Source organism: Ochotona curzoniae, unplaced genomic scaffold (assembly GCF_017591425.1).
Source record: "Ochotona curzoniae isolate NIBS_2020 unplaced genomic scaffold, NIBS_Ocur_1.0 contig_1274, whole genome shotgun sequence".
Classification (NCBI taxonomy): Eukaryota; Metazoa; Chordata; class Mammalia; order Lagomorpha; family Ochotonidae; genus Ochotona; species Ochotona curzoniae.
The window spans coordinates 26160685-26232773 of record NW_024465023.1 but is presented as its reverse complement, the minus strand read 5'-3'; the positions used below and the strand labels follow the sequence as shown (position 1 = coordinate 26232773).

Sequence of the window (72089 nt, the reverse complement as noted above, 5' to 3'; positions counted from 1 at the left end):
CAGTTCGTGTCGTATCTGCTACACTTCCCACCAGCTCCCTGTTTGTGGCCTAGGAAAGCAGTTGAGAATTACCCAAAGCCTTGGGACCCTGCACCTGTGTGGGAGACCTGGAAGAAGCTTCCAGCTCCTGACTTTGGATCAGTTCCTTTTAGCCATTGTAGTCACTTGGGGAGTGAACCAGCAGATACAAGATCTTTCTCTTGTCTTTCTTTCTCTCTGTAAATCTGTCTTGCAAATAAAAATAAATAAATCTTTTTAAAATAAATAAATAAACCAAAAAAGAGGAAACAAAAACTGTGAGACAGGTACTGTGACACAACATGTTAAGCTGATGTTTGGGATGTCTACATGCCATACTGGAGTCCCTGGAATAGAGTCCTGGTTCTTCCTCTTCTGATTCAGCTTCCTGATAATATACCCAAAGGCAACAGATGATGGCCCAAGTGCTTGGGCTCTTGATACCCATGTGGGAGGCTCAGACTGCATTCCCACCTACTGGCTTTGGCCTGGCGCAGCCCCAGCTCCCAGGTCTGAGCTCCAGCTGCTGTGGATATTTAGGGAAGAGCTGTCTCTATCTCCCTCTATCACCAAAAATACTATGTCATTTAAATGAGAGAGAGACAGACAGACAGACAGAAAGAGAGATAGAGAAAGGGTGAGAGAGATTTTCCATCCTTTGGTTCTCTCTCCAAATGCCACAACAGCTGGAGCTGGGCAAGGTACAAGCCAGGATCCAGGCATTCCTTCAAGGTCTCCCACATGAGTGGCAGGGGTTCAAGCACTTGAGCCATCATGTGTCGCTTCCCAGGATGCCTTAGCAGGAACAGAGATTGAAAGCCAAGCAGCACTTTGTCAAGTAAGCACTTTGCTATGGGATGCTGATGTCCAAGCCCTGGTTTAACCTGCTGCACCACAATCTCACCCCCTCCCCCAAATCTGTCTGAAGAAAAGGTCTTTGTCCAACCCTAGTCATAGAGATTTACTTCTGCGTTTTTTTCCCAGAAGTTTCATTGTTTTAAGTTTTATATTTAGGCCCATTTTTAGCTTATTATTATAGATGAGGCTTTCAACAAGGCTCTCTTTCTTCAGTAGCCCAGCAGTATTCTTTAAGAAATGATCTTTCTAAAAATTGCCTTTTCATTTTGGTCAAAAATCAATTGAACACATATGTGTGGGCCTATTCCTAGACACTCTGTTCCATTCTATGTACCTATGAGTCTATCCTTTTGCCATTATCATTCTGTCTCAATTATTCTAGTTATACAGTATATTTTAAATCCAGTACTGTGGGTCCTCCAACATTGTTCTTTTTCAAAACTGGTTGGCTATTCTGGTTCCTTTCCTTTATTGTATAAATGTAGTCAGCTGGACAATTTCTACAAGAAATCACTGTGGGATTTTGATTGGAGTTGCCCTGAATTTCTTGATCTGTTTGGGAAGAACTGATACTATATCACCTATTACTACATTACAAATTAGCCCAACATTTAGAGACCTACAAATATTCTCACAGATCCTATGGGTCAGGAATCTGGCTGCATCTTAGCTTGGTCCTCTGCCTCGAGTCTCTCACAATGCTGCAATAAAATTGTCAGCCAGGGCCAAGCTGAAGGCTCAGCTGTAATAGGTTCTGCTTCCAAAGTCACTCTGGTGATTGTGGGCAAGTTTCAGTTCCTGGCTGGCTGCAGGCCTCCCTCAGCATACAACATGACAGCTGGCTTCCCTGAGAGCAAGAGAGGGAACCCTCAAGACAAAAGCTACCTCTGCAACCTAATATAGAGGTGACATCTGATTAGGTCCAGCTCACACTCAAGAGGAGGGCAGGACACAAGGGCATCAGTCCGAGAAGTCAGGGAGTATTCAGAGCCATCTTAAAGGCTACCTGGCACAGAACTCCTGACAATGAATTCTTTAAAGGGGAGAGGGTAACAGGTTTTGTAGCACAGAAGGTTAAAGTTGGGATGCCAACACCTTACCTTGGAATGCCTGGTTCGAGTCCCTGCTCCTCTGCTTCTGATCCACCTTCCTGAAGATGTACCTGAGAGGCAAACAGATAAGAACCTAAGCACTTGTATTCCTGCCATCTATACAGGAGAACTATATATGCCATGCTTTGAAGTCTCGGTTATTGCAGGTATCAGAGGAGTGAACCAAGATGTGGAAAATGCCTCCCTCTTTCAAACAAATACATGAATCTGTTTTGCAGAATGAGTCTTCCAATTTAGGAGCACCGTATATCATTATTAATTTAGCTCATCATATTTATTTGCTTATTTTATGTAAAAGGCAGAGAAACAGAGACAGACAGAAATCACCTGTCAGCTGGTTTACTTTCTAGATTCCTGCAACAGCTGAAGCTTGGACAGGCAGAAGCCGGGAGCCCAAACTGGAACGCTTTCTGGGTCTGCCAGGTGGGTGGAAGTGATCCAATTACTTGACACATGACCTGCTGCCCCCCATGATGTGCACTGGCAGGAACCTGGAATGGTAACCTAAGCCAGGACTTAAGTGCAGGACTCCAACATGGGATGGAGAGTCCCAAGGAGTGTCTTAACTTCTGTTCCAAACGCCAACCTCTTGATCATTTTTTATTTTTGTTCATTGATGTTTTGTAGTTTTTAGTATACAAATTTTACACATTTTTTAAAGAATCAACCTGAAGTTATGATGTTGCTGTTGTTGTGAGCAGTGCTTTTTAAAGTTTTGGTCCCCGGTTGTTTATTGCCAGTATATACAGAAATACACTTGATTTTTGCAGACTGATCCCATTTGCTGAGACCTTAATAAACCCACTTGTTAATTCTGTTAGCTTTTTTCAAGGACTACTGGTTTTTCTGCATTAACAGTGGTCAATGGAAATGGTCTTATTTCGTCACTTCTGATTTGTATTCCTTTATTTCATTTTCTAGACTTATTTCACTAACTAGGATTTTTAGCGTAATGTTGAATTTTGATCACTGATCTTTCCTATGCTTCTAAAGTTCCTTCTAGAATAATTTTATCTCTGTGACACATTCTTTTAAAATCCATTTAGAAGCCAGAATTGTGGTGCAGTGATTTAGGTCTCTTCCTAAGACACAAGCACCCCACATTAGCATCACTTTAAGTCCTAGTTGCTCCGCTTCTAATCCAGATTTCTGCTAATGGCCTGGGAAAGCAGTGGAGGATGTTTCAAGTGCTTGGGCCCCTGCACCCACATGGGAGACCCAAATGTAGCTCCTGGTTTCAGCCTGGCCTAGCCCTGGCTGTTGTGACCATTTGAAGAATGAAGCAATGATACAAGATCTCTGGCTCTCTTTCTCTCTGTAACTCTGCCTTTCAAACAAATAGATAAATAAATAATCTTTTTAAAAAGCTATTTAATGATGTTTATTAATGGCTAAAATATTTTCATAATACTTCATGGTAACACTCATAAAAGTTTATTTGCTGGATATAAAATTCTAGATTGACAATTACTTCTCTTGCCATTTCAAAGCTACTTGTCATTATTTTCTAGTTAACATTATTAGAAGGTCTTCCACTTTGGCATTCTGAAGTTTTATCACTCTGTGTCTAAGTGTGAATTTGTTTTTCACCTATCTTTTTACATTGTTTTTTTCCTCCTTTGCCTTTCCTCCTTCTGGAAGTGCAATTTTGAAACATAAAATGGGGCCCGGCGTGGTGGCACAGTGGTTAAGGTCCTCGCCTTGCACGCCCGGGATCCCATATGGGCGCTGGTTCTAATCCCGGCAGCCCCTCTTCCCATCCAGCTCCCTGCCTGTGGCCCCGGAAAGCAGTTGAGGACGGCCCAAAGCCTTGGGACCCTGCACCCGCGTGGGAGACCTGGAAAGAAGTTCCTGGCTCCTGGCTTCAGATCGGCGCAGCACAAGCCGTTGCGGCCACTTGGGGAGTAAATCAGTGGATTGAAGCTCTTCCTCTCTGTCTCTCTTCCTCTCTGTACATCTGACTTTGCAATAAAATAAATAAATAAAATAAATCTTAAAAAAAAAAAAAACATCTATGGGGGACAGGGGAAGGTAACATTCAGCAGAAGGAAGGTTAGGCCATGTTGCACTCACCACCAGGAAGCAAGCTCTGGAGCTGAGAGGGCCTGCACAGCAGTCCTGAATTTAACAAAGTTACCTGGGCCTTTATGCCTCTGTGTGGTTTGCTGTGGGCAAGCAATGGAGTTGACACTGGGCAAAGCAGTCAAATACAGCAAACTGTCATTCCTAGAGTTGGATGACAGAGGAAGAGCTATAGTGCTGCAGGTGCCTGACAGCCTTGAAGGACTAGCTGGGAAAGCATAGCATCATCTCCACACCAAGTGGGAAGTCCCCACTTTGGACTCCAAATACCAGAAAATCTGACCAAAAAAACTCATTTACCATAAAACCTCTAGCAGATTCTGGCAGCAACAATATCAGTCCCTCCCTTTTATTAGGTAAGTTAAAAAAGGTTTCTCAAAAAACCCAGTAGACTTCTTTATATACCTACTGGCTTTAGTGGAATCACATGGCAGGATCAATACTCTCATAATTTTGAAGTTTAAGTAGCAAATATTGCTGTTTTGAATGATATTTGGATTCTGTTATCACAGAAGAAAACACAAAAGACATGCAAAATGACAGGTCTGCTACAAGAAAGGCCTCTACAAAATGATTTTGAATACTTGCCTATGGGTACCACTTACTCAAGCAGTGTTCATACTGCTGGGCATTGTGGTTGTTTATAACACTGCAGTATTTTCTACATGCGGCAACAAGCATCCTTGACAGCCTACATCTGCAGTTACTTTCTCAGATGAAATGCCAAATATGAAAGTTTAAGGCAGAGAAAATATATCTTTTTTAAGGATATTCATATAGATGACGAAGATGTAGCTGAAGAAGGTTCTATAAATTCATGTTTCCAGGAGCAGGAAAGAGGCCCAATTACCCTAGATCCTTGCTGACACTGCATATTAATATTTGCATTTACTTTTATCAAATTTGTGTCCTGAAAAATCTCAAGATGGACATTCAGTGTGCTGGTTAAGATGACCACATCCCACATCCAGCAACCTGGGATCATGTGGGGAGTGAGCCAGTAGATGGCAGCTCTGTCTCTGTTTGTCTCTGTGTGCAAGCGTATCTCTACCTCTCAAATAAATAAAAATTAAAGAAATAAAACATTTTTCAATTATTTTTATTCATCATTCTTAATCATCAACTATCCAAACCTAGAGTTCATGTAGTTTGGGCTTTTTGGAATCTGTTGTTTCTGCGCTGCAAGAGCTAAATAAAGCAGGTTTGCACTGATCAACTACAACTACTTGGTTAAAGCTGCTGCTTTACACTGAGTCCCAACCAAAGCATGAAGCATATTGATTAATAGTGTCTCTATGTAACCACAAGGCCAAAGAACTTCAGGACGACTTGACCTAGCCTGTCATTTACTGATAAAAGTGAGACCGAAGAGCTGCACGTGGACTTGATGTGCTCTTCAAATCACACACACCTCCCCTGACTCCCCATGGTTCTGATGGTCATGCAGCAGGAGTATGCACAGGTGACCAGCAAAGTGCAACCAACTTCAGAGAAGTTGCTAGTTTAGTCTCCCCGGTTCCAATATACTCTATACACATCAATGGCTCCCTACGCAGGAGGCACCTGGCCTGACCTTTCCATAGCATAGAAATGGGACCCATAGACTTCAGCCCCATGTCCATCCCAACGCCTCTGGCATCCATCTCCTGTGCTGCCTTGTGTCTATCTCCTGAACAGGCCATGTAGCCCACCTCTTGACCTGGTCTGTGTCTGTCCCCTGACCTGATTATGTACCCATCATCTCCAATTCCAAACCAATCAGCAGCAAGGAGCAAAAAAACAATATTGTTCTGTTAGAACAGCCCATCGTAACCAATACACAACCTTCCTAGGGTGGCAGCAGCTAGCAGCCACCAACACTGCCATTTTGAGCAACACACGAGCAAGCACATAAGCACAAGGCCAGGTGCAATGGCTCCGCAGCTAAACCTCACCTCGTATGCACAGGATTGCATATGAGCACCAGTTCATGTCCCAGCAGCTCCACTTCCCCCATCCAGCTCCCTGCTTGTGGCCTGGGAAAACAGTAGAGGTTGGCCCAAAAATCTTGGGCCCCTGCACCTGCATAGGAGACCCAGAAGAAGCTCCTGGCTCCTGGGTTTTGATTGGTTTGGGATCAGCTCAGCTCCAGCCATTGCAGCCACTTGCGGAGTGAACCAGTAGACAGATCTTTCTGTCTCTCCTCTCTGTAAATCTGCCTTTCCAATAAAAACAAATGAATCTTAAATAAGAACATAGACAGAACACAGAGCCAGGTGCAAACTGAAGTGCTGCATGCAGAGAACCATCACTTCTCCCTGCCCAGCTCCCTTCAGAGAGCCAACTGGCAAGACCTCTTGCCACTATATGTTCTTTCTCATGCTCCCAATAAGCCTTGTCTAAATTGCACACTGGCCTCTTGTCAATTTCCATTTTACAGGTGTGCAAAATAACCTGAGGAGGTAACAACCTCCAGCCAGAGGACACCAGGAGCCCGCACCTCACCTGTGCTGGCCCCTCACTGGGAGTTGGCTGTGAGCTACAGTGCTTGCTGCAGGGGCCTTTCCCTGTAATAAAGTAGGGGATTGTAGGGCATGTCATTGTGGGTCCTGTGAGTCTTTAGCAATTGAGCCCTGGTGACATGCCACTATTGGTACAGTTGATTTTTGTAAACACTTTCTCAGGCACTAGAATAAACCTGTGGCGTGTCTGCTGTACCTTTTTCTTTCCAGGAAACTACTGAGACTTACTAATCACATTATTGAATCTCTGTGAATCATGTTTTGCTTCATACACTACAACGTCATTTTACTCATTGGACTCTACCAATTTAAGTGTTTTGATTTCTGGTTTTTCATAACTTGCACCTGCTCTGTATAATTCTCACCCCCATTTTTGCGCCAGTGTGTGTGTGTTTACATAATGCAGAATTGATTTTATTAATCCAGTCTGGTAATTTTAGTTTTAAAATATGAGACCAGAATCAATTCATATTTGTCACTATAACTATATTTATCATGTTTCATCTTTTCCACACTATTTAAAAATACTTTTTGCCAATTCCTCTGTTTCTATTTCTTATGAGTAGTTTCTTTTTGTCTTTTATCTTCTCAGTTTCCTTGGCTGGCATATGCATTTCTTTTAGTACTAGTAAATATGACCCTCAAGCCTTCTGAGTCTAAGAACATAAAGAAGGTGTTTTCATAGCAAGAAAGCTATTAAACACAACTAGGTAGTGGCAAAACAACTCAGCAGTTTGCATTTGCCACAGGAAGGAACATCTGAGCATCAATATAGAAAATTGCAGTAAATTAAAACACAATACCTAAAAATGAAAGTATATAACATTACCAAAGGAAACTTCATTGTTTAGCTTTTTAAATAAAGTTCTTATAATTATTCTTTTAAACTTTGAGACACTAATAAAATACTCAAAGAAGTTAACATGCAGCAGGTTAAGTGGCCTGTAACCCATAGCTGAGCACCTGAGATTCAGTCCCACCTGATTCCCGTGCAGCTTGCCCACCCTGGGAGGCAGTGGAGAATGTCTCACCTGCTTAGGGCTCTGCAACCCGTGGGAGGAACCCAAATGCAGTTCCTGCTCCTGACTTTAGGCTGGCCTAGCCCTGGCTGTTGCAGGCATTTGGAGACAGAAGCAGCAGAGATCTCTCCAGTCAGGGTAGGGAGGGAGGGAGGGAGCAAGGAAGGGAGAAAGAGCGAGAGGAAGAGAAGAGAAGAGAAGAGAAGAGAGAGAGAATTATCTATTTCACTCTTCCCTGCACAAAAATTAAAAATATTTATTCAAGCCAAATAATAATAATCTTTTAAAAGCATTATTAGCCCCATATTTCTTAAATTGTCATAATTTTTACAATGAAATAACCTTTAAGGGCCTGGCACAGTGGCATAGCAGCTAATGTCCTCACCTTGAACACGGTGGGATCCCATATGGGTGCCAGTTCTAAAACCGGCAGCCCCACTTCCCATCCAGCTCCCTGCTTTTGGCCTGGGAAAGCAGTCAAGGACGGCCCAGTGCCTTGGGACCCTGCACCCGTGTGGGAGACCTGGAAGAGGCTCTTGGCCGTGAATCAGTTTGGCTCTGGCCATCGCAGCCACTTGTGGAGTGAGTCATCGGACAGAAGATTTCCCTGTCCGTATATCTGACTTTGCAATAAAAATAAATAAATCTTTAAAAAAAATAAGAAATAACCTTTAAGTTCCTCCTGATAAAACCAACTGGAGCATTTTTTACCTACCTCCCTCTTTGTTAATAAAATCTGAGATTTAGATGAAGTTTTTAGACTTTATAAAAGCTGTCTTTGCCGTTTCACAAGTTCCCTATTTCTGAACAATTTTTTGATTTCTGCAAGGTCGTTTTTTTTTTTTTCTCCTCAAGAAGCAAGCACTGATGGTACAGTTGTTAACCCTGGCCTGAAGGCCAAACTGCCTTGGCTTACCCAATCTTTTTCTCCAAAGAGTCTAACAGTTGCTCTATTTTCTTCTGAAAGCTAACATTGCCCACAAGCCTGAAATCAAAGTGGTTTTGTTTCCTTACAGCACAGCAGTGAGGAGCTCTGGCATGGCACTGCCTTCATTTGTATCCGCCCCACTCGCTACATGTGTGATGAGCTTGGGCAACCCCCCTGACCTCTCTAATTTTTTAAGGAAGTTAAGACAAAACATGCCAAATTGGGATATTGAGTATTTCAAGCTGAAATCGCTTGGGGAACTGTAGCATCAGAAGAGACCATTTGGCCTTTTTCCTGCAGATGTAAGCCAGAAAGATTCTTACGGGAGGTATGTCCTTGACATTCCCAGGCTGGAAAATAGCCTTGGTCACCGGAGATTGGCAAATGGGGCCGCATTGAACCTCAATAAACAAACTCTGTGAAGGAAGCCTTATCTTGTATTCGCTTCTACATCTCCCACATGCATCTCTTAGTAACAGTCTCCGAATTTACCACCCTAGGCAAGATAGCAGTTTGTCCTGTCAGCCCTTCAAACTTTTATTTTGTTCTTTGTCCAAAGGGTATTGCACCGGTCATTTCTTCATACTTCACTCTCTTGTGAAGCAGCCCATGTATATGTATTAGAATAAAACTTGCATACTTTCCTCTGGCCAATCAGCTTCTGTAATCACTGAGCTTGTGAACGCAGCCACAGAGCCCATTTAGACAGAAGAAGGATGGAAGGGCTCTCGACAACCATCTCCACCTCACTGCTCTGCTCTGCAGTGTGGGGCAACACAGACTCTTCCCTATCAGGGACCTTTTGCACTTGCTGCCAAATGCCACCTTTCCTTTCTTTTCTCTGACTGCAGTCTTTAATTCTGATGCAGCTTAAACTAGTAGGTTCAGCCCCTGGCCAATTAGCCATTCTCCTGGCCATTGTGCTGGATCCAAATAGTAAGGACTTTGGCATGAAGACAAGCAGGGTCCTTCTTTGTCATTACCATAAACCGGACCCCATTGTCATCAGGGCACCTATGAGTCCTATGCCCAACCTAGACCTTATGGAACCTAAACTTGACTGTGGTCTCGTGGCTTGCCTCATCATTGAGAGTATCCCAAAACTTGCCATAGTTGTCACTAACACTTGCTTTGTTCTACGGAAAAGCCAGAAGGGAGACTTTTCTGCTTTTTCTAGCGAGATGCCTGAACTAGGACAGGTGGGCCACAGTCACCTGTGCCGTTTTGAGGGAATATCCTTGGAAGGTATCACTCAGGCACAAAGCAGCAGGATTGAGCTGCCACAGAGCCAAGGGCTCCCAACAAAATCAACTGAAATTTATGAATGGAATCACGCCAAAGGTCAGCACCAGTGCCATTGTAGAGGAATGTTGTGAGACTGGAATGGGATAATTCACATAAAGCACGAAGCAGTGACCTGAACATAAGGCAAGCCCTAAAGAAGGATTCTATATTTTCTCCTGCCTTCAGAATTGCAGGAAAAATGTTGCCAAATGTGTTTTTGTAACAGGGTCAGTTGTTGCATTGCACAGACTCAGATCTTTGTCAAGCTGAGAAAAATATTTTTCTAGAATATGTTTCCTTATTGTATCTCTTGGCTAGAACAGCAAGTCCTGCATATGTAGGTTTCCACATCATGTCCTGTTCTTATCGGTAGTGTTCTCTCCCCACCAGCCTGTGATGTCCGGTTCTCAGGGCTTGACCTTGGGTGAAAGCCTTCACGACCACAGCAGGTAATTTCTTGTTCTACCCCCGACCTTCCTGAGGCACAGAGACACCTCAACACGGTGGGTGTTGCAGAATGGAAGCACAAGCGAGGTTTACTCTGGTGCCAATAAGGTTTGCAACCCCTGCACGCCTTTCCCAGGACCCTCTGGCAGCCCGTGGTGCGAGCTGTGGGGAGGAATCCTCAGCCTTGGTCCAGTCCACCCAGCCCCTTTCCCCACGCCACCTGAGGGCAGGGCTTTCTGCCATTCCCCAGGGCTCCCGTTGTCTCTGCAGCAGTGGTGCCGCAGGTATGCGCAGTATGCAGCTGATTGGTGACCCAGGGTTCCTACAAAGCCACGTGAGAAGCAAGGCCAGGCTGCCCTCGGAGATCCCACTGCACAGACCGGCAGCCTGCAGGGTCCTGGCCTGGGAGCTGCTCCAAGGCAGAGATGACACTGTCAGGTGCCTCCTGGGCCCACCTGAATCCCAGTGAGGCTTTGCCTAGCGCCCCCAGGCCATGTGTGCCCATATCAAAGGGTGCCCCTGCTCCACTCCCCCATGATCTTTTCCTCTCATCCACATGTCCTTCTGCCCAGGAGGTCATCCTTTTTTTTTAGATTTTTTTTATTTTAATTTTTATTTTTATTTTTTGGATAGGTAGATATACAGAGAGTAGGAGATACAGAGATGAAGATCTTCTGTATGATGATTCACTCCCCAAGTGGCAGCAATAGCTGGAGCCCATATGGGATCCCAGTGCATTCAAGGTGAGGACATTAGCTGCTAGGTCACCACGCCAGGCCCCAGGAGGTCATTCCTTCCAGAGAAGCTCTGGACCCCTTGTCTGGTCAGGTCAGGGGCCGTATCCCCAGCCCCTGCTTAATTTTCCTGTGCCATTCACCCTTGTGAGAGGGGCATCATTTCCATGAGGTTGGGCTCCAATGCCAGGGCATCTAGCAGACATGCGCACAAATCAAACTTCGCTGAAACCTTTGTTTTTCCGCACCCTTCCCGCCCATCCCCTTCCCACCCCAGACTCCTGCTGCAGCATCACCTTTGGCAGAATCGAAACACTTGGAAAGTTGAGGCAGTGATTTCTGTTGTTCTGTTCATAAGAATCGCTGATTTGGGGCTTACACTTGGCCACTACTTGGCACACCCACATCCCATATCAGAGTGTATGGGTTTAAGCCTTAGCTGTGTACAAGTTTCTAATCCCAGCTTCCTGCTAATGCACACTCTTAAGAGGCTGCAGATGACAGCTCAAGTGGTTGAGTTCCTGCCGCCAATGTGGCAGACCTGGGTGAAACCGCAGGCTCTACCTTGGGTCTGGCTGGCCTAGTCACCACTCTTGCCTGCATTTGGTGATCAAACCAATGAAAGGGAGATCTCTTTCTCTCCCTGTCACCTTGGCCCAAGTACAATGGCTCAATTGTCTAATCCTCTGCCTGCAGTGCTGGGATCCCATAGAGACAGTGGTTCTTGTCCCTGCTGCTTCACTTCCCATCCAGTTCCCTACTTATCATCTAGAAGGCTGTCCCATGTACTTGTACCCCCATCAATCATGTGGGAGACCCAGAAGAGGCTCCTGGCTCCTGACTTTAGCCTGGCTCAGCTCTGGCCATTGTGATCATTTGGGGAGTGAAGAAGCAGATGAAAGATCTTTTCCCCTGTCTTGCCTTCTCTCTGCAAATGTGAATTTCCAATAAAAATTCAAAAATCTTCAAATAATAGGGCCACTGATTTGAGTATGTCCTCATGAGTTTAGAAACTTTCATTTGTTTCTGGCCACCTAACCTTGATAAATTTTTTTCTCTAATTATTGGATCAATATTGAATATATACACAACAATAACAAAACTTTCATGACCAACTTTGGTTAGCATGCAGTATTTCCATGGTTGATCTGATCTTTTTACTCTGAACAACTCCCTGAGGTAGGGGTACATTTTCCCATTTTCCAGATGAGGAAATATTGATTTGAGTAGTAAGTGGAAATTGGGATCTTCTATTTTGTTTTTTTTTAAGATTAATTTTATTTGCAATGCAGATTAACAGAGAAAGACACAGAGAGAGTGCTCTTTTATTGCCTGGTTCACCCCCCAAATGGCTGCAATGGCCACAGCTGAGCCAATCCGAAGCCAGGAGTCAGAAGCTTCTTCTGGGTATCCTATGCGGGTGCAGAGGCCCAAGGACTTGGGCTAACCTCTACTACTTTCCCAGGCCACCAGCAGGGAGCTGGATTGGAAATGGAGCAGCTGGGACACAAACCAGAATCCATATGGAATGCCGGCACTTGCAAGTAAATTATTAGCCTTCTGAGCTACCATGCTAATCTCCTTTGTTCGTCTTCTTCTCTTCTTCTTCTTCTTCTTTTTAAAGATTTATTTATTGGGGAAGTAATTTTCTGAAGTCTGTGAGGTCTGCATAGTTTTTTTTTAAGATAATACGCATTTTTATGGACTTTTTGAGGTCTTCGCAAGCTGACCTTTAAAACATAAATCATGAAAGATCCAATATGGCTGAACAGGGGACAGCCACACTAGCTTAAGCTGTTCTGGGATATGAAAAAGAACAAAGGCAAGAATTTCAGAGGTCTGACACACAGAAATTTTTGGTGAAGAAGTGGGGTGGGGAAGTGGCCGGTAGCCTAGTGGCCAAATCCTCACCTTGCACGTGCCAGTCTCCCCTATAGGCGCACCAGTTCATATCCCGACTGCTCCACTTCCCGTCCAGCTCCCTGCTTGTGGCCTGGGGAGGCAGCAGCAGAACATGGCCCAAGCCTTGAGACCCTGTAACCGTGGGCCGTTGTGACCACTATGCTTGGGGAAAACTTTTCTGTCTCTCCTCTCCATAAATCTGTCTTTCCAATAAAATAATAAATATAGCTTTTGGGGGAAAAAAAAAACGGGGGGGGGGGGGTGCGACCAACAAAGACTCCACAAAACAAGAGAACAGAAGAGTCTCAGAGAGACACAGCTGCCGCCAGGACCTGGCTGTGAGCCGCCATCTTAGCACCTCACGGTAGGAAGAAATCCCCACGCCTCCACTCAACAGTTTAAGCTGAGAAGGAATTCCACAGTCGAGTCACTCAGTGACTTTTACCTCAACCTGGAGAGCTGGCTGGGGCCTCAGCACAGGCCGGCTACGGAGCGGAAGGCCGGCGAGGCTTTCCTTTCCTCCTCTGGGCCGCCCACACAAAGCGCTACACTCAGCAGTGAAAAGCCACACGGGCTCACCGGGCTGCTGCTCCGCTCAGAGCCGAGTCCGGGGGCGGTCATGGGTGGGGCAAAGGGAAGAGCCCCGCCTCCTACAGGGGCCTGGGGGGGACCAGCGCCAGAGCTAAGTTCGTGTGCTCTACGGGAGCCAGAGGATTGGCCTCTTTAATTTCTGGAGGCCAACACAATTTTTTAAAATAGCCACCCTCAGCCGGGTGCAGCTGGGTAATGACCACACTCTACCCTGCAACCCCAAAGCTGTAACAGTTTGTTGTAAAGTTCTCAATGCCACTGGAATGTACTCAGCAGATACGGGGAAGAACTTACTTGGGTTCCAGCTTCTCGAACTCACACCTTCCATCATCAAATCTCCTGAATAACTTGTAGTCACCCCATAGAACTAGAACAGCGGTCAGTTCTCATGCTGTAGTCCTAGAGCTCGGGCTGCTGGTATTATAACGCACAGCACCAGCAGACTCCTGGTGAGAACCAGGGAAGGATATACTCATGCTGCACAGGCCTAGAACCACAGAAATCGGTGCCACTAGCCTGGCGTCACTCAGGCTTGCCAGTAGAATAAGGGGCAGGGGTGCTACCAAGAATAAGGTCCTGGCTATCACATTCACCAGGGAAACTGACACCGAATTTTCTGTGGACCAAAGATACACACCCATGAAAACCTTATTCATCTCTGGGCCCGGCGCGGTGGCGCAGTGGTTAAGTTCTCGCCTTGCATGCCCAGGATCCCATGTGGGTGCTGGTTCTATCCCGGCAGCCCCGCTTCCCTTCCAGCTCCCTGCCTGTGGCCCGGGAAAGCAGTCGAGGACGGCCCAAAGCTTTGGGACCCTGCACCCGCGTGGGAGACCCGGAAGAGGCTCCTGGCTTCAGATCGGCATAGTATCGGCCGCTGCGCTCACTTGGGGAGTGAATCATCGGACGGAAGATCTTCCTCTCTCTCTCTCTCCTCTCTGTATATCTGCCTTTCCAATAAAAAAAATAATAAAAAAAGCAAATCTTTAAAAACAACAACAAAAAAAGACCTTATTCATCTCAAAGCCACACTTCTATCACTATGAACTGCAGCGCACCAGACCACTGTCATTGACAGACGCAGCTGATAATGAAGACAAAAGAAGGCACTGGAGACTACACTCCTGGGCCCACGTAGAAACAAAGCCAAAGGAACAAACCGAAAGATACACTGCTTTCCAGCCAAAGCATCATCAACTCTTTTCCAATAAAGCCTATTCCATCAAGGAGGGACAAACGCACCAGATAGGCAGACATTAATGTAGGAACACGGGAGACATGAAGAAACAAGGAAGCATGACATCCCCAGAAGAACACAATTACCCAGGCACGGGGTGATGGCTCAGTGGCTAAGTCCTTACCTTGCATGTGCTGGTTGCCGGTTCGTGTCCTGGCTGCTCTACTTCTTCAACCAGCTCCCTATTTATTGGCCTAGGAAAGCAGCAGAGGATGGACCCTGTACCTGTGTAGGAGACCCGCAGGAAGCTCCAGCTTCCTCTACGTCTTTGTAAATCTGCCTCCAATAAAAATATGCTTTTTAAATCTAATGATGTATCCTGATAACCAAATCAGCATGATGTTGGAAATAATATGGATCAGAGCAGAAATAAACGAAATTGAAACTTCAAATTAAAAACAAAACAAAAAGTTGGGTTTTTCCTGAGATTGGAAACTAAATAAACCTTGAGTCAAATTGTAACAAAGAAAAATAGAGAAAAAACTTAAATAAAATTAGCAACACCACTGTTATATAAAGGAACATAAGAAACTACTGTTTGAAAGCCATATTCATTTTAATAAATTAAAAATCTGAAAGAAATGAATAGATTACTGGATTCACGTAACCTGCCAAGATTAAATCAGGAAGATACAGACCACAGAAACCAACCTACCACAAACACTGAGATTGAAGCAATAATCAAAAGTCTTCCATCAAGCAAAAGTCCGGGACCTGATGGCTGCATTACTGAGCCCTACAGACATTCCAAATGGAAGTAACTTCAATACTCTAAACTATTTTAAAATACTGAACAGGATGGAACTTTGCCAAACTCTTTATGAGGCCGGCATTACCTTAATACCATAACCAAAGACATGACATGAAAATCACAGACTTACACCTTAATGAACAAAGATACAAAAGATTCTCAACAAATATTAGCAAACAGAATCCATAAATTTATCTCAAAAAAAAGAAAAAGAGATCAGAAGAAAGAAGGAAGAGGACAGAGAGAAAGGGGATATCATTATGCTCAGAATTTTGTCTACAAATGACATCACTGTGAATCTGTTTAAATAATTTTTAAAAAGCAAAAATTTACACCGGCTCCCTACTTAGAACCCTTCAGTAACCATCTAATCCACTTAGCCTAAAACATAAACTCCTCATGTCCCTTCCATGATCCTGTGTGATCTGACCTTGGTACCTTTGCAGAGACATCTTGCACCCATGCCCCACCTTCCTCATCCTACCTAACATCGTGTTTTTTGGGAAAATGTTCAGGCTTAGCATCCTTTGTATTCTGTACTGTCTGCAGTATAGGTTTCATTCTACTTTTGGCCTTGGAATTTTCTTATACTCTTTAAGTCATAGACCATTTCCATTTTGCTTCCACGAGAGGCCCAGGATTTTCTTTGTTTCTTGACATTTGCTCTCCTAGCTCTGTCAGTGAGGAATTCACCATCCCCAAAGCATTCCATATGCTTTTCTACTGTGCATTTACCCATGCAATTTTCCCTTACCCAGAACCTTTCACTTTGGGCCTCCATTGTTCAGGAGCGGAATGCTGCACCTTTCAATTTGTTTGAAGTCTGCGCAAATTAGGGCTCCATGCTCATGAGCACAAACATTTTGATGAGAATTCCATCATAACTCACAAATTGTTATGAAGAGTGCAATTTCCCTTGAGCAATTTCAAATCATAATTTCTTGTTGTTCATTTCCTTTGTAAAGCAGGTAACATATTTCTGTTATTGCTTTTGTTTATATTTAAATTATTTTCATCTGAAAACAATTTATTCATGTCACCATTTAGATTTCTTTTGAAGTTTGTCCACATTAAATTTTTTAAATTTTAGCTTCAGGGATGGATGTTATACTATAGTAGGTTAAGGCTGTGTTGCATGTACACTGCAACTGAATGCTGGTTCGAGTCCAGGTTGCTCCACTTCCTATCCAGGTCCTTGCTAATATATGTGGGAAGCAAGCATTTGAGTTCCTGTCATATACATGGGAAACATGGATGGACTTGGTGCCTCTTCACTTCAACCTGCTTCAGCCCTGTTTATTAATGTCCTTTGGAGAGTGAACCAGTGGATGGAACCTAACTCTTCCTACCCCTCCTGCTCAATTTCTAATAAGTATATCTTTACAAACAAATAAATCCTGACTCCTTATGAATGTACCATTAGCAATAATTATTTCCTAATCAACGTCTCATGGTTGCAAATGTTCTAGGCCTAAATTTGATCAAACCCTGTTTCTTCTGACAGCTTTTAGTCACTACCAAATGTAGCACAATCATGGTGCCTTCCCCAATTCCCATTGATGCCCACATTCAGGACTTCAGAATGGTGGTTTCCTCCTTAGTACCAACTTTGATAATTGTCACCTGAGACTCACTTTCAGTCTGCCACTGGTCTTCTCAAGTACTGAGGAGCTAATTTCCCTGGAAAGCAACACCCCTGGCCAGTGACTGGCAGGAATTGGAGGATATACATCACAACTCCCTTTTCCCTCTTCCGGAGGGATTCTGAGGGTTTTTTTACTTTTCTTCTTGTCCCCCAGCAAAGACTAAATCCAATTCCTCTCTATGGAAAACTGCTTGATAAGGGAACTTTGGTGAGCTTTATGCCCCTTCCTGTCTTGTGTCCCCTATTCACTCCTGATGCTTCCTGTAACTTCACATTCTCCGTTCAGGACCTCCATGTGAATGGCAGGGGCTCACGTACCTAGGGCATCACCTGCTGCCTTCCCAGTTGCATCAACAGAAAGCGGGATCAGAAGCACAGCATTCACAACTGGAACCAGGGCCCTGATATGAGGCTGGTGACACAAGGGACAGTTAAAACTGTTGTGCCACCAGGCCTGTCACTCCTGTTCTTTGCATGTTTTATTTCTTAGATAATATGTGAGCATTGTAGCAACTCTGGATTCTGTGTTCCTTCACTCCCAATCTAAAGAGTAATGGGCTTTGCTGGTTTTGGGCTTGATAGGGATTTTTCTGGATTAGTCCTGTTTTCCACTACCCATGCCCTTCCTTCCCTCTTCAATGTACAGCCATTGATGGTGTTTTTCAGTTTTTTTTTAAACATAGGCAATTTTGCAAACTGCCTTTTTTTAAAAAAGGATTTATTTATTTTTATTGCAAAGTCAGATATACAGAAAGGAGGAGAGACAGAGAGAAAGATCTTCCATTCAATGATTCACTCCCCAAGTGAGCACAACGGCCGGTGCTGTGCCACTCCGGAGCCAATCTAGAGCCAAGAACTTCCTCCGGGTCTCCCACATGGGTGCAGGAACCCAAGGCTTTTGGGCCGTCCTCGACTGCTTTCCCAGGCCACAGACAGGGAGCCGGATGGGAAGCGGGGCTGCCAGGATTAGAACCTGCACCCATATGAGATGTCGACGCTTTCAAGGCAAGGACTTTAGCTGATAGGCTTTGACGCCGGGCCCGTTTTTCTGTTTTTTTTTTACCTTTTCACGGGCAGAAAAAGAGTAAGAACAGAGATTTCATTCACTAGCTCCCTGCTTGGATATCCACAATGTTAGGGCTGGGCTGGGAGCAGAGTCAACAGCTCATTCCAGGTCTCCCACTTGGGTGGCAGGTATCATCACAGCTGCCTCCAGAGTCTCCAGTAGGCAGGAAGCTGGCTCAGGAGCTCACTCTGATATGGGACACAGCAGCTTAACTGTTTGAATACCTGCTCCTTCACTAATTTTCATTTTAAGCCTGGATACCCAGGAACCACTGAGAAGTCAGCATGGCTTACTATACAGCCAATGATCGGTCGGTTTTGATTTGAGCCAGTACAGCCTCTACCTTTTGCTGATGAAAAATGTTTGGCGTGGGAAATGTATTCAAAGTCTGAGCAACTTCCAGGACTCTTGTAGCTTTCCTTGTTTGCGATGCTTCATAACTGGCCAATGACAAGCAGCTTGGGAGGTCCTTTTAGGTCTCTCCTCAGGTGCTAATAATGCTGTGCATGACCACAGCCTTCTGGATCACCAGGGACAATGCAGCATCATATCAAAGGCAGCTGTCTTATTTCAACAATCTCCCTATTAAAATGCTGTCTACCCTGCCCTGTCTGCTGCTAGCACCAATCAGCATGGAGACTTTAAGTTAGGTGCAAGTTTGGCCACAGGAAAATCTAGGATTCTCCACACGATTCTAACTAAAGCCACTCCCTTCTCTGGGCCCTGGCAAAACTTCTGTGACCTGGAGCTCAGGGAATGGGAGTTTGCGTGGGAGCAATCCCAGGCTACAACATCACATAATGCCATTTTTCTTATTGAAGTTCAATAGACTTTATTGAACAAACACATTTAAGTTTGTTGTGGGACTTTGTAAAAAATTTCCAGACTATTAAACTCTTTTGTGACAAGATTTATCTTGCATTTTAGGGAAAACTGCTGAGCTCCTTACTTAACCATTCTAGAATTCTCACTCCTTATATCACATCAGGATGCACAAATTATTCAAGTTTATACTATTCCTAGGCAACGGTGGCATCTTCCTTGCAACATAAAATCTCCAAGGTAGTGAATGTCATTTCAGTGTGGAAACTGGACCTGTAAAATTTCTGTTATGTAGACCAAAGCTCCTGATGTAGTGGCCCTCTCTACCTGTTTTTTTATGAACCTGTTTCACTTGGCTGTTTCCACCACTCACCTGGGCAGGCTCTCTGCCTTCTGGGGGCCAGGGCTGGTGGAATGGATCTGGGGACTTGTGCATGTGCTTGGGTCCCCAGTGGGCAAACAGGTAGGCATGCTGTGTAGGTAGGCCATGCTTGTGCTTTGGGTCCCAGATGGGTTTAGGGGTAGGGTCCCAGGCCAGCACATGTGCCAGAAGACCGGGTCTGGGGATCTGTGCATGCCCTGGGGTCAAGGGCTCCAGGCCAACATACAATCCCGATGAAGGACCAGAGTGAAGGACCCGAGCATGGGGCCAGTGGATTGCTTAGGGAAGGGGTATGGGATATGAGGAAGGGGAGGCCACTGAGGGAGGATGTTGCAGGCAAAGAAATGACTTCTGGGGGACTTCCACCGATAAGGCCACTGTACTTACAGGTAAACAAGGGGGCTGGGAATGAGCAGTTTGGAGGAGGGAAACTGGAGGACCTTTCTGGGTTAGACCAACGCACCTGCTGACGTGGAAGACCTGAACTGGGCTAGTTAGCATTGACCACTGCCAACCACCACCCACTGGCACACCCAAGCTAGGGTTGGGGGCCTGCCTGGCAGAGTTATACCATAGTACTCAACAGTGTTGCAGCAGGGCATGGGTCACGTTAGGCTAGTCCGTGACATTAATCAACAAGCAAGACAACCAGGTCTGGGGGCATAACCTATGAAGGATAATGTGGGTTCACCGCAACACCCGCTGGTTTGCTTGGGAGCTGGGGGTGGTGCTGGGCCAAGCTAGGTATATCCTCAGAACTCATTGACACTCAAGGGTACTGGGGTTGGGAAAAGGATGAGCTGGTCCAGGCTACAGCACTCACAGGTACACCCAAGAATTGGGTGTGGGATGGGCTGGGGTACAACATCCACCAGCACACAAAGGCCAAGACAGGGATGGACTATGCTATGGTAAGGGTCTAGCAAATGCTGGTACACGAGAGATCTGGGACTGGGAGCAGACCTGATAGAGGAACTTAAGGAATTCCCCTAGTAGGCCATAGCTCTCACTAGTGAGCACTACATAAAGACAATAATCAGAGATAAAGAAGTACATTTTAAAGATGAAAAATATTTTATTTAAACTTTTCTTCATAAACACTTTTAACATTTTTTTTCAATTTAAAAACAGAATGGATAGCATAAACATGTTTGAATAGATTATATCCACGGCTTGGGAAAAAATTACCTGACAAAAATGTAAAGGCTTTCAAAACATGTATAAAAGGCAAACCTTAAATTATTCTAAGACTTTTATATCGGCCCTAGGATTATTTGACTACTGGCCCAAAATGTACCTAAAGGTCAAAATATTTTTCTATAGACAAAGTATGCCCAAGGGCATATACAAGTTAGGTAGAAAATAACCTCTCTGATCACCTCACTGGAACGTTCCTTCAAAAAGCTAACACCTAATTGTTACTGGTGTACTGGTTCATAAAATTTTTAATGCAACTGTTCCCAAAGATGTAAAATGTAAACCCCAAGAACATTAAGGGGAGGGAACAAAGCCGATAGCATTCTCAGTCTTACTAGTGTAATATTGAAGTTCTATTGGTGTACTGAAAGGATACGATCCCCATGAATTTTATCTATTCCAGTCTATGCCTACTGAATATTTATACTCTTGGTAAACTAATTTCTCAGAACTTTTCATTTTTAAGATAAATCTCTTTTTTAGAAGATATTTATTCCCAAACCGACTCTAAATGCAACTGAACAAATGTATGCTGTCTAAAAACGTTCAGAATAGAAAAGGAAAAATCAAAAATGTAGAGTAGGCAAACAGGAAAACTGGCACTAGCAGTTTTACTGCCATATAGCCCTCAATTAAATCTAATTTACACTATTATATATGCTGTGTTTTACTTCAGTCTAAAACTTTAAATTATGTATTCTCAAAAAGAGCTAGTCTCTTCTGAGATAGCTTATAAACTGAAATAACAACTTATATTATAAACTGAAATGTTATGACCTACACCCACATATACATATATAAAAATAGTCCCACTGAACGTTTGACATGTTTAGATTATGCAGCTCAAATAATTTGTTATAAAATATTTAAAGCTTAGTTTCATGTAGTTAAGACAAAACTCTCCATTTTTACCACTTCTCCCTACACAAACAATGTGTGTCCTTTACAATGACTCGCATAGGCTTCCCAAAATGAGGTGTCCAAAGGTGCTGCTTTAGAAAAGGGTAAGTCAAGGGCTCAGTCAGTATTTCACAAATGAGAATAACACTCATAAGGGAGCAGAGTAATGAGCACACATAGAAAGCTGTCTCAGGAAACACTATTCTACTCATTAAGCTTTGCTTCTAAAAAAAAACCACTAACATCTCTTCCAGTACAAACCCTTCAATGTGAGAATCTTGCATTTGATGAAAAGGCTGTAATGCAAGGATTTTCTTCAAAATCAAAACTTACAAGGTCAAAGACATGGAAGAGAACCAATGGTTTTAATTAAGATGCAATTAATGAGGATCAGCTATTTTTGTCAAGTCTGGCATTTAAAATGTAAAGTGAAAGAGCACAACAGTTATTCTGTGGAGTTTCAAATCTCTTAATGAATTTTGAAATAACTATTTCGAGCACATACAATGCATATAAACACAAATGGTTCCAAATGAAGCACACAAAAAATGAAGTTGAAAAATTCTTTGAAAAAATGTCCATAGTTTAGTATAACAAAAATAAATCTCTTACAGCAATTAAACCATAGTTTTAAAGGGAATGTACGTTAATCATGGATTTTAAAGAACCTAAATTAGAACTACTTACAAACAGAAACATTTTCTTGTACATTCAGAACCCAAGCCACAGCAACTATTCTTAAAGCTCAAAACTGATCACAGCTAACATCAGGTCAGACATGACTTACGTGAAGCTGAACCCAGAGTTAGTTCAAGTTAAGATTTCACAAAATTCTATGAGACATGAACTTTGATCTTGGCCTTATGTCTTTACTACGGAAAACCAAGAAAATTCAATTTTTGACTCAGATATGACTCTAACTAGTGCTATAAACTGCCATCTAAGCCATTAGAACACCACTGGAGTGTCAAGCTTTCACTATAGAACCCTGTCTGAGGGTGCTTTCTCAGTCTTTTCCAGCCAGACATCAAAGAGGAAAATAATGAAGACATGATTCTCTTTAAAGCAAGACAGCACATATTCAAAATTTTGAATGCACTAATGTAGTAGGAAAAAGTTAAATGGTTAACCTAATCTGTAATTTCCAAAAATAACAAAATCAAAAAGTATTTGCAAATGTATAAAAAAAACTTTGACCCACACTGCTATGGGAAATAAGACCAAATTGTATTTCTAGAAACTGTAGGTAAAATGAAAGATCACTTAACAAAACATTAAGTCTCATACATAACAAAAGTATTACTGACTATTCTGAAACTAATGTTAATGACATTTCTCTTTCAAAAGCTACTTGTGTACCTGATTGTGCTTCTGAAACTCAGATGTCTTCAGTTAATGGAGTTTTAAAATCAGGTTTTATTAACATAGGAAAAAAAGTCTTCACATTTCCACTTCAGGCTTATGTGTATGTTCAATCTTGGGAGCAGCAAAATGAAACAAACAAAAAAAGGAAACAAAAAGAAAGCTAGAAACTAGAAAATGTATACATCAGCAGCCATATAGAAGGCATTGCAATATTGCACCAACGTCCTAGCATCTGGCAAGTTCTGCCAGTGTGGATCTAGTCTGTATCACATATAGACTACTCTGGAGAAAATGGCATCAATTGGAACGATCCATCCCCAGGTTTTTCTTACTGAATTTAGTCAACTCTCTTTCCCTTCTCATCTACAGAGTTGCAAGGTGCAGCTAATTCTAAAATACTTTTAAACAGCATTTTTGTTTCACTCTGAACTTTGTGGTTACTATCCTTCATGCTAGTAGCTTTCAGTAAATAAAGCCAAATCTGAGGGCTTATGTGCTTAGTGCCGCCGGGTATTTCTGCATGGTATTTCTTATGAAACAAACATGTAGACAATAACATTATAATTCTTACTTCTAAATCAAAACTGAGCTTAAATTTTCTAAGAGTTGCTACCTTCCATCCAATAAAAGATGCAGCAGCCTTAATGAATGGAAAGAATGGGGGTTGCACTTATTTTCAAGGAGCCTTTATTTAGGAGTCTGGTATTACCTAAATTCTCTTTAAAAGTGCTTGTACATTGCAGGGTCAGAGCTTGTCAAATACGACTCCGATTTTCACTAAAAATGGGGCAATGTTAAACGGATTGCAAAGAAAAAAAATTTCAAAAAAAAAAGATACATCAGTAAGGAACACTAAAACACAATTTTGGAAACAAAATACAAAATACTAGTTTTCGTAAATCCATACATGTTTCAGAAATACAAGGAGCACTAATATTACTGAATCAGTATGGACTAAAGTTAGGCTACTTTGATATCAAAATGAGGACTCCAGTTATTTTAACTTTCTGAAAATGTTAACGCACAAGAAGACATTACATCTAAAATTCAACAACTATGGCAAACCGTGTGTGCGAGTGTACTAGCTTAAAAATATAGAATCCTAAAACCACACATACAAGGGATGTGCCTTATCTATAGAACGTAGGCGAGTATGGATATGCGTTCACTAACACGATGCAATTAAGAGAAGGCAGCTTAGAAATAGTGTTTTAAATATAAAAAGTTAACTTTGTAGAAAATTTATATTTTTGCATTTTCAGCAAAAAGCCATGCAAAAAGGTCAAGAGTTTTAAACATTCAAATAATAAAACTCAAAAAAACTACAGACCGAAATACACTGAAATAAATGTCAAAAAATTTCCGATAAAGATAGGGACTGAAATCACATCCAGTGACACGGATCGGTCTTCTCTTAGAAGATGCATGACTGCTACACTAACACCTGAAAGAAATGTTTAAAGCAGATAATCAACTTCCTAGAGAAGTGGAGCATTCTATTAAACTGCTTCTGGAAGTAGTTTCAAGAGCTAGCGCTTAGATTTAACTTATTGCATGAGTTTGAGGCCACTGGGGGGGAAAAAAAAGGATGCTAGCACAGAATGAGAAATTCTTACGATATTAGGCCAATGGCTTTGATAGTAAAACTGGTGAGGTTTTTCTTTTATGTTTGTTAACTACTTTATCACAAACAAAAGCTTTCTTTGCCTTTGTTTTTCAAGAGGAAAGATACGTTTAGTTGCAACGTCTGACTTCATCCAGTACGTAGTCTGGAAAATGCAGGTTGCACACTTGTAAACCATCCAGCTTACAGGGCATTCGAGGGTACTCATCCTCCTTCCATTTGTTTTCATCTGGATCAAATGTGAGAATGGAATCGCTGTAATGACCGTTATAGCAAAGGCCTCCGAGAACCATTATTTGCTTGTCCAGCACAGTCACACCATGGCCACTTCTACCAATCGGCATGGAAGCCAGAATGGTCCACTGATCAGTCTCTGGGTTGTATACTTCTGTAGAAGGGCATCCCTGAGATTCAAAAGAGGCCCTCAAGATCACACAGACACCACCAAAGACGTAAAGCTTGCCATTGTAAGAGATCATCTTGTGAAAGCATCTCGCATAGTTCATCTTGCTCTTGTTCTCCCAACAGTTGGTAACTACTTGGGTTCTTCTGGTCCGCTGTTCTATGGTCCCTTCCTTACTGGGGTCAAACACACACACTTGCTTGGAGGTGGAAGATGAGGTGATTCCACCAGTGATGAACAACTTGTTATTGAGCACTGTCCCTTCATGTCCATATTTATTAACTGGATACGGATCCACAAATTCCCATTTATCATTGGTGATGTCATATCTCTCTGTCGAATAGAAAGTCTCATCTCTGGTTCGGCCTGCTACGGCATAAATGAACTTGCCAATTACACCAACTGCAAATTCTGAACGTGGGACAGACATGTCCGCCATTCGTAGCCAAGAATTTTGTCTTGGGTCATATCTGAACACTTTGGAAGAAGCATGGAATTCACCATCCGGGCCTAGCTCTTCCCCACCTAACAGGAAAACAAAATTGTTGACAATAGCAAGGCAGTCCGGCCGCAGAGGTACTTGAGGGCCTTCCAGCTCCCACCACACTCTTGGTTTCTTTAAGAGAAGGATTTTACTGTTAACCATGCTATGTCCAATCATTCCTCGGAATACTGTAGTTTGGGGTTTGGCAGAACGAATACGGCTGGACTTCATGTCCAACAGAGGCTGCTGGTGAACATTCTGAAAGTAATTCAGTGCTTGGTCAACTTCATAGCGCAGCTGTCGTGAGTATCTGTAGAATTCTGATGTTTTAACCTAAAAATGCAAGCAAAACCAAGCAAAAGAATTCAAACAAAAATATCAACAGCAGACAAAACAAAGCCCAGTAAGCTGATTAGGATATTATAATAGGCCCATTTTCCTGGTAAAATCATCAATTTTCCTTTGTCTTCTACAAAGTTTTACTATATTTATTTTCCTAATTTGCATTTACAGTAATTTTGTACATTCCAAGCTCTTAAAAGTAAACAAGTGATTTTCAGGAGCAAGTTAAGTTCCAGCAGGAAGAAACTTGTCTAACATTATGAGGCACCTGTTATCCATCAGGCTGTGGCCTACAAGAGAAGACAAACATGCGGCTTTACAGTATAGGAAATCAAGAAGGCAGTTTTCCTGACCACAAGTAACACTGTAAACTAACTATGACCAAAAACTCTGAGGAGTTAAGTCAGTGAGTCAAGTGACAATTCAATTACATGCAAAATTTCCATTAATGCTTTTTTTGGAAGATTTTTTTCTTTTTTTTTTTTTTGAAGACAGAGAGAAAAAGAGTGAGATTGATCTATCCTCCGGTGGAATCCCCAAATGGCCTTAATGGCCAGAGTTGTGGCAGTCAAAGATAGGAGCCAGGAACAACTTCTCTGTCCCCCACATGGGTGCAGGAAGCAGTTAGGCCATCCTCTGCTGTTTTCCCAGATCATTAGCAGGGAGCTAGACTGGAAGTGGAGCAGCCAGGATTCTGATTGGAACACATATGAGATGCTGGTACTGCAGAAGGTGACCCCTGCATTAGCTTTTTGCATAAACAATTTCGTCCGGTATTATGAACTCATACTGTAACAATACATTAGACAAGAACAAACTTCGTTTTCCATGTTGCTTTTGGAGCTGGAACTACTTAATTGTGATGATCAACAAGACCTTATGAAGTCATTTTAAGTATCGTGCCGATAAGCACAATGGGGAACTATAATCCATTTCCTGAAAGAACTCAGAATAACTTTGGGTTGAGCAGGGTGCAATGGCTCAATTGATTAATCCTCCATCACCAAGTGCCAGGATCACATCAGTGGCAGTTCATGTCCCAGCTGCTGCACTTCCCTTCCAGCTTCCTACTTATAGTATGCGAAAGCAGTAGAGAATTGTCCAAAGTTTTGGGAGCCTGCACACACAGCGAAACCTGAAGAAGCTCCTGGCTCCGGGATTCAAATTGGCTCAGCTTTGGCTACAGTGACTATGTGGGGAATGAGCCAGCAAATGCAAGATCTGTTCTCCTTCACTCTGTAAATCTGCCTTTCCAATAAAAATCTATTTTAAAAAAAGAATGAGGGGCCTGGTGTGGTAGCCTAGTGGCCAAAGTCCTCTCCTTGCATGTACCAGGATCCCATATAGCCACTGGTTTATATCCCAACTGCTCCACTTCCCTTCCTGCTCCCTGCTTGTGGCCTGGGAAAGCAATGCAGGACAGCCCAAAGCCTTGGGACCCTGCACTTGTGTGGGAGACCCAGAAGAAACTCCTGGCTCCTGGCTTCAGACTGACTTAGCTCTGGTCATTGCAGTCATTTGTTGAGTGAACCAACAGATGGAAGATCTGTCACTCCTTCTCTCTGTAAATATGACTTCCCAACAAAAATCTTTTTAAAAAAAATTTTTAAAAAGAATGAGAATCCTTTTCTATTTTTCTATTACATTCTGTTCTTCTATCTATTAACTGTCTCTATCTCAACTTCTGATGGACCTGTAAAAGCTGAAAGACAACACTCTGGAAGTCATCAAGAATCATAAACCTCAAATTAAATATTTAAGTGTCTTCTGTGCACAGCCAGTGGTCTGAGAACTACACAGGTTTTCAAGTAATAAAATCGACTCTAGCATAGTAATTAAGCATCGTATCAAGCAGCCCTGTATGGTGATTAGGATTCAGTTCAGGAAACTTGACTTTCATACACAGAAGCTGTGATCCTGGGCATGTAACTTAACATCCTTAAACCTGTTTCTTCATCTGTATTACTAGAGTACCAACAGCACCAAGAGCACTCACCCTAACCTTAGAACGAATCAGACAATGTATGTGGGAAGGAGTTAGTATAGTACCTGCCGTGTAGCAGTATGCAAACAGTATTAGCCGGCATGATCTGGTATTACTGACTGGAGGATTATCTGCAAGAGTGACTAAGCTTAAATCGATGCATCTGATAACATGCTTTTTGATGTGTGTAACAATTTAGTCTTTGAGAAGTAGAAGAAATGAGAGAAATTGTTAGTTTGGATTTAATATTCACTAGGGAAAAAACATGATTGGTAATACACAAGCAGGAAAAAGCGTTAGAGAAAGCAGCCATATTATCTGGAGAAAAAGAAAGGAACAATGCTGCACATACTGGACAGGCAGATTTCAGGTTTTTCAAAGGAAAAATAGGATCAACTCCAAGATCAGAAACCATAAGAAAACTTGAGAAGGCTCGGAGGTTCTAAAAGCATAATGCTGACTGCATAATTGCAAAATGCACTGATGACAGGAAGAAAATGAGAAAGTATCTTCAAAAAAAAATCTAACATACTGCACAGAGATTTCTGGAATTCAGATGTTAAAAAATCACAACAGATGGCAGAAAATAGGCACATAAAACAAGTATTACAAAGAATGAAATGGAGCTGTACTAATATAGTGAATAAGGTTAAAGCTTCAAGAGATAGGATGACTTTAAAAGGTACTAGACACTGAAGACAAAGGATTTTAGATGTTAAAGAAGAAAGTGATGAAGTCCCCTGAAAAAGGCAGTTAACATAGTAACACACGACAGACACATAGCACTCCTACTGCTTCCTTTCTGCTCTCAGTTAAGAATGTCTTATTCTTCCTAACTGCAGTTCAAATATGTGTACTAATTATACCAGGGCCAGTGCCATGGCTCAACAGGCTAATCCTCCACCTGTAACACTCAGCATCCCACGTGATCACCAGTTTGTGTCTCAGCAGCTCCACTTCCCATCCAACTCACTGCTTGTGGCCTGGGAAAGCAGTGGAGGACGGCCCAAATCTCTGCACCTTTGTACACCCATGTGGCAAATCAAGAGGCTCTTAGCTTCAGAATGGTCCAGCTCTAGCCATTGCAACCACTGAGAGTAAACCAACAGATGGGAGATTTTGCTCTCCTGCCTCTCCTCTCTGTAAATCTGCCTTTCCAATATAAATAAATAAATAAATCTTTACAAAATAAATATACATATATACTAATTATAAACTAAATTCCAAAAATTGAAGTAAAAAAGATATACCTGCTGGTTATTCTCACCAAGTTTGACATAAGATTTCACAAATCATAATCTATGATCCTGACAGGCTTCCAAGACAAGGTTGACACTTCATGTTTTTTCGTTATTACATCTGCCTTCTATAACCTGTGTGGCATGATGAGAAATGAGGGAGGACTAAAAGCCGGAACTACTACCCAACCACAGCTGTTAGCCTCAGGTGGATCCTGGAGTGTTAAATAGTTAGCACTTGAAAGTAAGAAAGGAGCCAACAGATTCACCATGTAATACCAAGACTGACCCTGTTGGCTAATTTTCCATGATGTAATTTCATCACTAGTAGAGAATTAGAGATATGCAAAGTAGTAAATTGAACCATGAAGCAGGAGGGAGTTCAAACTATCTGAAATGTATTTGGGAAGTAGAATGATTAATAGGAAACCCGCAGTTTTTTTATCACGGTCCAGGGTTCTACAACTGTCTCAATATGAATCAAGAGGATATTGTAGCTTTAGGAGCTAATATCTTGGACTGAATTAAGAGTAGATAATTTCACTCTCTCCATTCAGTGAAAACCACACTGCTCAGCCAGTATTCACTTCCATCATCGCACTTCAAAATACACACTGACAAAGTGGACCACATCCACAATACAGTGAAGAATGGTCAAATGGATGAAAAACATTTTAAACTAATAGAGCACTGAGGAGAAGAATACCAACTGTTTCCAGGATGAGTAGGGGGAATTTGGAAATTTTTAGTCCAATATAAGAAAAAGCTGTGTAATCAGAATTTTCAATATAGAAGATGCTCATTGTATCATTTATAATAACACAAAAATTATCAGTAGGCCATTGGATAAACTCTAGTATACATTACAGTCATTAAAAAGGTTAATCAGCAGATGGAAGATCTCTCCTTTTCTCTGTAAATCTTGTCTTTCCAATAAAAATTTTTTTAAATCTTTTTTTTAAAAATCATGCGTAGAACTCAATAAAGCTTATGTTGCTTTAGATGAAAGTAAGTCATAATTTAAAAGGTTAAGTACAAAATGACTTTAATTAATCCCTTTGTCCTGAAAAACTGAAATAATGATGAAGGCTCTGAACACTCATCCGGGCTAATTGCAAATCCTTCTGGTTAATGCTGTAATGACAGTCCTCCCTCAGTATCAAAGGCCTCTTACAACTGTTCAAGTTCTTGATATAGAATTATATTGGCCTATGACACAGAAACACCTTGCCATATATTTTTCTAAAGTCATCTATTACTTTTGAGGGGGCTCCAAAAAGTTCATGGAAAAACAGAATCAACAGATAACACGAATTTTCTGCAAACTTTTTCAAATCACTGTATTTCTAATACAATATAAATGCCGGTTAAACTGCTACACAGTATAGTTTAGGAAAAAATGGGGGGAAAAAGATGAGTTTTTTTAAGACAGTCTCAATCTGAGGTTGGCTGAATCCACAGATGTGGATATGCAACATAACACATCTGGAATCTGCAGATGTGAATGACTCAATGTACACTGTACATGTATCAAAGCACAGACCAGATTTTAATAACAATTTATCCATTCTTTCCTCCACAAGCAGACAAAAGTCTAAGGAACTGACTTGAACTGCAGAACTAAAGTGACCAGGACAAACAGGAGCAAGAAAACAGTTGTAGCATAGTTTGCTAACTTTTCCATTCCTGCAACTGTAAGAAATACGTGAGAGCCAGCACTCTGGGGCAGGGGGCAGAACCACCACTTGTGACAGTGGCATCCTCTATGTGAACACCAGTTCAAGTCTGTGCCACTGTGGTTTTTACCAGCTTCCTGCTAATGAATGCACCTGGGAAGGCAGTGGCTCATGGGCCAAGGCCTTGGACCCCTGACATTGAAGTGAGACCCAGACTGAGTTCCTGACTTCAGCCTGGCCCAGACCTGACTGTTGTAGCCATTAGGGGAATGAATCAGTTAATGGAAGATCTCTCTCTGCTCCTCCTCTGCACACTTCCTTTCAAATACATGCATCTTTTTTAAAAAATATGCTCAATTTATTTCCTTCCAACTTCAGTGCCATAAGAACACAGCACTATTTAGTAGCTGTACAAATGTAAAAGAGAAATATATTTTTAAAAAACACTTAAGACCATCTATTACTGTTATACTAATATTTAGATAGTGCAACTAAGGTCTACAACTCACAACTTATGAGGAATTCTTTTCCCATTTATGGAAATATGCTCAACTATGTAAATATTTATAAATATGGTAGAACATGAAAGTCAAATAATAGGTTTAATCCTAAAATTACCTGCTGAATGAGCAATGCTTACCTGTGACACATATGGGTCTGTCTGGATAAATAACAAGCCTGAAAACCAAAATGTTAAAAACCTAAAATCTAAATATTTCCTCTTTCTTCTCTTCCTGCTCCTAATCTTTCCTACAGTTATTTCCAGAGTTCTTCAATCCTTTTCCATTTCTGGTTATCATTTGGTTTTCCTTACCCTATTAAAAAGATGTTTGCTGGGCCCGGCACAGTAGCCTAACAGCTAAAGTCCTCGCCTTGAACGTGCCAGGATCACATATGGATGTCGGTTCTAATCCCAGCAGCACTGCTTCCCATCCAGCTCCCCACTTTGTAGCCTGGGAAAGCAGATGAGGATGGCCCAAAGCCTTGGGGCCCTGCACCCACATGGAAAACCAGGAAGAGGCTCCTGGCTTTGGATCGGCTTAGCTCTGACTGCTGCGGCCGCTAGGGGAGTAAATCAACGGATGGAATATCTTCTCTACCTCTCCTCCACTCTGTGTATCTGACTTCCCAATAAAAATAAAATATATCTTACCAAAAAAAAAAGAAAAAAAGGTGTTTGCCTTTTACACATGTCAACCTGTCTCCATTCCCTGCAGTCCTTCTGAATCTCTAGTTCCTCTAGGCTTGCATTCTTTCACTCGAAGGGAGCAGTCAAGAGCAGCAAGTCGGAGCAGTTTCACTTTCATTAGCTTCCAGTCTGCTTACCTGAGCCCCTAAGGTGCTCTCTTTCTCAGGGCAGCCCCAGCCCTAGATCCCTCTTCAAGAACTGCGGAGCCTGGGCTGAGAGCAAGGCCCCCACAGCAAGTCCCTTGCTCAATAGCTGCAGCCCCAAAAGCAGACGACTGCACAAGGGAAGAACACCACAGGTAATCTTTACTGACTGCACATATGTTAATTAAAAATCCTCCGGGTCCATGGGGTCTGGGAGGAGGGGTCAGCACAAATCAGAGTGACACAGAAAGACATTAACTGTGAAAGTACACTTAACCCACTGACCTACTTTTCAACAGCAAACCTGTTCCTCTCTGCTTTTACTCCAAGGGGCAAATGAGCTAATTGTTAAGCAATTTCAGATTCTAGCTGCACAAGTACAATATCCAAAGAGAATTTTAATTAAAAAAAAGTCTAGCTTATCAAATACTCTAATCAAATTTCACATTTAAAATAAACATTGCTATCTTATCAAATATATTTTTCACTTTCAAAGTTCTACTTATGTGTCTCATGTACCTCTAGAACTGAGTGCTAAAGGGAAAGTTTCATTTATTTCTCTAAATTTAGCCACTTCTAGCTAAAGTCAACAAATACAAATAAACTTTTTTCAACAGTTTTTGGGGACGGCATGCTGACTCAACTGGCTAATCCTCCACCTGCAAGCACCAGGATCCCACCCATATGGGCACTGATTTACATCCTAGCTGTTCCACTTCCCATCCAGCTCCCTGCCTGTGACCTGGCAAAGCAGTCGAGGATGGCCCAAAGCTTTGGGACCCTGCACCCGCATGGGAGACCTGGAATAAGCTCCTGACTCCTGGCTTCAGATTGGCCCAGCTCCAGCCACTGCGGTCACTTGGGGGAGTAAACCAGCAGATTGAAGATCTTTCTGTCTTGCCTTCTCACCATAAATCTGCCTTTCTAATAAAAATAAAAATAAAAGTAGCTAACCTATGGTAACACTTGCTGGATAGAAATTTTCATCATCCAAGTGTGAGATTATTCAAAACATGTTCTAGTGCCTGGGACAAGAAATTCTGCAGGATGCCCTACACTGCAGAGGCAAATCTACCCAGGCAATGTCCTTACCATGTGGGTTGTACTTCAATTAACCAAAGTATCACCCTCTTCCTCCCAAACATGTGATACCACTAATATCATCAGCCATCCTTAGATGTCATGGACCACTGTGAATGCTGCATAAATCAACTCTGGTAACAGAAAAAAATATTTGGTAGATTAGCAGTGATGAGCAGTTTTGAGAGGTACTAATTACTTTTAAAATGCTTCAACCTGTTTAAAAGACAGTTACGGAAAGGGGAGGAGGAACAGAGAAAGACAAAGGATTTTTCATCTACTGGCTCACTCTCTCTCAAGAGGCAGCAACTGCTGAGGAGGAGCTGGGCCAGGCCAACAAGTCAGGAGCCAGGAGCTTCTTGTGGATCTCCCATGTAGGTATACAGACCTAAGCACTTGGAGCCTCACTGCTTTCCTAGGCAAATCAGCAGGGAGCTGTATCACAAGTAAAGCAGCCAAGACTTGGACTGGCTCCCACATGGAATGCCAGTCCTGCAGGAAGAAGCATAACCTGCAATGCCACAATGCCAGTCCAGAGGTACGACTTTCTTTTGATATTATTTACCTTTATTTGAAAAACTTACTTTATAGAGAAAGACCTAGAGATAGAAGACCTTCAATCTACTGATTCACTCCCCAAATGGCATCAATGGCCAGGGCTGAGCTAATTCAAAGCTAAGAGCTTCTTCCAGGTCTCCCACGTGCACAGGACTTAGACCATCCTCCACTGCCTTCTACACTTGATCTTAGCCAAAAGGCCGAGAAGCGATGCCTCCACTGCTTTCTCATGTCATAGGTAGGGAGCCTGATCAGAAGTGGGGTGCCAGCACAACAAGCTCAGTCTGTTATGCTACCACATCAGCCCCAAGGTACTATTCGCTAAGTAAAGCATACTTCAGATGTTAAATTCATCATCTTTCAATTCTATCAGTTTCAAGATGAGTCCCAGACATCCCATCCCCACTTTAAAATGCATCTCCTAAGGCAATAAATACTGCTCAAGGAAAAAGTATTTGGGGATCTGGCCTCATGGTATAGCAGGGAAAGTCAGCACTTGGGTCACCATATAGAACTCTGTCCCAGCTGCTCCACTCACCCCAGCTCCCTGCTAATGGCTTGAGAAAGCAGTGAAAATGGCCCGAGTGTTAGGGCTCCTGCCACCCACGTGGGCAATCTGGAAGCAGTTCCTGGCTTCTCTCTTCAGCCTGGCTCACTGCAGGGTGAACCAGTGGACTAAAGAGCTCTTTCCCTTCTCTCTTCCAAATACACAAATAAACCTTTAAGAAAAAACAACCTTTTTTAAAGTGCTCGGGTTCTCTGCTGAAGCACTAACTTCTACTTGGACCCTTGGATTTTCAGCTATTTCAGCTACCAAAATTAACTCAAAGTTTCTTCTAATAATAAGCATTTATAAAATGCAAATATGGTTTCTTAATTCCAAATATATTCTCAATGAAAGAGAACATTTCATTACAGACCCAACAGACACAAAGACTGCACATTATGATCTTTTCTCATTAAAATACTAGCTTTCTCTGAAAGTTATATAAACCCAATTTAACAGCTCAGAGCAAAAACCATAGCAGGAAATCTGGCTTACAAACACAATATTTACAATCAGATGATGGGTTTACTCAAAGTAGAATAGAACTACATAATCTGCCTCCTTAATAGTGAAAAAGTAAAAAATCAACTATAAAACCCTAAAACACAAAATTGAATGTGTCTTTTTTCTAGGCATAGGATTGAAAATAGCCTTCCTTCTCCTTGGAAAAAACTGAAGTTTCTGTTTTTGTCCACAGAAAATGACTCACTGTTTTGGGGGTTTGGTTGTTTTTAATATTGGGGGGATTTTGGATCACTATTTTGAATCTATGTAACACCAAATGTAATTTCAAGGGAATCATGGTATGATGATGAGTCTGATCCTATGCATATTTATCATACTGAAGATGTCCTAGGTTCAAAATTAAAATGTCACTCTGCCAAAGAATCAATATAGTTATTTTATCTCAATAACTTAACAATTTTGCTAGAGATCTTTTATGTACAAAAAGGTATATGTACTTTGCCAAACATATATTTCATAAAATGTTTTCAATAAAGTAGCAAGTGTTTTCCAAAAAGCCAATGACCAAAAGAAGCATAACTTAGGTATTTAAATCTTCTCTCAAATTCAGAATGACGAATGTCAGGGCTTATCTCTGGTAACAGATGCAAAGATCAGAGCTAGTGGCTGAAACTGCTGTCCTATTTTAAATCTAGGAGCTCATTATAGGCACACACAATCATAAACAGCATGTCAAAGCACAGGATTCTTTTTTTTAAGATTTATTTTATTTTTATTGAAAAGGCAGATATAAGAGAGGAAGATCTTCCATCCGATGATTCACACCCCAAGTGACCACAATGACCAGTGCTGTGCCGATCCGAAGCCAGGAGCCAGGAGCTTCTTCCGGATCTCCCACGCAGGTGCAGGGTCCCAAAACCCTGGGTCATCCTCAACTGCTTTCCCAAGCCACAAGCAGTGAGCTGGATGGGAAGTGGGGCTGCTGGGATTAGAACCGGCACCCATATGGGATTCCAGCGCATTCAAGCAGAGGACTTTAGCCACTATGCCATCACACCGGGCCCAAAGCACAGATTCTTGAAATGTCAGATTTCAGTTTATAGTAACAACTCCTGGATTGTTAAAATTTCCCCTCCTATTTTTTCAATACCACTACATGTAGTAAGGCTGCTTTGTTCAAGCAAACACATTAGAGAACCTTTTCAACTCTATCACAACTTCATCGCGATAGAGGCTGACCCACAGTGCACCGCTGTTCTTCCAGCATCCTGCACTCCCAAGCAGCTATTCCATGTCCTCAGCCTGAGAAGCAAGTGGTAGCAACTCTATATTGGGCAACATCATTTATTCTAAAATAAGACCTTATCCTATCCCTTCGTTTTGTTATCTATAAAATGCAGATAACATGTGGAATTTATCTACAGCTAAAAAATTTAGCTGCTGGCATGGTAGTGTAGTGTATAAAACCGCTGCTTATGGTGCCAAAGTCACATACGGGCACCAGTTCAAGTACCAGCGGTTCCACCTCAATCCAGCTCCCTCCTAACATGTCTTGGAAAGCAGAGAGGATGGCCACACTTGCTCGGGTCCCTGTACCCACATGAGAGATCCGGAAGAAGTTCTTGGCTTTGGATCAGCCCAGCTCTGGCTGCTGCAGCCATTTGGGAAGTGAACCAGCAAATAAAACATTAGTATCTTTCTCACACACTCTCTCTGAAACTTGCCATTTCAAGTAAATAAATAAATCTAAAAGAAAAAAATTACAACTATCTAAGGAATCAATCAGTGAATGGAAGGTCTGTGTCTCTCCCTTTCTCTGACTTTCAAAGTAGAAGTCTTTCAAAACTTTTTCAAAAAGAGAGTGGAGTAACTAAGGTAAAACCAACAGATTATTAGACATACTCATAGTGTGTGACAAATTCTGACAACTGGTATTCTAGAAGAGAGGAGCTTGAAGGCCCCAAACAAAAAAAAAAAAATGGTAAGGAGACAGAAATGCCAATTACCCTGATTTGATCCATATAGGTATGTCTCTGCTGAAATATCACACTGTGTACCACGCAAATATTTACAATTAACATGTTAATCAAAAATGAAAAACAGGGGGAGGGGAACTATTCTAGATTATAGACAGAATACTTAAAAGGCATTAATTCTAGTGGATTTTGGAGACAAGTGGGAAAAATGTGAATATGCATTAGCTACTTGATAATATCAGTGTATTACCATTCTGAGTGGAATAGCAGTGTATTTAGGCAGGAGAAAGAAAGTCCTCACCATTAGAAGAAGAATCATAAGGTTTTTTTAAAAGATATATTTATTTTTATTACAAAGTCAAATATACAGAGAGGAGGAGAGAGAGAGAGAGAGAGAGGAAGATCTTCCATCCGATGATTCACTCCCCAGGTGTGTGCAACAGCCAGTACTGAGCCAGTCTGAAGTCAGGAGCCAGGAACTTCCTCTGGGGTCTCCCACACGGGTGCAGGGTCCCAAGGCTTTGGGCTGTCCTCGACTGTTTTCCCAGGCCACAAGCAGGGAGCTGGATGGGAAGTGGAGCAGCCGGGATTAGAACCGGCGCCCATATGGGATCTTGGCGCGTTCAAGGCGAGGACTTTAGCTGCTAGGCCACTGTGCCAGGCCTAGAATCATAAGTATTTTAGAAGGAAGCAAGGTGCTCTGAGGTTCACAATACATTTATAAGAAAAAAATCTGTTAGCAATTTGTGAATTCAGGTAACTGTGCAGGTGTTCACTTATTCATTTGACTGCTTGTATGTCTTCACAATAAATGGGAAAAAGATAGATAGATAGATAGATAGATAGATAGATAGATAGATAGATAGACAGATAAAAGTGTATTGGGGCCAGTATTGTAGCATAGCAGGTAAAGCATGTGCATCCCATATGGGTACCAATTTGAGTCTCATTGCTCCACTTCAGATCCAGTTCACTGCTAACATGTCCAAGAAAGCTGCAGAGGATTGGGCCCCTGCACCCACATGCGAGATCTAGAACAATCTCCTGGTTCCTGGCTTCAGTCTGGCCCAGCCCTGGCTGTTGAAGCCATAAAGGAAGCAAACAGGTACATAGAAAAGTCTCTGTGTCTCTGAACCTCTTTTAAATAAATAAATCTTTAAATAAAAGTAATTTTAAAGAGTGTTCTGGGGCCCGGCGCAGTGGCGCAGTAGTTGAGGTCCTCGCCTTGCACGCCCGGGATCCCATATGGGCGCCCGTTCTAGTCCCGGCAGCCCCGCTTCCCTTCCAGCTCCCTGCCTGTGGCCTGGGAAAGCAGTCGAGGACAGCCCAAAGCTTTGGGACCCTGCACCCGCATGGGAGACCCAGAAGAGGCTCCTGGCTTCGGATCGGCATAGTATCGGCCCGCTGCGCTCACTTAGGGAGTGAATCATCGGACGGAAGATCTTCCTCTCTGTCTCTCCTCTCTGTATATCTGCCTTTCCAATAAAAATAAGATAAATCTTAAAAAAAAAAAGTGTTCTGTTTGAGCCTTGATTAAATCCTGAGTCATAAGAGAGCTTGAAAAAGGACAGTTTCAGAACTGAGAAAAAGCTGAAAATAGAGTTATGACAAGGCGTTAGGAAATACCTTCCTTAAGCCTAATAATGGTGTTTTGTCTATGTATGTATGTATACCCTCACTCTTGGGAGAGACGGCTGGTGAAGTAATTACTGGCAAAGCATCACAATGCCTATAACTGCCTAAGAAATTATTTAGCCATAAAAAAAAAAATTACATAAAACAACACATTCTCTACCTAGCTAGCACATTTGACAACATGTTAACAACTATTAATCCACATGATAAGATTATAGGTGATCATTCTATTATTTCAGCTTTTTTGTGTATAGAGCGGATTTATAATCTGCTTGTTTAGAAATCCTAAAATTTGAGGCCAGTACCACAGCGTAATTAGTGAAGCCAGCACCTGTGGTGTCAGGATCCCATATGAGCGTTAGTTTGAGTTCTGGCTGCTCCACTTCTGATTCAGCTCCCTGTTGTTGCATCTGTGAGACTGGCAAGACAGCCCACGTCCTTGGGTCCCTGCATCCACTAGGGAGACCTGGAGAAAGCCCCCAGCTCTGGGCTTTGGACTGGAAAGCTCCAGCCACTGTGTTAATTAGGGGAATGAACTAGCAAATGGAAGATTCTCTGTCTCACCAATTCTTTCAGGTAAATAAATAATCATGAAAAAAAAAAGAAATGCCAAAATTGTATTTTATAGACCTGTATTGTCAGAGTCAAATTTAGTTAGTATTCAGTGAGTGAAAACTAGGTGAGAGTCGGGGAAAAAAAAATTACCACTATAGCCTACTGACTTTCACAAGCTACTTTATCCATCCTTAACTACATTTTGGAGGAGGAAGAATTTACATGAATTTCAGCTTCTCGTCTACTTGAAACGAAGAATGAGAGAAAGATCTTCCATTCACTGGTTTACACTTCCCAAATGTCACAACAGCCAGGGGTCTAGAAGTCCAACAGTCTCCCAAGCGCTTCAGCCATCATCCGTGTGCGGTCTCGCAGGATGCATGGGCAGGAAAAGTGGAAAGGAAGCAGAACAGCTGGGATTTGAACCAGCACTTTGATATGGAACACAGCAGCCCCTGCTGCAATATAATACCCACCACAAGATATAATATTAATGCATAACAGAATGATAAAACACTGATTTTAGCATATATTACTTAAGTTAAATTTTAAGAAAAGCGAGCTTGACCCAGTTCAGATTTAATTTGTGCAAAGAAAGGAAAGCTAAAGCAAACTCAGAATATTCTACAAATAATGCTTTAACTTTAAAAGCACTTTTAAAATGAGATGATTACTTACCGATTCATCTTTCTTCCACAAAATATGTACTTAAAAGCTTAATCATATAATCTACAGCAAATCAAGCCTGGGAATCTCATCTATGAAAACACATTGCCTTCATTGAATATTGTTATCATCAGGTCTGGTAAGTTTCATCTATTGCTTTCAAATGCACTGACCTTTTCAAAAACGTTGGATGGGGTCATCAAACAGAACCTGATATTCTGAATGATGGTATCAGTGTGTCTCCAGCGTCGTCTATCATGCCGTAGCCAAGATTGCACAGCCTCATACAGCTCTATCTCTGGGAACCTGCTGAGATGATCATTATCTAAATAAGACATAAGCTTCTCAAAGCTCAGATAGGATAGGAAGTCGGGCCTAGACATGAGTGGCACAAAGTTGTCTAACAGAAAGGCATCCAACTTCTCCCTGACTCCCTCAATGTTTACGCCGAAATCATCCAACAGTCTCATAATTTCAGCACAATTTTCTAGACAAATTTTTGCCAAGAGAAAAGAGCAGCAGAATTTCACCACTTCTATGAGTTGCACATACATGGCAGCCTGAAGAATCTCATGAACAGTGTTCATGCTCAGTTCTATTGTTCCATAGTACATGAACTGAAGGACATGGCTAAAACCAGTGGCAGTTAGACCTTTTAGATGAATCTTGTTCTGGTCTCGTTCCCGCATGTCTGCAGTGAACATGATTCTGAAGTAATCACTCTGGGTGGCCAAGAGGGCTTTGTGGGCCTGGAACTGATGATCTTCAATCACCAGAGTGACATCAAGCAGCAGTCCCTCCTCATACAGTGCTCTGAAGCCAGCAGAGACACTGGTGTCATGGATGGAGGAACAGAACCCTTCCACGTCCCCTGCCATGGCCTGGAAAAAAAAAGCAAGCAAAGAAAACCGGCTTAATCTTTTCCATGCAGTAACAAGACAGTATGAACTCAAGAGTTGAACAATAGTCACAATTACGTCAATTCCACTTCCTAAGTCTTAAAAATTGACAACACTTCAGGAAAAAGACAACCTAGAAATTTTCAGAGTGATGTTTTTGACTTCCCTCTACCTGGGGAACAGTAGATCGTTAACTTCAAATAATACGTGCTTGTTCTATTTGACTTTATATTGCTCACTTAAACATGTTCCAAAGCTAGCAACACGACAAAGGCTGTCATAGCCACACATTAAATTACAAGAAATTCCACCAAAACGCACTTGAAGACTCCTATAAATTTACCCAAATGAAATAATCCAATAAATATGTCAGGTTATACAGGTAAGGTTTTTCTTTCAAGTTTAATTTTAATTAAAAATTTTAAAACTTAGAGAATACTCAAAAGTCTAATAATAGATAATTAAAGGATGGCAGTAATTTACCTATTCTGACAAAGGACATGTACTAGACAGTTACAAGGTAGATCTTCAAAAAATAAAAACATTTATTTGCTTACATGAGAAAAATTATGGAGGAATATATAACCAAATTACATTCCTGAATAGTGCGATTGCATGGAAAGAGGGGTGCCTTTTCATTTTTACTTACCTCATTAACCTTACTTTCAAAATGATTATGCTATAACTTTAAATGTATATGAGAAATGAAGCTAAGACAGAATTAAAATTACACCTCTTAAGTAAAGCAAACTTTAACCTCTAGGCTACCATGTCGGGCCCAAGTTTGGTCTTATTGGAATTTTCTTAAATTAAAATTTACTTGTTTATTTAAATGGCAGAATAAAAGAGAAGCAGAGGTAGACAGAGATCTTCCACCCACTGGTTCACTCCTCAAATGACCACAACAGTTGGGGCTGGATCAGTCTGAAACCAGGAACTTTAAAAAACAAATGGAAGGGCATATCCAGAGAGAGAGCAAGCGAGCTATCTGGATTCACTCCTCAGGTGGTCATAGGAGCCAGAGCCGACCTGATCCAACACCAGAATCCAGGAGCTTCTTCCAGATCACCCACACAGTGCAGAGTCCCAAGGCTCTGGGCCATCTTCTACTGCTTTCCCAGGCAATAAAGCAGGGAGCTTGGGCCCGGCGCTGTGGCGCAAGTGGTTAAAGGTCCTCGCCTTGCACGCCCGGGATCCCATATGGGCACCGGTTCTAATCCCGGCAGCCCCGCTTCCCTTCCAGCTCCCTGCCTGTGGCCTGGGAAAGCAGTCGAGGACGGCCCAAAGCTTTGGGACCCTGCACCCGCGTGGGAGACCCGGAAGAGGCTCCTGGCTTCGGATCGGCATAGTATCTGCCCGTTGCGCTCACTTGGGGAGTGAATCATCAGACAGAAGATCTTCCTCTCTGTCTCTCCTCTCTGTATATCCGCCTTTCCAATAAAAAAATAATAAAAAATAAATCTTTAACAAAAAAAAAAAAAGCAGGGAGCTGGATGGGAAGTGGAGCGGTTAGGACACAAATTAACACCCATATGGGATCCTGGTGCTTAGAGGTAGAGGATTAGCCAATTGCACCAACTCGATGGATCCATCTCTCCTTTTCTCTGCCCTTTGATTAAAAATAAATCTTAAATAAATAGTAAATAAATAAATAAATAAAAGCTGGTCCCGGAGAGGTAGCCTAGCAGCTAGAGTCTTCGTCTTGCATGTGCCAAGCACTTAGACTATCTTCTGATGGCTTCCCACATGCACTGGCAGTGAGGTGAGGCAAAAATAAAAAAGTCAGGACTTGAACGGGTACCCAAATGGAATGCTGGAGCTCTACCCCATCAGCGGTCCTAGAAAATACATTCTTTTTTTAAAGATTTGAAAGAGTACAGATAACTGGCTTCAGTGTGGCTGGGAGTAAATCAGGGAAGATAAGAGATAAAAGGGCACTTTAAAGAGCTAGAGAAATACAGGACATTGAAAAATACGCCTACTTTGGGCCCAGCGCAGTGGCTCAATACCTAAATCCCCATCTTGGAAACACCAAGATCTCATATGGATACTGGTCCATGTCCCAGCTGCTCCACTTTCCTGGGAGCAGTAGAGGATGGCCCAAGTTCTTGGGATCTTGAACCCACAAGGGAAACCTGAAGAAGCTCCTGACTCCTGGCTTTGGAATCACTCAGCCCTGGGCATTGCAGCCATTTGAAAAGTGAACCAGAGGATGGAAGATCTTAATGTCTCTCCTCTCTGTAAACCTGATCTGCCTTTCCAATAAAAATAAATTTTTAAAAAGTCAACAAAAACATATTTATTCTTGGTTCAAAAAAAAAAAGCCTATGTATAGCTTTCATATATTTTTCATAAACGTTCTAAATACCCTCTATACTTCAGACTAGATCACTTCATGTTTTGTTAATCTATTTTGATAGTGCCTAATACACCATGTATACCACTTCATGTCAAAGTTCTTTATTCAACAGTTCTCTCCATTTGGAAAGCTCTGAAACAGCTTAACATCCACTTTTCTGAAAAACACTCTAAGTAACTGAAAAAAAAAAAAGAAAGAAATACTATGCTTTCTGGAAAAGAGCAATCCAGGTTGCAGATAATTAACAACAGGCAAAACATCAGAAGGCAGAGGAGGAGGAAGAAAAAGTAAATGATGAATGAGTCAAAGACCCAAAGAATGTAAGATTGTACCTGCCCAAGTACTCAGGACTCCCCTCCGGCAGGCCAGCCCAAGGGCATTCCTAGCAAGCTGGCTCCCACTCTGAGGTCCCAGCCCTAACTACACACTGTCAGACCCGAGAGGGAAATTCAAGCCAAGATGAACCCCTTTTCCTCAAGAACGTACAGAACAGGAGGGGAGATAAGGGAATAAGAGTGCACTGACTGCCTAGAACTGGACCTGGGAACTCATCCAGAAGCTGCTGCGGGGACACCCATTTAAAACTGACATGTGGGCTATCAGCAAGAAAAAAACAAACAACTGCTCACCGAGAGACAACAGGGAGTGTTCCTAAAGCCCTCATTGTCCCTGTCCCTGGCTTAGCACAGTGCCTGTACTGGGGTTCTGAAAAAAGCCCTTAAATTCCCCTTTTTATTACCTTAGCTTGATTTTTGCTACTTAAAACCAAGGGTCCTAAAAGTTTCAGAACATATATTTGTACTATGACTCAAACCTTCTTAACTTTCTCTATGTAGCTATACAAAATAAAGCATTAAACATGATCTGTGAAATTCCTTTGTCATAAAACTCCTTTATTCACCTATTTGTTATGATTCTAAAAATATATATAATCCTTGCATGGATGTGCCAAGTAAATAAACTTAAACCAACTTTCAAAGTCTAGAGCAATTCATTTGTAAAATTTACCCGATCTAATGAACTTCTGAAACTCATCTGCAATAGCTGAGCCAGATGCAGTAATTTCCTTTTCATCTCAACAGGTACAGCACCTTTTTCAGGAACACTAAGCAGTTGCTTAGTATCATAAGAGCAACATTAGTATCATACTCTTTTATAGAAAGCATGCATTTAAGCAGAAAACAATGAAATAGTCAGTGACAGGCTAACATGATACAGTCTGTAGATGGAAGAGTACAGGTTTGGAGTGAGATGCTAAGATCTGAATCCTTGCTCTCATTAGCTCTGTGACTTTGGACCAAGGTACTTGGCCTCTCTGTGCTCTGAAGTCCTCATCTGTAAAATGAAGGAAATAATATTCAAAGACTCTACCTCACAGATTGCTGCAAAGACTGAGTTGATGCATAAAGCACTGGTAATAATGCGTATCTCCTAAGGATACCACAGCATTAGGACTTATTGCTCCCTCATGTGTTGCTATGGTAGCCAAAATAGCAAACCTGACCCTTTAACTTGAGTTAAATAATAAACCAACCTGACCTGACTTCAGAAAATTATCCTCCTACAGTAACACATCCAAGCCACACCCTCAATAAAGTCTGTCGATTTGGGGGCAATTTTAAGTGGACACATTAAGACACTGATGGTCACAGCTGAACTTTGTTAAAATATGTTCATTTTACTTAGAAGAGAGAGAGATATCTTCCATCTGGTGGTTCATTCCCCAAATGGCAGCAACGGCTAGAGCTGAGCAGATCTGAAGCCAGGAACTTCTTCCAGTTCTCCTCTGTTGAGAGCAAGGTCCCAAGGCTTTGGGCCATCCTCCACTACTTTCCCAGGCCATAAGCCAGGAGCTGAATGGGAAGTGGAGCAGCATGTTTACCCTTAAGATGGAGGGAACCGGGCCCGGCACGGTGGCACAAGTGGTTAAAGGTCCTCGCCTTGCACGCCCAGGATCCCATATGGGCGCCGGTTCTATCCCAGCAGCCCCGCTTCCCTTCCAGTTCCCTGCCTGTGGCCTGGGAAAGCAGTCGAGGACGGCCCAAAGCTTTGGGACCCTGCACCCGCGTGGGAGACCCGGAAGAGGCTCCTGGCTTTGGATCGGCATAGTATCGGCCCGTTGCGCTCACTTGGGGAGTGAATCATCAGACAGAAGATCTTCCTCTCTGTCTCTCCTCTCTGTATATCCGCCTTTCCAATACAAAAATAATAAAAAATAAATCTTTAAGATGGAGGGAACCTGTGGGGGCTGACCCTGTGCACTTAAAAACAGCTCGAAGATAGAACTGACTGGACCATGATTGCCCATAAGACGTCGGGACCTGTACCACAATCACCTACAAAATGGTGGGGCTTGTGGGGACTGAGCCAAGCTCTGTGAGGACTCTACCGTGTTCACCCAGAGAATGGCGAGCTGTGTGGCTTGGGTCATGTTCACCCACAAGATGGCCACTCCTGTGGGGCCTGGGGGCTGAGCCATGTGCACTCCAAATTAGTTGAACCATAGGAATAGTTGCACCATGATCACCCTCAAGATGGGGGCACCTGCTGGGAGCTGGGCCATAAGCATTCACAAGATGGCAGCACATGCAGGAAGTGGATCATGATCAATCACAAGATGGCAGCGTCTGTAGCAGCCAGGCCATAATCAATCACAAGATAGCAGTGCATGCAGGGACCAGGTTGTGTGCTCATTCACAAGATAAGGGGCACCTGCTGGGAGCTGGGCCATGATCGCTCACAAGATGTCGGCAGCGCATGCGGGGTTTGGGCCTTGATCAATCACAAGATGGCAGTTCATCCGGGGTTTAAAACATGATCACCCACAAGATGTCGGCAGCGCAGGGACCAGGATGTGCGCTTACTCACAAGATGTCGGCACCTGCAACAGCCGGGCCATGATCAATCACAAAATGGCAGTGCATTCAGGGTTTAGGCCATGATCAACCACAAGATGGCGGTGCACGCAGGGACCAGGATGTGCGCTTACTCACAAGATGTCGGCACCTGTAGCAGCCGGGCCATGTTTAATCACAAAATGGCAGCCGGGATTTAGGCCATGATCAACCACAAGATGGCGCTGAATGCAGGGAACGGGTTGTATGCTCAGTCACAAAATGGCGGCGCCTATAGTAGCCGGGCCATGATCAATCACAAGATGGCAGCACTTCCAGGGTTTAGGCCATGATCACTCACAAGATGGCAGCGCCTGTAGCAGCCGGGCCATGTGCACTGGAAAATAGCTATCCCATGGAGCTGGTTGGGCACAATCACATCCAAAGAACCAGTGACCATATGAAATGCCAGTACTAAGGAAAGCCATTAGCTTGCCAGGCCACCACACTAGTCCTGTTAACTTTTTACTCAGAGTCATATAACTGAACACAAAAGGTTACCATCTTACTTGCAAGGAATATAAAACAGAGTAGTTGGAAAGAATATAAACCTTTGAAGCCAAACTGCTTACTAATACCACCTATGTAAATCAGAGAACCTTTGTTAGCTGGCTTCAATTCTAGCATTAGAAACAATAGTAACCTACTGAACTGAGGAGTCATTAACAATTAATATAAGTTAAATACCAAGTCCAGAGCAACCATATCAGAGACCAAGCAGTGATGGCTTTATTTACCAACTCTCACTAATGGCTCGTATCACACAGCAACCACAAGGATGAGGAATCCCTCACACTGCTCTACACTTCCTAGGGTTCACTGCAGGTTTAGGAGCTCAGACTAGGGTTGCTCCCTCCACAAGTGCTTCTTAAATCATGATACACCTCCCTGTTAATGCGTCTAGGCTGCTTCATCCACGCAGAAGACCTGCCCGAAACTCCTGGTCCAGCCATGTTGGTTTATTTATGTTGGGAATAAACCAATAGGTGGAACGAATCCTTCCCCTCTTTCTCCTTCACACTGCATTTCAAACAAGTATTTTTTAAAGACTTACTGTTTTAGCTTCTGAATGGAAAAACAGTTCCAGAAGGCGGGACACGCATCTTTCATCAATTCCCACCTGCTCCAGCGCCATGTTCCAGCACCAAGCACGAATCCGGACTGCACCAAAGCCACACCACACTCACCCTCAAAATGGCAACACCTTAACAGGCTGCACTAAGACCACCCTCGAGTTAGCCACACCTGTGTAGGCTGGGCCAAGACCACTCGCAAGATGGAGGAGCCTGCTGGGGGCTGGACCACATTCTCCCACAAAATGGCCACACCTTTGGGGGCAGGACAATATTCACCCACAAGATAGTGATGCCTGTGAGGGCTGGGCTACACACATCCTCAAGATGGCGGGGCTTGTGGAGGCTGCACCACGTTCACCCCCAAGATGGCCACTTCTGTGGGGGCTGGACAACATACATCAAGATGGCGGGGCTTGTGGGGGCTGCACCACGTTCACCCCCAAGATGGCCACGTCTGTGGGGGCTGGACAACATACATCAAGATGGCGGGGCTTGTGGGGGCTGCACCACGTTCACCCCAAGATGGCCACACCCTTGGGGGCTGGGCCAAGATCACCCTCCAGATGGTGGGTCTGTGGACACATTCACTAACCAGAAAGGGCACAACCACTTTCCGGAGGAAGTCAAGAGCTTCAGCCGAGTCTTGAGAGCCCAGAGTTGGGCCATCTTCCACTGCTTTCCTAGCCCATTAATAATAGGGAGCTGGATATGACTGGGTAGCCAGGAATCAACAACCACACTAAGCAGACATGGATGCTCATCAAGAGCTACAATGCCTGCTGCTTTCATAGAAACGGGGCTGGGGGAGTAAGACTAACGACTTTCCAGCCACTTGCAAAGGAGGCCTGAGGCAGGCTACACCCAGGGGCTCCATTCCGGTCTCTCATGTAGGTGGGTGGGTCCAACTGCTTCAGCAGAGGAAGGCTGAGCTGCAAAGCAACCCAGACAAGAATCAGGCACTCGGATGTGGGGTGCACACCTCACAAGCTTCAAAACCTAAGTAGCGGGGGCCCGGCACGGTGGTACAAGTGGTTAAGGTCCTCGCCTTGCACGCCCGGGATCCCATATGGGCACCGGTTCTATCCCAGCAGCCCCGCTTCCCTTCCAGCTCCCTGCCTGTGGCCTGGGAAAGCAGTCGAGGACGGCCCAAAGCTTTGGGACCCTGCACCCGCGTGGGAGACCCGGAGGAGGCTCCTGGCTTTGGATCGGCATAGCATCGGCCATTGTGCTCACTTGGGGAGTGAATCATCGGACGGAAGATCTTCCTCTCTGTCTCTCCTCTCTGTATATCTGCCTTTCCAATAAAAAAAAATAATAAAAATAAATCTTTTTTAAAAAGAAAAAAACCTAAGTAGCGGGCAAAATGTCCACTTCTCTTGGCTATAAGAAAATGGCCTCGGCCCCGGCGCAGTGGTACAGTGGTTAAAGTCCTCACCTTGCACGCCCAGGATCCCATATGGGCGCCAGTTCTAATCCCGGCAGCCCCGCTTCCCTTCCAGCTCCCTGCCTGTGGCCTCGGAAAGCAGTCGAGGACGGCCCAAAGCTTTGGGACCCTGCACCCGCGTGGGAGACCTGAAAGAGGCTTCTGGCTTCGGATCGGCATAGCATCGGCCATTGCGCTCACTTGGGGAGTGAATCATCAGAAGGATGGAAGATCTTCCTCTCTGTCTCTCCTCTCTGTATATCTGCCTTTCCAATAAAAATAAAATAAATCTTTTTTTTAAAAAATGGTCTGCATTGTATTCTACTGCGCAGCATGGACATATAAAAATGTTTAAGGCACCAAACAAGCAAACTTTGCACTTGAACAGAACCAACCTGTTTACATCCATACCCTGGATACTAGCAAGAACAACAAAAAAAGGCAGAGTGACAGAGACACTAAAATAAAACAAAAACTACTAGAACACAGAACAGGCACAGAAGTAAATTTTCCAAATAAGGAGCAAAAGCCAACTGTAAGATTGCAAAAAGAAAAATATGCAAAACCTTATAAATTCTCCAGATAAAGTATACCAATTAAAGAAGAAACTTAAGTAATAATTGTAAAAGTAACAGAAAACTCACATCAATGACAGAAAAAAAATTCATTAAGAAGCTTACAGGAAAAAAAATTGCTAGTATACAAAATGTCTAAGGTTAAGGTACAGAAACTGTGCTCACTTTTCGAAACAGAGAAGAATTAAGGGAACATGTGAGTTATAAACCTGTATGTGTGGCTATATGTCACACTCGTTAGCCTTCGGAATCCGAAATGGTTTAAGGTTTTTTTCAAGGGGGTTTCAAAGCAGGAACCAGCCTAAATTAGACTAAATAACAAGGCATACCTACAATACCAGGGAAACAAATACTAAAAACTGTCATGCTTCATAAACTTGGCACTAGAAAATAAAAAAGCATATTTATATACATAAAAATCAGAATTGCAATTCTCAAATTACAGTCTAGGGACAACTGGGGTGCAAGTTTTTGAAAAGGGCTTCCAAGAGCCAAAAATAATTTTCAAAAAAATTATTTTTATTGGAAAGTCAGATTTACAGAAAGGAGATACAGATATAAAGATCTTCTGTCCGCTGGTTCACTCCCCAAATGGCCACAATGGCCAGAGCTGAGCTGATCCGAACTCAGGAGCCAGGAGCTTCCTCCGGGTCTCCCACGTGAGTGCAGGGTCCCATGGCTTTGGGCGGTCCTCCGCTGCTTTCTCAGGGCACAAGCAGGGAGCTGGATGGGAAGTGGAGCACCCGGACAGAAGCCTGCACACATATGGAATCCCAGCCCATGCAAATCAAGGATTTAGCCACTGGGCCACTGCGCCAGGCCCTATTTTCAAAATAATAAAAAATTATTTGCTTTCATACTTTTCTCTCCGAATCTTCCAGGAGGGTCTACTTAATGTGTAACATGGCAATAGACCTAAAGCAGAGACCAATCAGAAGTCCATTGTCTTTGAGTAAATCAAATAGTAAAGCAAACCAGTAGCATTCATCAACAAGCGCTTCACAATTTTGGAAAACAGCTATTTTTCACTGAGGGGAGGGGAAGACCTAGGTTTCATGCAATGTGATTATGTTTTTAGTATATGTGCTGTCGAAACGAACACGTGATTATGTGTTTAAAGAAATTACAGTAAGAGTTCTGTTAGATTTCCCAATTTCAATTTATTTTATGACAAAAAAAACAAGTCACCATAACCCACAAACCAAAGCTCTTTGGAAGTCCAAAAATTCTGAACAGTGCAGGGATCCTGAGAGCTCGAGACCCACCACAGGTGTGAGGACAGGTGAGTCACACACACGTCAGCATCAATGCAAAGAGATTCTTAGAGCTTCAGACCCACCAAAGGTCTGAAGGCAGCTAAGTGTCACACACACACACACCAGCTACAGTATAGAGTTCCTGAGAGCTTGAGATCCATAAAGGTGTCATGACAGGCAAGTCTCAAACACAGCCCAGCTTCAGTACAACAGAGAACCTGAGAGCTTGCGACTCACCAAAGGTGTGATGACAGGCAAGTCTCAGTCAGTCTCTCTCTCTCTCACACACGCACACACACTCACACACACACAAGCAGCCTCAACACAGAGGGGTCCAGAGCTTGAGACGCACAAAGGTGTGATGACAGGTTAAGTCTCTCTCTCCCTCTCACACACACACGCCCCTCAGTTTCTTCCTACCTGTGTCTGCAATGCTACTACTGCTATTTACATCCCAGAAATCCTAACAGTTCAAACTCTATAGTGACCTGTAAAGAAAGAAGTCTCAATGGGTTAAAACTGGACCGGAAATTAAAGGCAAAGAAATTAAATGCTTCTTTTTCAGTTAGATGGCTATGCTTCTACTTTGAAGGCAAAATTCTAGACAATTAAAGATGCCTTAAAATTAACTAGCCTCCATGTTTATATCATAAGCAAAAATTTATTAGTGCCTCAGTCCTTCTACAGCTACTTGAAACTTTATACAAAACCTGAATCTATTCAGTGCAAAAGCCACATTGGTAATGGCTGATATATGATAGTTATCCTCAGTAAAATACACATATATGTATGTATGATATCATACTACTTTCATCCTCAATCTCTTCTCCTACCAAAACTGATGCCTATGCAGAAAATGTACTTGCACATTAAAAAGAGCATGTGGCTTACTTGGGATTCAAACAATTTCTGAATCACAACATTTTTCATGTCTGTAACTGATGAAGTAAAAACTGTATATACAACCATTTCAAAATTGCCAACTTTTCCATGTATCAACCTTAAAGGAAAGAACATTTTCAAAACAGATCAAATTTTGGTTCTATTAGCACTCATTTTACCCCCAGATACATGTTCAAGCTGAGAAACAACTCAGTTTAATATGGGAGGAATGGCTGCATAAGTTAAATGTTAGTTTATTTAATACTGGGAATTCTTTCTTGCCATCAAAATATTTCTGTAATTCCATACCAAATTGCAAAGGACCATTTAGGCTATTGGGAAGGCTGGGGGGTCCTCCAGCCTCCAGGCTGGCACCTATTATCCACATTACTTCACTCCTCAGCTATGTTCAGCACGCAGTCATCCTAGAACACAAGAAACCGTGTAAGAAAGCACAAGCACCCGACTTCGAGGATATTTTTCATCCAACAACTTTAATTGAATGCTCCTTTGCTTGGTCCTCACTACAAGTAGGAATAGTCCAAGAGTGACGTCATGGAAAACAGCTTCCCTAGCCTTCATGGATCCAGAGAGAATTCTAGGAAAAGCCTGTATTGGGGAATGAAACCCCAAATCTTCTAAGTTAGGTTCTACCACGAGATCACGAAGACTGTAATACCCACGTGTAAGTTATCCACAATTACACAACTGTACCAAGTCTTGGGGAGGTTAATATACAGATGTTCTGCAAGTCTTAAAGCTCATGATGCAGAATCATTAACCAAATTAAAAGATGTCATCAAAGATAACAGATAATTGTTCTATCTGTTCCAATTGGCTCAATCATACAGCCAGATAAAATGTAATGGAGACCTGAGAATATATTTGTTGTTTCTGAAAGTTTCTTTTCCGAAGTTAAGATTTCTAATTCTGAACCAGTCTTGTACTTGTGGGCCAGCAGCAATACAATTGAAACCCACAGCCTTGATGAACTAGGAGAGCCTTTACAGTGGTTTCTAAAAGCGCAATCCAAATTATCTCCTCTGACTCTGCTCTTGTGTTCCTTGAAAACCGGCCACATACCTACCTTGAGGCCTCCAGGGCTGGTCCCCTCCACCTGGCTCAGGCTGTCCCCAGAGCCACAGGGTTGCCTGCTCCAGTCTTTCCTCCAGCTATCATCAAAGCAGCCAGTCCCTAACCACCCTCTTTAACATGGCAAAACTCCACCCGGCCCACTCACCAGGCAATCCCCACCTTCCTTCGCTGCTTTATTTTTCTCTGTAGGCTATCAGATGTTGATATGGGCTACCAAATACATTTTTTTTTTCAATTTCTTTCATTCAGTGTTTTATTCCCAGCACTGGCACATTAAGTCCTTAACAAATACTTGCAAATACTTGCCATATGAAAGGACAAATTTAATCCTCACAATTCTCCATGTTCTTTATATTGCTCCTGACTCAAAAAGGAGAAAACCCAAGCCTCAGGGGTCAATAAGTTGTCCAAGGCTGTGATCACTGGTGAGTGCTGAAGTCAGAGTCCATCAGACTTCGGAGCCTACCCATTAGCCACTACACTACAATTCAGAGAAGCCTTCAACTCACAGGAAACATATAGGCTACTCAGTACCCAATACGCACACATTCCCAGATTTAAGATTCATTCTCCTCACAGTCAATGTTATTCATTCTGAAAACATCTTAAGTGGAAAGACCAAGCCTGATAAGGCCCCAGTTAATCACTGGGAGGGCCTGTGCCTCAGACGGGCAAACGGGGAGGCAGAGGTACTGACACCCAAAGGTTTTTTCCTTCTGCCTCTCTTGTCCGTTACACACTACGCTACTCAAAGTAAAGACATCCAAAAATTTAAGATTATGAGCATGACTGTCACCATTCACCTTTACCTTGGTCCATGCCAGCTTTAACACGCAGAAGGCGATGTGTGTGGATCTTCTGCACAAGCCAGCCCTGGTTCCAAGACGCTGCCCCCAGATAACCCAAATCAAGGCAGAGAGGTCAAACCGGGAATTCCCAATGAAGCAGGACTGCCCAAAATTTTCCTTAGGACAGGCTATAGACAGAACCACCACAAGCACGAACTTTCATCAAAGTAGGCTCTTCCTTTTAGCAGCTTCAATCCTGGCCACTTTGTATCACCCTGCCTTTCGACGGAAACAGCAAAGCATACTTTGAAAGGCAACTGTTACTAGACTGGTGGATTATAACTTAACAAAACAGCAAACACTCCAGAAAAGCATTTGTTAGCTAAAAATAACATCCCACCCCAAAATGCTCTTTTTTCACATTTTGAGAACCAATTTTTTAAATCAAACCATATATTTTCAATGTGCCAAGTATGAATGATTCAATACTGCTCCATTACACATTTGAATTCTGGATAATAAATTCCATTTTAAAACCACAGATGTTTACCATGCTATTTTTTCCCCAAATTCACCAGTATAGAGTACAGATTACCACCTCTTACCGCTGCTAAACCGTGACTCTAAGCACCTACTAAGTGTTGACTAAAAATGAGAATAACATTACATAAATACTACTTTAAGTGCCAAAAAGTAGAAATTGTCTAGACCTACTAACAGAAATATGTATGCACTAATAAGGTCTTCAAAAACAATTTTAGAATTAGTATAAGTATTCAGGCATCCTGGTCCCTAGATATAAAAAAAAAAAAGACATGCAAATCAGGGCATAATACAGCTTACAAGCATTTCCTAAATTACAACTTATATTAAGAAAAAGAGAACAAAATCAGAAAACTGAAAATAATCAACAAATGTAAGGTGTTAAATAAATATTCTGAGTAAGAGAGGGGGCCTAGGCAGCCTCCAAAAGGTGGACAGCAAAGCCCTGCAGTAACACGAAATTTGAATTAAAGAATACCGTTATTTAAATAAGCAGTTAGCATTTCGTAGGAGGAAGGCCAAGCAACGCGACTATTACATATCTGTCAGCTGCCACCAATGCTGCTATGCCATACTTATCTGCTTATGCTCACAATAATAATGCAGAAATAAAGAGACAGCAACAGTTAGGCACTATCACATTAACCTCCCTGAGAAAGGTTACTTTAAAAACGGCCTTGCATTTTTTACACTTGCCAGCTATAGACTGTTTCCACATATATGACCTCATATAGTCTTCAGTAGCCCTGTGATGTGGGTATTACTGACTAGATTCCATAGATAAGAAACCGAAGCTCGCTACGCGATTTTCTCAGTCACCCAGCCGAACCCAGACCTTCCGACTGCACATTTTATGCCTCGCATTTCGCATAGTTCTATTTCAGGCATAAATATAATTTTTAAAGGGAAAGAACGGGTTAGGGAAGAAATAATCATGGTACCTGCAGCTGTGTGCTGCAAAAAATGGCTGAATTATGCTTCTTCCTTTCCTTCCTCCCCCCACTCCCGAAAAAAATTAGATTGCAAACAATTTAAGTAAACTCAAAGACAAATTAGGTCCCGGCGTCTACCAAATGTTTGACTCAGGTCTGTGTAAAGGGCCGCGGAATAGGTGCCTAGCTCGGGGCCGCGGGCGAAGCCCGGGCTCCGCAGACCGGGCGGCCAGGGGCGGCTACGCACCTCGGGGGTCCTGTCCAACCTCTAGTGGACGGCAGTCTGCATCAGGAAGCCGCGGGCCGACGGGCCGGTTGGTGGGCGGGCGCCGGGACGGCACTCGGCAGGCTCTTCTACAAGGAACCGCTCGCGGGCCGGGCCGGAGCGCTCCGGCGGGGGGCGAGTCTCCTCGCCCGCGGCCCCCTCGGAATCGGTCCTGGGAAAGAAGACAGCTCTGAGTCTCGAGTCCAGACAGTCGGGCGAGGCGCGAGGCGCCGCGGCGTCGGGGAGGGGGGCTCGGAGCACCCGGCGGGGCTCGGCAGGAGGGCAGACCAGGGCCCGCGGGCGGGGGAAGGGGCTGAGGGGGCACTGGGCAGCTGCAGAAGCACCGGCGGCGGCCGTGTCGACGACGGCGTCTCCGAGCTTCCACCCCGAAGCGCGCCGAGCCTCGGGATCACCCACGCCGGGGGTGGAGGAAGGCGGGAAAGGGGCGGGCAGTGGGCGGAGCTTGCGGGGCCACAAGCCAGGGGCCGCTCCGGGCCTCGCGCCCCCTGCGGGCCGGGGGAGCCGCCCGGGGCCCGCCCAGGGAGGCGGGGCTGGGCGACAGGGGGGCCTCCCCCCGCCGCGCGCCGTCGTAGGGACGCTCCAGCCCGCCACGCCGGGCGACAGGGCGGGAGGTGCCAAGCCAGGGGGTGGAGAGCAGGCTCCGGAGGCCCCCCTCGGCCCCTGCTGGCGCCCCGAGGGGGCCAGCGCGCGGCCTGGCGAGTGTTTACCTTCCCCCTGGTCGAGCGCCAATGCCGCCATCTTTCAGGCCAGTGCGCGTCACTTCCGGCGCCACGGGAGCGGGAGCGGGTGTGGGAACTGGATGGGGGGAGGGCTGTCCCACGCCCGTGGCGCCCCGAGTCCAGCGGGACCTCTGCGAGGAAAAGGGCAAGTGTGGCGCTGCGGGCTGGGCCCGACGCAGGTTCCTCAGCGGCACTGTCGTCGGAGCTACGGACGCTCGCTTGTGCTCATTCCCCGCCCCCCCAGCGGTTCTTCTCCCCGCTGGAGCGGTGGGCCTGCAGCCCCCGCGGTGCGCCCACCGTCGACAAGTTGGGGGATTCGGAGGCTTGGGAAATGCATTTTTGCATAGTGCACACCATAGGGATAGGCGAATGGGGGAGGGCATCATGCAGGGAGCTTTGCCTTATCTACCTGTTATAAAAGTGACCAGACCTGTGCCAAATGACATCATTTTGCCAGGCAACTTGCAATGACTTATTGCGTCACTCTTCCACTTAGCTTATTGCTCAGTTACACAGTTCAGAAATATATTTCCCAGAGGTGGGAAAATTCATAGAAAATGGCATGTGGCACCACACAGAAAAATACTGGATCTAACAAAGCTGCCTCTATTTGCGTCAAAATAAGCAAGGACTAATATTTAGAGAGCATTGCTTTTTTGGGTTTTCGTTTTAAATAGGTCATCTGTACAATTCTAGCTAATGCTTTTAAAATATTTATTTGAGGACATAAAACTACACTGTAGGACGACTGTGCACATTTATTACTATGAAATAGACATGGCAAAAATGTACATGATAAAAACACTGCTGCAGAACAGTGGTTCTACCACTGACCCCAAATTACGTCATCCATTGCCGTTTCTGATCCCAAATTGAGGTCATTCTCCCACTCTCTTACCACCTCCGCCATTGCCATTTTCTCTCTAGGTTAATATACCTATGAATGATCCCTGACATAGGGAGCTAAAAGCGGGCATTATCTCTTTCTAGCAAACTTGTCCATGCAGTTTCCCAGGAGACCAAACTAGCAAACACTGAAGTACACTACTACTTCATGGGGAAAATCGAAGATCACCTTAATCTTTTGGAAATAGGCTTCACTTTAACAATTAAAATTACAAAATAAGCTTAAAAAACTGTAAGCCACTGAAATGCCCAAGCTGTTAAAGATGCTTTCCATCTTTTCCAAAAGATCCTTTAATACATTTTTATTATCCTTTTATTGTTTTAATTATCTTTAACACGTTTATTATGTTCAAACCCATGCTTGCTGTATTTTTATATATTACTGCATGACAAATTACTATAGGATTTCTAAAAAAAAGAGAAAAAATAGAATTATAGAAGCAGAGAGAAAGCTCCCACCTGCTGGTTCACTCCCCGGCAGCTGGTAGCCAGCAAAGGCTGGGAGACTGAATACCAGAACTGCAAAGTCAGTCCAGGTCAGGAGTCCCGTCCCCTGCCCAACGCCTGTGTTAGCAGGAAGCTGGGGGCAGCAGCCACACAGGAGCCTGGATCCAGGCATCCAGATATAAATTGCTTGCTCCGACCAGCAACTTAACTGCTAAGCCAAACACCCACCCTAAACAACGAAATGTGAAGCCAAAAAATAACAATTGGAGACATTCAACTTTTGAACATTGAAAGTTGCATACATCACTTCTTGAGAGCCTAAAGTGTGGATTTCAGGGTGAGTGTTTGGCTCCAAGGTGAAATTGCTGCTTGGGAGGCCTATCCTCTAGCCCATATGGATGTGCCTGATTTCAGCCCTGCTTCTTCTACTTCCAGTTCCTGCAAATGCACACCCTGGGAGGCAGCAGAGGATGACTCAAGAACTTGGATCCCTGGGGCTGGAGTCGTTACATTGTTAGGTAAGCTTCTGCCAGCAGTACTAACATCCCTTATGGGCACTGCTTTAAGTCCCTGCTGCTCCACTTCTAATCCAGCTCCCTGCTTATAGCCAAGAAAAGCAGTGAAGGATAGCCCAGGTCTTTCGACCCCTGCCCCAATGTGGGAGACCTGGAAGAAACTCCTGGCTCCTAGCTTCAGATCAACTCAGCTCTGGCTGTTGGGCAATTTGGGCAATGAATCAACGAATGAAAGGTCTGTGTCTCCTCTCTGTAACTCTGCCTTTCAAACAAAACTAGAACAAATCTTACAACAAAACAAACAAATAAAAGCAGAACTACCCTGAGGGAGGGCACTTGGAACGAGCCCGGGCTCCTGGCTTCTGCCTGCCACAGCCCCAGAAGTTTGGGGAGTTTGGGGAATAAGACAGCAGATGGAAGGTTTTCTCTGCCTTTCAAAGGAAAATGAACAGCGATCAAATAAGTAACTACTAAAACCCTGGGTTTCTATTTCCATTAGTTGAGGTGCATTTTGAGTAATACCCGACGGTGTTGTCTGACCTGGTCAGAGAAACTTCAGTTTCTTGGCTTGGCAGGCACTGAAGTCTGTCTCCCATGGAGCAGGCAGAGGGGTGAGTGATGTCATGGGCTGCTCTCATCCTTGTGCACCCCTGATTTTCACATTACATGATTTTTAAGTGACAACTCATTATGCCAAATTTTAAATAAGTTTCACTGTTTCTGAACTTAAATAAGCAGAAGCCTCCAGTAGTTCTGTCTGCAATGACAGCCATGCCTTGCTTAATCACAAGAACAGGATAAGAAAGTCAGACAAACTTCGTCATAACTGGATGAACAGCACAGAACTTCTGGCACAAGCCTAGCTACTATGGGTCAATTCTGACATGTGCCCTCCTGATACAATCAGAGATGCCAGATTGTGGTACACATTTGGCACAGTGGTTAGGTCACTGCTTGGGATGACGGCATTCCAAATTGGGAGTGTCTGGGTTTCAGTTCCCCATTGCCTTATTTATTTTTTTTTTACTTATTTTAATTGGAAAGGCAGATTTAGAGAGGAGATAAAGAAAGAAAGATCTTCCATCCACTGGTTCACTATCCAAGTGGCTGCAACAGCTGGAGCTGAGCCAATCCAAAGTCAGGAGCCTGGAGCCTCTTCTGAGCCTCTAATGCTGGTGCAGGGTCCAAAGGCTTTGAGCAGTCCTCCACTGCTTTCCCAGGCCACAGGCAGGGAGCTAGATGGGAAGTAGAGCTGCTGGGATTAGAACCAGTGCCCATATTGGACCCCTGCGCTTTCAAGGTGAGGACTTTTAGCTGCTAGGCCACTGCGCTGAGCCCAAGTAGGAGTATATTCTAAAATAACAATTAAAATACTGCATAGTGAATGCATAAACCAGTAACAGAGCCTTATATTATCATGATCAAGAACTAGGTAGTACTTGTAATTTAAACACCACAATCTAAAGACTTCTAGGGCATCCTTTCTCATTGCTGGAACCCCACAGAGAAGAGAGAAGTTATCTTTTCCTCGCCCTCTAGCCTACATATTCGAGAAGACAGGACACATTCTTCCATCACTATGTCTCTAATAGCTAACAATGACCAGGAACAAGCTAGAGACTGGGTCCTGGAGCGGCTGTGTGGCTGTGTGGTTCTAAGGTGTCTGCTTAAGATACTATAAATCCTCCTCTTTCTTTTTTTGTTTGTCTTACTTGATTTTGGTTTTACGTTTTTCCTCAAAGATTTATTTATTCACTCATTTGTTTATTTATTTACTTGTTAAAGATTTTTTTTCTATTTGAAAGTCAAATATACAGAAGAAGAGAGATAGAGAGGCAGATTTTCTGCTCCACTGATTCACTCCCCAAGCAGCCACATCGGCCAGTGCTCCACCAATCCGAACCCAGGAGCCTGGAGCCTCTTCCTGGTCTCCCACTGGGTGCAGGGTCCCAAGGCTTTGGGCTGTCCTTGACTGCTTTCCCAGGCCACAAGCAGAGAGCTGGATGGGAAGTGAAGCCGCCAGGATATGAACTGGTGCCCACATGGGATCCCGGCATTTGCAAGGCGAGGATTTAGCTGTTGAGCTATAGCACCAAATTCTCATATTTTTGCTTTTTAAGAAGCTGAGATTTTTCAGAAATCCAGCAACTGTGGTAGCTTTCTTAGTAATCATATGTGATGTAAGTAGTCCCCATGTGGTTTTTGGGAATCAAAGAAAAAGCTAGCAAGCTCTAATAAAGCTTCACATGCTTTGTCTTTTCTCTTGCCCACTGTCTGGCACCCAATAGCTGCTCGTAGTTCCCAAAGCACCTTGTGGGACTCAGCCCATTGTAGTTCCTCAGGGTCCACTGCTATGTCCCAAATCAGTATCAACTTCTCACTCAGCTCCACCCAAGCCCTATACACCAACAGGTTACAACATTTAGGATGTTCCACCCCAAACATTTTATCTTGGTTCCTACCCTAGATGGAACCTTCCAAATACAATCTGTGGCTCCCCTAATTCTTCAGCCTTTTGTTTCATGGCTAAACATAGAGCACCCTGAGCCATTAGTGTGCCTGAGTGATGGAAACTCGGAGCCTTCATACATACAGCAGGATTTCTGGCTAGTGCATACACATCCCCTTCATCACTGGTCCCCTCTTATTTGGACTGGCTCCTGTTTCCTCTTGTCTTCACTCCCATCACCTCTGGCTTTCTGGTCTGTTTCTGCCTCTTTACAGTTCTCCAGCCCTCATAAATTCCTTCTTAATACATGAACCTAATTCACTCCCAGAAACAAAGCAAAAACCTACAGGTATCACAAGAAAGCTTCAATGTGTTTAGCCAGATTATGGTTTCTAGGGACTTCTACACAGAAAAATAAAAAAACAGGTGTGTGTAATTGTGTGTGCACGTGTGCAGGGAAGATGCAATGGCATAGGGCACTAATCCTCTGCCTGCAGTACTGGCATCCCATATGATGCCAATTTGCATCTTGGCTGCTCCACTTCCCATCACACTCTCTGCCTTTAGCCTGGGAAAACTGTGGAGGATGGCCCAAAGCCTTGGGACCCTGTAACCACGTGGGAGACCTGGAAGAAGCTCCTGGCTCCTGGCTTTGGATTGGCTCAGCTCCAGCCACTTAGGAAGTGAACCAGCAATAGAACATCTGTCTTTTCCTCTCTGTATCTTTCAAGTAAAAATAAAAATACATTTTAAAAAACCCCATACAAGAGCTTTCTCCCATGAAACAGAAAGGTACCTGAAGTATCTATATTTGTTGTGTTCTACCAATGTGGAGAGCCACCTCAGGAAAATGAATTAATGGACTTATATTTAAATAGTCCAAGCCGATGAACATGTAATCTGTTCTGGAAGCAAGAGCTTCTTCTTTATTTCACCTCCATCATTAAAACCCTTGCAAACAATGCTCTCCTAATTGTTGTTAGAAAGACTGGCACCTGAGGACACCTCACTAGCGTTGAGAAACATGGAGGCTTAGCCTCAGTCTTCAACATGTTGTGGGAGTTGGCTATCATGGGGTGTTATGGTATAAACTAAGGCAGGGAGGGCAAAACAGCGCTTCTGTAAGATCAGCTCACACAGACGGAGTTGGGGACAGTGAGGAAGGAAAGCCATGGTGTGTTCTAGGCCTGGGAGAAGTGGCAAGCCCCAGTTAGGGAATGTCGGATAATTCAGTAATTGCAGCAGAGGACAAAAAGAAGGGGAGAGAAAAGAAACAGAGGCCATGGTAGTCCAACAAGCTAGCAGTGCCAGTCGGCCGCCCCCGGCCCAGGGCAGCCCCCTGCCCCATGCCAGGGTCAGGGAATCTACTGACTGAGAGTAAGAGCCTTTCATGTGGCTGAACTCAGTACTCTGACTTCATTCCATAAAGTGTTGGGTTGTTTCATATAAATTTTATTTTTTATAATGATTACATGATGGATCAACGTGGGAAGGACTGAGGTTTAGGGAAAATTAGGTGCACTCATTGCTTCCAAATTTGCTATTTCTTCTTGTTGTTTCTGAGGGAAGAGGAGAGACAAAGGGGGAAACCACTCCTGACTTTCCACATGTCCCAGTCCCCAGGGATGAGGAACCGCCACCTCACGTCAACCCAGAGTCTCAGAGTGTACATATTCCGAGGGTTCTGTCCAGGTGCTTTGGATAGTTCTGAAATGCTGCCGATTTCACCCATCCGAGGATGACGTCACCCTCCCAATGTCCATTGGCTCCATTCACTGAGATTTTTTGCTGTCATCGTTTGGGGTAAACTAGTTCTGCTTTTCTTGCTACAGCACCAAGTGTTTTTTCTTTTTTTTTTTTTAAAGATTTATTTATTTTTATTGCAAAGTCAGACAAACAGAGGAGAGACACAGAGGAAGATCTTCTGTCCGATGATTCACTCCCCAAGTGGCCAAAATGGCTAGAGCTGAACAAATCTGAAGCCTGGAGCCAGGGGCTTCTTCCGGGTCTCCCATGCAGGAGCAGGATCCCAAGGTTTTGGGCTGTCCTCGACTGCTTTCCCAGGCCACAGGCAGGGGGCTGGATGGAAAGCAGGGCCACCGGGATTAGAACTGGTACCCATATGGGATTATGACATGTACAATGTGAGGACTTTAGCTGCTAGGCTACCGTGCCGGGCCCCAAATGTTGGTTTTTAATCAACTATAGCTATTGCCCCATTTGTTCCGTAGGTAGTTGCTGAGTGCCTGCTCTATATCTTCGATGTGAATGAAACATAGGAAGATCCTTGTCCTCCTGTGCGTCAGACTAGTCGAAAATAAATGAAGCAAATGAAGTGGCCCTTCACAATGTGATCATTGTTATGGAAAGTAACAGAGCAGGGTGAGAGGTGTTCAATTTTAACCTAAAATATCAGAATAGAAAAGGACCTGACCACTTTAAGGTCTTTAACCGTTGAGAAGTTAGAAAAGGTTTATGTGTATATGTATGTGTGTGTGTGTTCCAAATGTAACTGCATTTTTTGTTTTTTGGGGTTTTTTTTTTTAGTTTTTTCCTTTATTTTATTTTTTGTAACTATATTTTTTTAAAGATTTATTTATTTTTATTGGTAAGACAGATATACAAAGAGGAGGAAATACAGAGAGGAAGATCTTGTGTCCATTGATTTACTTCCCAAGTGGCTACAACGGCCAGAGCTGAACTGATCCGAAGCCAGGAGCCAGGCGCCTATTCCAGGTCTCCCACACGGGTGCAGGAACCCAAGGCTTAGGGCCGTCTATACTGCTTTCTCAGGCCACAAGCAGGGAGCTGGATGAGAAGTGGAGCAGGTGGGATTAGAACCGGCACCAATATGGGATCCCGGCACATGCAAGCTGAGGACTTTAGCTGCTAGGCTACTGCACCAGGCCCTAATGTATTTATTTTTATACGGGTTCCTGGTGCTGCAGGCAGAAGATTAGCTTGTTATGCTACTGTACAGTTAGAAAGTTTTAAGAAGAGGAGTCCTGGAGGACCCAACGTGGTGGCCTAGCATCTAAAGTCCTCGCCTTGAATGTGCCAGGATCCAATATGGGCACTGCTTCTAATCCCGGCAGCTCCACTTCCCTTCCAGCTCCCTGCTCGTGGCCTGGGAAAGCAGTCGAGGACGGCCCAAAGCCTTGGGACCCTGCACCCATGTGGGAGACCTGTGGGAGACCTGGAGGAAGTTTTTGGCTCCTGGCTTTGGATCGGCACAGCATTGGCCGTTGTGGTCACTTGGGGAGTGAATCATCAGAAGGATGATCTTCCTCTCTGTCTCTCCTCCTCTCTGTATATCTGACTTTGCAATAAAAATAAATAAATCTTTTTTAAAAAAAAGAGGAGTCCTGGAACTGGAGCACTCAAGTAGCATTTTAATCTTCTACCTCTTCCACTTCTTTTTTTTTTCCATTTTTTATTATACTTTTGATAAGCATTACGTAGTTAAAAAGTTTCAGGGGCTACAGGAAAATGGGTAAGACTATTATTTCTACGTTGTTTCCTTCATGTATCTGGGGTAAAGGGGGATATTAAGGAAAAAGCCCCACCCAGTCTCCCACCCACCCCATACCCTGATGTGGGGCATACTCCGAGGGTCTTGCTCAAGTGGTTTTGATAGTTCACCAGTTCTTAATTACTGCCAGTCTCCTCACTCCAAGCACAATGAAGTCGTTGAAGAATCCACTGATTGACAGAGTCTATCATAGAGTCTCTGTTTGCTCAGTTTGTCACTGCACCTCCTCTACTTCTAATGCAGCTCCCTGCTTGTGACCTGGGAAAGCAGCAGAGGATTGCCCAAGTCCTTGGGACCCTGCACCCAAAGGGAGATCTGTAGAAAGCTCCTGGCTCCTGGCTCTGGAACATTGCAGCTCCAGCTGTTATGGCTGTGTGGAGAGTGAATCATCACATGGAAGATCTTTCTGCCTCTGTCTCTCATTTTCTCTCTGTAAATCTGCCTTTCAAAAAAAAAAAAAAAAAACTCTTAAAAAAATTACCCTAGTGTGCCCGACCCTAGTGGCAAATCTGCCAGGATCACATGTCAGCCTGGTTCTAACCCTGGCTGCTCCACTTCCTATCCAACTCCCTGCTTGTAGCCTGAGAAGGATGGCTTAGGATCCTGCACCTGTGTGGAAGTCCTGGAAGAAGCTCCTGGCTCCTGGCTTCAGGTCAGCTCAGCTTTGGTCAATGTGGCCACTTGGGGAGTAAACCAGCAAACAGAAGATCTTTCTCTCTGTATCTCCTTTTCTTTGTATATCTACCTTTCCAATAAAAAATAGATCTTTTTAAAAAAAATCACCCTGGTAACTTAATGTTTTAAAATGAATATTCTCAGGGCTGGCATTGTGGCATAGTAAGGTAAAGCCGTGGGCTACAATGTGAGCATCCCATCTGGGCACTGGGTTGAGTCCTAGCTGTTCCGCCTCGGATCCAGCTCCCTGATGATGGCCCGGAGACGCAGCAGAGGATGGATCAAGTGCATGGGTCCCTGCACCCGCATGGGAGATGTGAAGGAAATTCCCAGTTCCTCACTTCAGCTTCACCAGCCCTGGCAGTTGCAGTCATTTAAGGAGTAAAATGGTAGGTGAAAGATCTCCTACTTCTTTCAAGTGCAATTTTTAAAAATAGTGCATTAAAAATTAAATAAACTCAACATTTGATGCCCTAGTCCTAGATATTCTAATTCATATGACATGCAATTATCCCAGGAATCTGCATTTTTCTTTCCCTTTTTGTTTGTTTCATTCTATTTATTTTTAATGCAGAGTTAGAGAGAGAGAGATGATTCCCTGAATGGCCAGAATGGCTGGGCTGCACCAGGCCAAGCCAGGAGCCAGGAGCTTCCTCCAGCTCTCCCAAGCACCTACACTGTCTTCCCAGGCACATTAGCACATTAGCAGATTGCTGGATTGAAAGTGGAGCAGCTGAGAGATGAACTGGCGTCCATATGGAATGCTTGTGTTGCAAGTGGCAGATCTACACACAGTGCCACAAAGCTGGCCACCACTTCCCCTCTAGTTTTAACTATGCAACTGAGGTCCTTGCAAAGCAGGGAAGATGGTCCACTTTGAAATACTTTCTACTGCCAGTAGCCCTCTTGTCTATTTCTTTCTTTTTTTCATTATTATTTGCTTTTGGTTAACAACAAAAAAAAATTTTAATCATTTGATTTCATTTTAAGCTACATTTACAGAAAGAAGAGAGAAGAAGCGAGAGAAAGAGATCTTTGGGGCCCAGCGTGGTAACCTAATGGCTAAAATCCTTGCCTGGCAAGCACTGAAATCCCATGTCCTGGCTGCTCTATTTTCCTTCAAGCTTCCTGCTTGTGGCCTGAGAAAGCAATAGAGGATGGCCCAAAGCCTTGGGACCCTGCACCCATGTCAGAGATCTGAAGGAAGCTCCTGGCTCCTGGCTTCAGATTGGCTCAGCTCCAGCCAATTGTGGTCACTTGGGGAGTGAAGCACAGATGGAAGATCTTTCTGTCTCTCTTTCTCTCTGTAAAATCTGGCTTTCCAATAAAATTAAATGAATATTTTAAAAGAGAGAGATCTTCCATCCACTGGTTCATTCTCCAAATGGCTACAATGGACAGAGCTGAGCCAATCCAAAGCCAGGAGCCAGGAGCTCTTCCAGGTTTCCCACTGGGTGCAGGGTCTCAAGGCTTTGGCCTGTCCTTTACTACTTTCTCAGGGCATTACCAGGGTGCTGGATGGGAAGTGGAACAACTGGGACTTGAATCAGTGCCCATCCAAAGGGATGCTGGCACCATAGGCAAAGGATTAGCTTTATATGCCACTGCATATGCACTATGTAACATTAGATCTGTTTCTCCTGGTGAGTCTTCAACTTACTGATTAAGACACTGTTGAAGAGACCCACGTGCCACATTGCCTGGGTTGAATACCAGCCTCTTGCTCCCATACACCAACCTCCTGCTACTGTGCATGCTGGGGCAGCAGGATTGGCTCAAGTAGTCTGGATATTGCCACTAACACAGGAAAATGTTTGAAGTTTCCAGCTCTCAGCTTTGCTCTGGCTCAATGAGCCCCAGTTATTTACTTTTCTAAAATATTTACTTTTATTGGAAAAGTAGATGAGATTTACGGAGAGGAGAGACAGATCTTCCATCCGCTGGTTCACACCTCAAATGACCAGAATAGCTGGAGTTGAGCTGATCCAAATCCAAGAGCCAGGAGCCTCTTCCGGGTCTCCCACATGGATGCAGGGTCCCAAGGCTTTGGGCTGTCCTTGAATGCTTTCCCAGATTACAAGCAAGGAGCTGGATGGGAAGTGGAGCACGCAGGAGACAAACTGGTATTCATATGGGATGCCAGCACTTTCAAGGCGGGGATTTAGCTATTGAGCCATTGTGCCAGGCCCCAGCCTCAGTTCTCTGCTGCATTAAGAGAGTGAACCACTGAATGGATGCTCTTTCTACTAACAAATACAAGTATATATATATATATATACTTGTATTTGTTTATATATGTATATTTATGTGCATATTTATATTTGTTTACATTTACAATGTATAAATTTATAACAAACCATATATTTATAATACATTTTAATAAATATTATATAATGAATTGTGGTTATACTAAATAAATAATAAATTTATAATAGATTTGTTTATGTGTACATATAAATATGTCTGTATATACAGAGAAGTAATATTATTTGACATCCAGACTGCTGTTTCAACAATAGAATTGAGATGAACAGTCATGGCAGTGGGGGACAGGTGAAGAAAGTATTGCATGGGCGAGGACAATGGAGATGGCGGAAAGTGAGCCGACACTGTGACTGCCCGTAGGAAGAGCCAAGCGGAGTCGCTGGATGTACGCATGAGGTAACGGCAGCATTTCGTCACTTGTTCAGATGCTGCAGACCACAGGAAGGGCAGGTTCAGAAGGATGAGGAAAGAGCTTGACCCCAGAAGGCTGTGCCAGGGGATCTGATGATATGTGGATTGCTTCAAGTAGAAGAAAAAGATACTCCAAGTTGTTAAATACCTGCTACCACAAAAAGATGCAAAGAACATCACCACTTTAACTGAATATAGTTAGCAAGCATATACAAAGCTGCTTGCAAATGAAAATCTGAAAAATAGCACATGTGGGGCCCAGCATGGTGGCCTAGCAGCTGAGGTCCTTGCCTTGCACGCACCAGGATCCCTTATGGGCACCAGTTCTAATCCCAGTGGCCTCATTTCCCCTCCAGTGGCCTGGGAAAGCAATGGAGGATGGCTCGGGACCCTGTACCCATGTAGGAGACCCAGAAGGGGCTCCTAGCTCCTGGCTTCAGTCAGCTCAGCTTTGGCCATTGCGGTCACTCAGGGAGTGAATCAGCAGACAGAGGATCTTCCTCTCTGTCCTCCTTTCTGTTTATCTGACTTTCCAATAAAAAGAAATAGGTCTTTGGCTCAGCCCATTAAACTGTAGTCTGCAGTGCTAGCATCCCATAGGGACACTAGTTTGAGTTCTGGCTGCTCCAGGTTCAGTCCAACTCCCTGTCAATGCACCTGGGAAAGCAGCAAAGATTGATCTGACTCCTTGGGAGCCTATACCAACGTAGGAGATCCAGAAGAGGCTCCTGGCAGGCTTAGGCCTGCCCTCCTCCCCACTTTCTCTGTCTCTGTAACTCTGCCTTTAAAATAAATATATAAAATCTTTCTCAAACATGTCAGTCATGTTTGTGTTCCTAATGAACAAGTCCAGGCAGCAGTCAAGTAGCATTGATGAAATGAGCAAGGCCCTCAGGGCCCAGGGAACCCCAGCCTGCAGAATCCTGGGAGAAGATGGGGAACTGTGTGCAAGGAGACATGGCCAGATAGATATAAGCAATATACTGGGATAAGCCAGATTTAAAAATTCTAAAATTAGGGCCCTGCGTGGTGGCCTAGCGGCTAAAGTCCTCACCTTGAATGCGCCGGGATCCCACATGGGCACTGGTTCTAATCCCAGCCCACTTCCCGTCCAGCTCCCTGCATGTGGTCTGGGAAAGCAATCCAGGATGGCCCAAAGCCTTGGGATCCTGCACCCTCGTGGAGACCCTGAGGAACTTCCTGGCTCCTGGCTTTTGATTGGCTCAGCACTGGCTGTTGCAGTCACTTGTGGAGTGAATCAGTGGATGGAAGATCTTTCTCTCTGTCTCTCCTCCTTTATATATATATTTTTATATATATATGACTTTCCAATATAAATAAATAATGTTTAAAACAAAATTCTAAAATTGTTACATATTGACTATCAATAAAGTTGAAAGAAATGTCACCATGTGAACAGAATCATTTACTTGGAAATACAAGGACCCTTGTAAATGGAAACATTAAAAAAAAGAACATCTCCAAAAGTTTATCACGTCTCAGTTCTTTAAGAACCAGTGAAAAGGGCCCAGCGTGATAGCTTAGTGGTTAAAGTCCTCACCTCGAACGCACTGCGATCCCATATGGGCACTGGTTCTAATCCTGGCAGCTCCACTTCCCATCCAGCTCCCTGCTTGTGGCCTGGGAAAGCAGTATAGGATGGCCCAAAGCCTTGGGACCCTGCACCCGTGTGGGAGACCTGGAAGAGGCTCCTGGCTTCAGATTGGCGCAGCACCAGCCATTATGGCCGCTTGGGAAGTGAACCATCAGGCGTAAGATCTTCCTCTCTGTCTCTCCTCTCTGTATATCTGCCTTTCAAATAAAAATAAATATAAATCTTAAAAAAAAAAAAACAGTGAAAAGCAGCACTATAGAAGCTTTAAGAGAGGAGCCACATATTGACAAGCAGAGACAGATATGAAGGCAAACATAACACATGCCATGTGAGTGTCAAAGCCAAGGTCAGCAGCAGCAACACAGGGTTGCTTCACAGTGCTGCCTGATGAAATAAGGGAAAGGGACCATTGCCAACCATACCACTGGCAGGTTTGGGGCCTGTGGTTAAAGATACCAACAGGATGCAATGTAAGTGCTGAAGTTTGTTGTTGTTGTTGTTTTGTTTTGTTTTTTTTTTTTTTTTTGCTCTAACTTTTAAAAATTTTTACTTAGGAGCCAACATGGTGGTGTTTCATGCTAATCCTCTGCCTGCAGTGTTGGTATTCCATATAGATGCCAGTTATACTCCTGACTGCTTGACTTCTGATCCAGCTTTCTGCTTGTGGCCTTGTGGAAAGTAACAAGGATAGCGCCAAGTTCTTGGGCCTCTATACCCTGCACCTGCATGGGAACCCAGAGGAAACATCTGACTCCAGAATTAGTCTGGCCTAGCTCTTGGCCATAGCAGCCATTTGCAGAGTAAATCAGCAGAAGGAAGGTCTCTCTTTGTCCCTTTCTGTGTGTTTAATTCTGACTTCCAAATAAATAAATATATCTTTAAAAATTTTTTTTTTCATTCATTTGGAAGGCAGCGAGACAGAGACTCTCCATCTACTGGTCCAATTCTGCAATGCCTTGCAGCACCCAGGGCGGCTCAGCCTGAAGCTGGGCACCTGCAACACAACCGGGGGTGTCTATGTGACTCTAAAATTCTTTTACACAAAGTATTTATTTATTATGTTTATTTGAAAGACACAGTTACAGAGTGACAGAAGAAAATCTTCCAGCTGCTGATTCACTCCCCAGACGGCCACAATGGCAAGGATCAAGCCAGGCTAAAGATAGGAGTCCAGAACTGCATCCGGGTCTCCCACACGGGTGCAGGGTGCATTGGGCCATCCTCCACGGCTTTCCCAGACCAAAAACAGGGAGCTGCACGGGACATGGAGCAGCCAGGATTCGAAATGGTGCCCACAGTACTGGTCCCTAAGATTAAGTTCTTCAAAAACAGTTGGGTCTGGCACAGTTTCATTGGGAATCTAAATTTCGTCTAAAAGCAGAGATGCATGTTCCATTATTCCCCCACATCTGTATATGACAGACCTCTGCACTCCATCACTACACATTTCCATAATTGAGAAGCCATGAAACCAGGTCAACAACTGGTATGAGTGAGAACAGTCACAAGAACAACAACATCAACAACAAATTACAGCACTGTGACAAAATGAGTAACCAACACATGAGTGACAAAAAGGAAACACAAAAGTCTTGGGAAAAATGATGCCACTGTGTAATCCATGAGCCAGTGATGAATTCAACAAGAGAAAAGGAGTTATTTGGAAGAAACAAAACTGAAATTAAAAACATCAAAACACATGGGATGCAGCCAAAAAAGCAAACAAAGAAAGCAGTCGAGGATGGCCCAAAGCTTTGGGACCCTGCAACCATGTGGGAGACCTGGAGGAAGTTCCTGGCTCCTGGCTTTGGACTGGCACAGTGCCGGCCGTTGCAGTCACTTGGAGAGTGAATCAATGGATGACTCACTCCCCTAGTGAGCACAACGGCCGATGCTATGCTGATCTGAAGCAAGGATCCAGGAACTTCTTCTGGGTGTCCCACACAGGTGCAGGGTCCCAAAGCTTTGGACCGTCCTTGACTGCTTTCCCAGGCCACAGGCAGGGAGCTGGATGGGAAGTGGGGCTGCCGGGATTAGAATCCTGCCACATTCAAGGCGAGGACTTTAGCCGCTAGGCCACGCCGCTGGGCCCAAAATAAATAAAATCTTTAAAAAAAAAAAACAAAAACAAAAAAACCCAGCAGTAGTGGGCCAAGTATTTGCCTCAGTGATTCAGATACGGCTTGGAATGGTCACATCTCGCATCACCGTGCCTGCCGTGATCCTCAGCGTGGCCTCTGTACATCCTGGGAGGTAGCCAATGCTGGGTCCAATGGGCAGGTCCTTGCCACCCAACAGGGTATGCCCGTAGGGTTCTGAGCTCCTGGCTTTAGCTTGGCCCAGCCTTGGCTGTTATTGGCATTTGGGGAGTGAACCAGCAGATGGACGGTGTCTCTTTCTCTCCTTCCCCCTCTCTCAGTTCCGTAACTATCTCCTATTTCTGTGGCTCTGCATTTCAAATTAATAAATAGGACTCTACACAGTAGCCTAGTGGATAAATCCTCACTTTGTACGTGCTGGGATCCCATATGGGCATTGGTTCTAATCCTGGCAGCCCCACTGCCCACCTAGCTTCCTGCCTGTTGCCTGGAAAAGCAGTCTAGGACGGCTCAGAGCCTTGGGACCCTACATCTACGTGGAAGACCCAGAGGGGGCTCTGGGCTCCTGGCTTCAGATCGTCTCAGCTCTGGCCATTGAGGCCACTTGGGGAGTGAATCAGTGGATGGAAGGTCTTCCTCTCTGTCTCTCCTCCTCTCTGTATATCTAACTTTGCAATAAAAACTAAAATAATAATAATAATAATTCCCCAGCCATTTTGGAAAAACATTTTAATTTAAAATTTTAAAAATCCATGCTCAAATTTATTTCAGAATGTCAAATATAGACTTACCATAGCAATTTCACAATTATTTACTAAAATAAAAGAAATATGCTATAAAAACTGTACACAAATGTTCATTTGCATCAGTATTCACAATAACACAAAAATAGAAACAATAAAAATAATTCGGGCCCAGCGCGGTGGCGCAAGTGGTTAAAGGTCCTCGCCTTGCACACCCGGGATCCCATATGGGCGCCGGTTCTAATCCCGGCAGCCCTGCTTCCCTTCCAGCTCCCTGCCTGTGGCCTGGGAAAGCAGTCGAGGACGGCCCAAAGCTTTGGGAACCTTCACCCGCATCCGTGTGGGAGACCCGGAAGAGGCTCCTGGCTTCGGATTGGCATAGTATCTGCCCGTTGAGCTCACTTGGGGAGTGAATCATCGGATGGAAGATCTTCCTCTCTGTCTCTCCTCTCTGTATATCCGCCTTTCCAATAAAAAATTAATAAAAATAAATCTTTAAAAAAAAATAATTGGTGAGTAGTCCAGTAAAACTTGATATGAAATTATCTGGCACAATCAAAAAGAACAACACAGGCTACAACACCAATGAATGTGAAAACCGTTATGCTAAGAAGCCATTTAAAATATGAAACATTGTATGATTCTAGTTAAGTGCAACACACAGAGTGTGGAGTCATGGTGCAACAGTGTCCACTTGCCAGCTGCCTTGATCTGTGAGCAGGACTGGCGGCTGACTAACAACAGACAGTAAGGATATTTCTGGGATGACAGGAATTTACAAAATCTGCATTGTGGAACTGGTCACATCTTGTAAGTTTACTATTTAAAATTACTGAATTATGTGTTGAAAATAGATTAACTTGTGGCCTATAATTGTAATCCCAATAAACAACTTTTTGCTTAATTAATTAAAAAACCGTTTAAACTTTTACTTTGTAAGGAAGAGACAGAGCTATAGAAAGATGGCCCATCCAGTGGTTCACTCGCCCAACACTACAAAAGGCAAAAGCAGAAGCCTGGAACTACATCCAGGTCTCCCAGGCAGATGGCAGGGATCCATGAACTTGAGCCATCCTCGACTGCTTTCAAGGGTGTGCACTTGAGGAATCTGGGTTGGCAGTGGAATAGCTAGGACTCAAAGCAGGTACTCCAATCGGGCATGCAGGCATCCTACGGGGATAAGCTAACCACTGCACCATACCTCCACCACTTACTTTGCTTTTACTTATTTTGGCAACAACAACAACAACAAAAAAAAAACAAACAGAGAAGGCTTCCTATACGTTCAGGAATCCTACCTGC

At 43.7% G+C, this 72089-nt stretch overlaps 1 protein-coding gene across 1 annotated transcript; it reads right to left on the bottom strand.

The window, feature by feature from the left end:
- Positions 1–20359: 20359 nt before the first annotated feature.
- On the bottom strand, positions 20360–54692 carry KLHL15 (kelch like family member 15). The gene is made up of 3 exons (XM_041000214.1): positions 54369–54692; positions 39577–40284; positions 20360–25682 (listed from the first exon to the last, which is right to left on the bottom strand). Exons 2-3 carry the CDS (start codon positions 40279–40281, stop codon positions 24573–24575), a joined length of 1815 nt encoding a protein of 604 aa, XP_040856148.1. The 5' UTR covers positions 40282–40284; positions 54369–54692; the 3' UTR covers positions 20360–24572.
- Positions 54693–72089: the final 17397 nt, after the last annotated feature.

What these genes read in the sequence shown, in the direction of transcription:
- KLHL15 (XM_041000214.1), bottom strand. Translation starts at nt 40,281, where the DNA reads ATGGCAGGGGACGTGGAAGGGTTCTGTTCCTCCATCCATGACACCAGT. An exon ending in CATCCAACGTTTTTGAAAAG is followed by an intron (nt 25,683 to 39,576) that starts GTCAGTGCATTT and finishes TTGCATTTTTAG; the next exon opens with GTTAAAACATCAGAATTCTA.